General features: G+C 45.6%; 1 protein-coding gene and 1 pseudogene across 1 annotated transcript; both read right to left on the minus strand.

The window, feature by feature from the left end:
* Positions 1-7,318: 7,318 nt before the first annotated feature.
* Positions 7,319-9,055, minus strand: LOC136515459 (disease resistance protein Pik-2-like; annotated as a pseudogene).
* Positions 9,056-27,871: 18,816 nt separating this feature from the next.
* LOC136516405 (tubulin gamma-2 chain) lies at positions 27,872-34,038 on the minus strand. The gene is made up of 12 exons (XM_066509794.1): positions 33,678-34,038; positions 32,850-33,050; positions 32,582-32,693; positions 31,965-32,365; positions 31,693-31,746; positions 31,507-31,611; positions 29,906-29,980; positions 29,766-29,810; positions 29,519-29,647; positions 29,047-29,151; positions 28,915-28,976; positions 27,872-28,506 (listed from the first exon to the last, which is right to left on the minus strand). The coding sequence occupies exons 1-11, from the start codon at positions 33,804-33,806 to the stop codon at positions 28,923-28,925; spliced, it is 1,410 nt and encodes a 469-aa protein (XP_066365891.1). The 5' UTR covers positions 33,807-34,038; the 3' UTR covers positions 27,872-28,506; positions 28,915-28,922.
* Between the last annotated feature and the right edge of the window lie 38,051 nt (positions 34,039-72,089).

Raw genomic sequence — 72,089 nt, forward strand, 5'->3', positions numbered from 1 at the left:
GTCAACGCTGATCAGATAACGCCATACGTCGCCAACCAGACTTTCTGTCTAAAGCTAAGTAAAGCTTTAATATTCTTCTAAATATTCTCCAATCTCCGTATATCGCCTTAATGTTTCTCTGAGCTATTTTCTCCATGTTTGCTCTCCAAACGATTTTTCAAACCCTCGAACAGTCATGTTGATGCTTGGACGCCTCCAAAGACGACCCTATCTCTGGCTCCTCCCTACACGTGCTACGGGCTCCGCGCTCTGCATTATGCTTGGTCGGCTGCGGTTCCTTGGTCACGCCTATTCCTCCTACACATGCACGGGCTCTGCGCTCGACGTTATGGTTAACAGGCAAGCCAGGGCTAGAGACTCAGCTACACACTAACTGTTCGGACGGTTTATATTAAATATAAATACATCTTCACACCAACTGATCGCCGAGCTACATATGCTATTTCATTGCCATTGCTGATTTTTCTCCGAAGTTCATATATTTTTACATCATGTACTACCCGTTCTACATATTTGTATTGCAGGATCATCATCTAGGTGATCGGATCACCTAGTGCTCGGACTTCTCCACCGATCAACTGGTCGGACCGCTAGGTTCATCGACTTCGTCGCCGACTAGTTGATCGGACTGTTCGTCGGTCGTGCTTCATCGTCAGCTACGTCGGTTACTCCTCGGCCCTCGGATTCTTCGTGCTCGAGGACTAAGTGGGCACACTTCACCTCGGTCCTCGGTGCTCGAACATCGCTAGCGACACTGGGAACCCCTCGCTCCTCGGTGCTCGGACATCGCCAGCGACGCCGGGGACTCCTCGGTCTTTGGTGCTCGGACATCGCCGGGGACTCCTCGCTCCTCAGTGCTCGAACATCGCCAGCGACGCCGGGAACTCCTCGCTTCTCGGTGCTCGGACATCGCGCAGCGATGCTAGAGACTCCTCGCTCCTCGGTGCTCGGACATCGCTAGCGACGCCGGGGACTCTCGGTACTCGGACATCGCCAGCGACGCCGGACACTCCTCGCTCTTCGGTGCTCGGACATCGCCAGCGACACCGGAAACTCCTCACTCCTAGTCCTAGGTACTCCAACATCACTAGCAGCACCAGGGACTCCTCGCTCTTCGGTGCTCGGACATCGCCAGCGACGCCGGGGACTCCTTGGTGCTCCCTTGGTGGTCGGATCTTGCTACGTCTCATCGGTGTGCTATCAAGCTGCTCCATGCTGTTCGAATCAGGGTGCTGATCTTGGGCAGCACGTCTGGGTCTTGATACGCGCATATCGGACGACGTTGGCAAAACTTTCAGACTTCTTTTTCTTTGATCCTGCTACAAGATTTATTCTTCATCTTCCAGCAGGCTCGAGGACTAAGTAGGCACACTTCACCTTGCGGTGAATGTGTGCTTTTCTCATCTTGAGGCTACGTCTGGGGACTGGCTACCTGCTCGACTAGTCTTCTACTTTCTGACCATGGCACCACGTGACTACGTCACCTACTGTCAGACTTAGGGACTAGCTATGGGGGTACGGCCTCCGGTATCCACCAGACAAGACATGGGCCACACCATCAGAGGTGGCCCAGCCCATAAGATCAAGGCGTGCACGGCGCTGCTCGGCGTGCACCGCAAGCTATTGTATAGTACCAAATATGATACTTTCCTTGTAACCCTACCCTCCAGAGTATATAAGGAGAGATAGGGGTCCCCTACTCGACACCTCAATGCAATACATCTGAACACAGAATGTAGGTATTATGAAACACTGACGGTCGAACCTGTCTAAATCTTGTGTCTTTGTGCTTGTATTACCATCTCGCTCCTGATCTCGCTCACCTCTATGACAAATCTACCATCGTGGGATACCCCTCAATGGACTGCCGAGTATGTTTTATCGACAATAGAGTACCGCAAAAGATAACTCTACTGACAGACTACGGTCCTACAATTTAAGAACCTGCTCAACCTTAGGTGGACTACATAGGATAGATGGAGCTGTTACCTCCCGCTATTACCACACGACCAGAGAACCGGGTGCACTCACAGACGTAGCATTGTATAAGCACCATGCTTACACGAGACTCGGCTACTTAAGCTAACCGGTAAGCTAGCAGGTTAAGCGCTCCCTGAACTTATCCAGCAAGCTTGAGCAACCACGACTATGGTGGCGCTGCTGCTGCACGTCCAGGAAGCGTGACGTCGGCCGTCTGTAGGGACGGACCGGACCCCACATGGCCCATGAATGGGCGCGCGTGAGCACGGAGCCGGTGGACTTGCTAGATCCGCGCGTGTTCCGAGCGGTGAGGAGTCTGGGCCTGTACCGTGTCATCGTCGTCCCACAAAAAGCCGTTGCACGTTTTGCACTGCACCCACGGGCGGCATGTCGCTCGCTGTCGCTGGCGGCCTGCGTCGATGATCGAGCGCGCACACCCGCACAGGTCGGGTCGGCTCGATTGTCAGTTCGTAACGCAAGCAATGACGTGTTCTTTCGGTCGGAACAAAACATTTCGCTCTGTAGGAAATGAACTACAAATGTGTGTATTTGGAACCCTTATTTTCCTACATGGTTCACGTACTCATCATCTCATTAAAGAGGACTGAAAATAAAGCCACAAATAATACAATTTGTTTTTGTGTAAAAACGTGGCAAATAATCAACTGCGAAGTGATTTTGTTTGGAAGATAAAATCGTCCTCCAACTCCAACAACGAACAATGGTTCTGTTGCAGCGAGATGCATGGACTCATTTTAGGCGGGTGTGTACTGTCAGGACAAAGGTTCAGATAGAACAAATAAACAGCCTGTTCGGTTGGCTGGTTCGTACCGTTACTGGTTCGTGAAGAAGTACTGCTGATTGGTTTGTGTGAGAGAAAAATATTGTTCCAGCTAAAAATTTACGATCGTTTACGACAAGCCACAGCTAAACGAACGGGCTCAAGCGGCAGGCAGCAAGGAATACGAAGAAATCCAGCGGATTCTGGGCAGCCAACATGGTTCAATGATTAGGCTATCCCATCCCGTCCATGCATTACGTGGAGCTACCACTCCTACAACATCTCTCCCGAAGAAAGCAGAGATTTGCAAGTCAAAACTCATTGAAACTCATTACAGCGGCTGGTAGTCGATTTCCTATGCCTGCTGCTCGTCTAACACGATTATTGTCACGACGAAGTCAAATGCGATTAGTACATGATTATATTTGTTATTACTTCCTGGGGAAAAGGAAAACTATTAACCAGCCGAATCTAGTTTCTGACATCGAGTGACACTGATAGTAGTCACTCCAAAATTACCAAAAGTAAACCTATAAATAAAAGGTTGGTGCAGCATATGCCACACAAGTGTCACTTTTTTTTATAGGTAAAAGGAGATCCTCCAAGAACACAGTGATCATACACAATGAAGTTAAATGCACCCATAACTCTGCTTTGGGCCTTCGACAAGATGGAGAAGTGTAAATTTAGTTGAATGCCGATATGCAATAATGGATCATCCTACTTATGGAATATAATCAGAGCCTCCTCCCCCGACTTCAGTTGAAGCATTAGCACTACAGTCAACTTCATTTGAAACATGTACAAGTTAATGAAATCCATTATCAGGCAACAGGGCTAAGAAGGATCAGAAATAGACAAACAACTCTCTCTCCGCGCACGCATGGTTAGTTAGAGTCCGTTTGGTAGAGCTCCGGCTTTAGCCAAAATAGCTCTAATTGTGACTTCACCTGTAGAGCAGATTCACCTGGGGAGCTGAAGCTGTTTTTAATCGTTTGACACAGTTAGAAAGTGTAAAATCCCCATAGTATCCTCTTTTTTTTTCCTTTTCCTTTTCCTTTTCTTTTTTTCTCTTTTCTTTTGTTCTCCTTCCTTTTATTTCTCGGCACCGCACAATCGTTTTCTCCATCGGACGGACGCCCTGCCCTGCCTGCATGGGCACATGCCTTCTCTCCACCGACGCCGATGCCCGCACGGGCCCTGCCCTGCCCGACTCAGCGCGACCACGATCCGATGCCTCGGCGGCTCGACGCGACGACGCCTGGCGGCCGCGAGCCTCGCCCCGCGGCCCCGCACTCGTCGCACTGCCCTGCGCCGCCCCGCCATTGCCCTCCCCTCCCCGGCCCGCCCCACGTCGCACCGCCGTCAGCTCTCCACGGTCTGCGTCGTGATGCACCACCGTAGGCCGTCGGTCATCCCCTCCCCAGCATGTGCCGCCTTTGCCCAGAGCCACGCCAGCCTCGCCGCGGGGCAAATCCGACATCATCCGCACGCTGGGCCCACGAGACTGACAAGGAGCGGGGCGAAGCTACTCTATTCGGCTCCTCTTCTCTCTCCTCGTTGCTCTCGGCACAAATCAAGGAGCTCCTATGGCGGAGCTAGTGCCTTTCGAGTCGTTTGGCAAACGGAGCTGCGAAACAGCTGCTGGAGCCGTAGTGTGAGGGCTACCAAAATAACGCCCCCTTACAGTAGGCGAGACAAGTGCATTCTGCAACGTCATGCAAATTCAAATGAGCTTAATGCAGATTCAAATGGTCTGCTATTTAGTGTCATAAATATTGATATTTTTTTCTATAAATTTGATCAAACTTAAAATGGTTTGACTTAGGACAAACCTAAAACATCACTTATTTTGGGACGGAGGAAGTCCGTCACAAGTTTATACAGGTCTAATCCCCAGTTCAAACTATAGCAGTAGATCCGAAAAAAATAGCAGTAAATGCACCAGCCCAATTTGTGCAATTCATCTTCCATCTGGAAGAAATAGTTTGTACCTAGAAATAGATTTTGCTTTGCGACAAAATAATGGGTTATCATGCGCTACTATCTCAGCACTCAAATAAACAAATCAACTTTTGGAGTAGTCCTAAGTCAATTTTTTCTATAATTTTTACTGCATTTATAGAAAAAAGAACATCATTGTTTATGACATAAAACTAGCATAATTATTTTTGCAGCATATATATTTGGTCTCATAAATATTGATATTCTTTTTTTATAATAAAGTTGGTTAAATTTACAAATGTATAATTGAGTAGAAGATGATTTTATTTGGGGACGGAGGGAGTACTCAACTGATACATACATATTCAAATATAATTATCCGGAGAATATTCCATGGACCGACAAATTTTTAGCAGCAAACGAACTTGTGTCCAGCGAGATTCCTTCGGAAATCGCAACGACGTCTTTACATGTCCAGCAGCAAGCTTCGTTCAGAAATCACACAACGACAACGGTCGCGCATGCACTCGCGCGCTGTTGGCTGTTGCTGTGAACGACCTGGCACCGTGACGTCATCGTATCTGGTGAAGCTGGAGCCGGATATATCCGGATATGGCCTCGTTCGCGCCCTTAAATTCGATTTAATCCACTTCTTTTTTATCCGGAACAGTATTTTTCTCTCCCATATTCCTATATATTTTTTTCTCCATAATTCCGAGCGAACGCCGTACGTTTCCCGGCCGACACAGGCTGATGGGGATATCCGGCAAATCGATGAAGGCCGCTAGTTGGGCCTTGGGACATGAATGAAAGCTGGAATTTGAGAAGCGAGCTACGAGATCAAACAGCCCAGCTGGCCCAACTAACCGTCCGTCCGTGCGAGGCTCAACAACAATGGGACACGGGCTACAGGCCAGGTAAATCTTTTGACCTTTGTGTTTCCCTATTGGGTCCAATGTCATGTCTTAAAAGAAAGCTCATTGGTTTTCAGTTCAAAAAAAAATCTTTAATTTTTATTGGTTTCCTTTTTTTGTATTTTGTATCATTCAACATTATTAATAATTGTTTTGGCATTGTGGATGAATTGATTCAACATTTTCAAAAACTTAAGACCAATTTGTGTGAAAATGTGAACACTTTGGATTTTCTAAATACATTGCTTTAGACATAGGAGTAATGCGTTATCAAAATGCTGAAATAGTATGTAAGAAATGATGATTCTTTTTGACAAAAAACAAAAGGTTAAGAAAACTATATTGACCTCATTTGTAAAATTTATTCTAAATAAACAACATGGTGGCTCAAACTGTTTTCAAAACCCACATACATAAACTTCCATATAAATTAGTTCAGATATGAGCATGTTTGGAAACCTTGAGAAATTTCCGGCATACTCTCCCACTCCTACGTCCCAACGACAACGATGGAGGCGTTGCTTTCCTCAGTCGCAAGGCGAACACTGACCACTGCAAGTAGATGATCGAGGTGATGGAACTGGAGGGTACGTGACGAGGTAATTGATCACTTTGCTGTTCTTCCTGACGACCTCCTCCTTGGCACCGAGATCCTACGTACAAAGGGCCCGTTTGTTTGAGCTCCTGCCAGAAGTTGTAAGAAGCTAGCTTGTCAGAAAAGCTATGAAAGAAAAATCTGCTTTTAGGGAAATTTATTTTTGAAAGCTGATCGCTTCAGTAGCACTTTTCAACGAATAAATAGTGTTTTCTCTCACAACAAATCAGCATAAGCAGTAGCATCAGCGTAAGCAGTAGCATCATGTAACTTTTCAAACTGGCTTCTCAGAAAGAGTCTTTCTCGATTTCTCCACTGCTTTGAGAGTTGTGCAGAAGCACCGTACAAATTAGAAGCCCGAATTCTGTTCTAGTATAAACAAAAACTGTGTATGTAGAACTCTCTAAAGCCCTACTCCGTATTTGTTTTAGCTTAGGATTTTGGGTTGTACCTTTTTGACAATTCTAAGCTGAAACAAAAGGGCAGCTTAATTTATTTCCACACAGACTTAACAAACTAGCTTGCCGGGTTAGGGTTATTACAATCCACTCTCCAATAGCTTCTAAGAGACTGTAGCATAGTACATATGCCAGGGGAGTGAGGTTTGCTTTATGTGCAGTATTTTTTCCTTTTTTAGAGATAAATAAATGTGGGCTACGGTGCAAAAGTAAACACATGCTATATGTGTACAGTGCTAGTTTTAAGATTTTCCGTTACTAGTCTAGGCAGAATATATAATGGCCCTTTTCGCGTGCTCTTAAACTCGGCTTATCTGTTTTTTTTTTTCATCCGGAATAGTATTTTTTTCTCACAAATTCCTCTAGATTCCTTCAGATTCCTCTAAACGAACAGTGCCAATAACCACATCCCACAAGTCAAAAGCAGTAAGGAAGACAAGTGGCCAGTATATTCAGAATAAGAGAGGAGGAGGATGCACCGCAAATATTAACTTTTCAAAAGAGAGGAGACCCAGAGCAAGCGGAACATAGGAAAACATTACCGGTGTCCGACGAGGCTGCTTCGACAGCTGTGGTGCTGGAACCATGGTGGTCGTCGCGCAAGGAAAGCCCATTGAAGGTACTGGTGAAGGCATTTGCTAGGTCTTCAGGTTGCAACCATGATCAGAAGTCGTTGTTTGTCTGTCGAGGGTATGTCTTCAACGTTAAAAAGTTTACTATCGCCAGATTTAGATCGACAAGAACTGGTAGGACACCAAGAATACAATGACTTTCCTGATCCAATTTCTTTGTCATATACAAATATTCCATGTTGTCAAGTGACTTCATCCAGTTTGGCACCCTTGAAATGGGATTCATCTGCAAAAGCAAGTGTTCTTAGGCTAGCAGAGCACCACGGCACCTCAAGGATGACGTCATCTCCATCGAAGATGACGTCATGCCATACTTCTCCATAATTATCAAATCGTACGACTAAAGTTTGAAGCTTATTTAGCCGTTGAAAAGAAGAAACCGTCTTCTTTATAAGATCCACGTAGCTTTCCTTGTCAATAATACCAGAATTGGAAAGGAATATACCCAGATGCCTCATTTTGGTTGCTGCCTTTATGTCAATTGCTACTGAATTTAACTCCTCCAATGCCTGCATGTTTTTAATTCCACTGGGAAAGCAGTTTAGCTTCCAAGGACCCATCAGTAGGTTGACAAGTCTTTTCAGTCGAACTATAGCTGTTGGTAATTGGAATATGCTGCAGTTCCTTATGTCAAGTGTTTCCAAATAATGTAGCGCTCCCATCTGTTCTGGGAGCTCAGTTATCGATGTTCCCCTGAGGCTCAAATACCTCAGCTGGAGTAATTCTCCAATGTTTGCAAGATGATGGTTTTCTAATAATCTCCGACAGTCCGCGAAGTCCAGGACACACAAGAATCGAAGGCCCAACAAGGAACAGGGGAATCCAAAACTAACAATTGACCGGACATTTGCATAGTTTTGGTTCAAGTGTACGGTCACATCTCCATCAGTTTTACCTTGCAGACTCAATCGACGAGCCTTGATTCCTGGTGGAGGTGTTAGTCTTGGGATACCATGTACCATGTATCAAAGTTGTCTTCAATGGACTTGCACACGATGAAGTCAAGAATTGTATCATGGAGACGACAGCTGTTCACCTCGCCAGTCCAGTCACTTATTTCCTTAGGAATGATTAAATTTCTATTGATGAGCTCAGTAAAAGACTTCTCTCCCGATTCATACAAGGTGCATGTAGATTCAGCAGGATCCAACCCCTCTGCAGCCCATAGCTGTACTAAACGCTTTTGATCAATTTCATAATCTTCAGGAAATATACTAAGATACAATAGGCAAGCTTTTAAATGATAAGGGAGATCAAAATAACTGAGTGATAATATTCCCATCATTCTGTCCACAGTCAGAATCTCTCTCAAGTCCACGGCCAATAGAAGTTTGAACTTGATCCCACTCTGTGACTGAGTGAACTCCATTCCGTGCTTTGTTAGCTAACAAACCAGATATTGCAATAATGGCCAACGGTAAACCTCCACACTTCGTCAAGATCTTATCAGATACTTCTTTTAGGTTTTCTGGGCATTCATTTCCATGCCCAAATATTCTATTCTGGAACAACATTTTCGAGTCCTGTTCTTCTAGAGGCTTTAGTTTGTAAACCCAACCATCAGAAAATAATGAGCAACATGCTTTGGCCACATCATGTATCCGAGTTGTGGTTATTATCACACTACCACAACTATTGCTTGACAATGCATACTTAACTGTGTCCCATGTTTCCACATCCCATACATCGTCGACTGCAATGATGTACCTACAACATGATTTGATAAAGCTATTTAGTATGGAAGAATACATTTTTAGTTCAAACAAATATTCCAAGGATAATTAATACACTAAAATGATAGACAGCCAGAATTTACGAAACTCGATTCTTTAAAATATGATAACCTTATACTCTAGTAATGTGTAAGCAATGTAAGGCTATTTGTAGCTATGTCATTTATTTTCACACACTCAGAAATGGTATTAGGAGGAGAGGTATGATTTAGGATTTCTAGAACAAAGACACGACAAAAGATCTAAACTAGGATTTGTAAAATTAAAACTCCAACATTTAGAAATATTACTCTCCCTCTTAATGGATAGGTGTAGTTCTTGTTATTTGCGTTAAAAAATTATCTAGATATGCTCTAGGCTCTTCTAGTGCATCGATTCTAACACAAGGAGGTGGCAAAATTTTCCACCCTAGGTTCCTATTTGACAATAGTTTCTTGTTTTATACTTTTAGGCCCCCTTTGGAACGCGGTCGGGCCAGGCCGGGACGGGGGAGTCCATGGCCGTAGCTTGCCGTGGAGGAAGGAGGCGGCGGGGTTGAGGTTCGCCGGAGAGGGAGAAGACGTCGGACGTGCGAGAGAGAGAGAGAGCGTGCAGGTGGGGAGCGGCCGGCTGTGAAGTGTCCCCGGGAAAAATACGGGACATATACAACTCTACTGCAAATGATGGCACGCATCTCAAAGCAACATCAACGGTTGAACGTGTAAGAGTATGTGGCCTTAAGGGCAGAATTTCCCGCCTCCGTTTGTTGGTGAAGAAGACACAGGACAGGTCTCGCTCTGTTCCGGTCAAGCGTGGGGCCCTCATTTCTCCATACCACTCATCCATTCCACACAGTTCATGGGAGGGATAATGAACCGAGCCCATTGCACTACGCAGCAACAGACGCCTTGGGCCCACCTCTCAGTTTCAGGGACACCATACGCCCAAAAAGTTACAACCAGAAATCCATTTTAACCCTTTTCATCATAATAATATCAAAATATATCCATAGTTTTTACGGCGGCGTGGCGAGGCGCGGCGACCCACCACCTTCACACATTTACAGCGTCTATGGCGCGTGGCATGGCGACGCCATACACACATCGGCGTGGCGAATACATATATTATAGTCTAGGATATTAGAAAATTATATTGACAAATGGTAATGCAAATGTAGCTTAAAAGGTGTAGTCTACAATATTAGCAAATCAAAATAGCAATGTAAATGTAGCAAGGAATTTTAATTACAAGTACATGGGGATCAATAGAGGATAATGGAGATCGATGTGGCTTCATGAAATCGCAGGTAAATATGTTATTGTAGATATATAAATATATAGATTATGTGCTAATTTGTCAAAATATGTAAGAAAGAAAAAAGAAATGAAAAAGAAAAGAGATGTATGGGCTTTTATTTAGTGGCCCATCTAAAAAAGCCCACGCACCGCCGCATAGTCTTTACCCTAGCACTAAGGCACACAGCCTGATAGCCGCCGCCGTTTCTTATCTTCCTCGCAGCGCCGCCGCTCCATCTTCTACTCCCTCCCCCACTCACGCTCGGCATGAAGGCGACGCTCCATCTTCTGCTCCATCCCCCACTCGCGCTCGGCATGAAGGCGACGGAGGCGGCGCTCAGGCTCGGGCTCTCAGCGACGGCGGGGCAGTCCCAGGCTCGGCGGCGGCGTCAGTGGCTCCTCCTCCCGCCTCTCGCTAGTCACCTAGCGCCCTCGCCTTCGTCCTCCGCACACCGGCTGGAGACCCTGCGTACGCACCTCCCTCTCCCCTCCCGCCTCCGCTGGACCGTCGACGGCGCACGGCCCCTGCAAAAGGGGGAGGCCGACGGAGGGCTGCTTGCGATTGCGTCTCGGGCTCGGTCTCGGAGGGCTCCAATCGGCCACTCGCCCTATACAGGTACCCTCACGGCCTCACCCTCACCCTCACCGTCTATTGCGCCCGCCACAGCGCACAAAGGCGCCACAGGACGCCAAATCGGCGCCACGGGGATGCCACGGCGCTATGGCGGATGCCATACACGCCGGAGCCGTGGCGTCGTCGTGGCGAGAGCCAGAAAAACGCCACGGTGATATGGCGACGATATGCCTTAACAACTATGAATATATCCATATCTAAACAATCTCTACACTTAATCCAAAAAATAAATTCATATCCAATTCACCTAGATCCTTTTTTGATGTACACGAATAATTGATCTTGAAATTCTTTATCGATCCTTTGCCCTAAACCTTTATTTTAAATTGGATTAAGTCCCTTTTTAGCCCCTCATTTTTTTTTCTTTGTCTGATTTTAACCCCCAACTACAAAACCACACCTCAGCTGTCAAAACCATTTAATTTTGACCTCAAAGCCGTTTGAAGACCACCGAAAACTTTCTTGGAGGTCAAAATTGAACGATTTTATAGTTAAAATCCCAAAATTAGACAAAGGCAAGAGTTGAAGGATAAAAAATAGACTTAATCAAGTACTTTGGTTTTTTAGATATTTATGAAAAAATTATATATTTAGATTTATTTACTGATAAATATTTATATATATTAATTTTTCTGTACACATTATTAGATTTTTATCATGAAAATAATTTTTAAAATTATCATAAATTAAACTTTACTGCCAAATTATTTCTATAAAATAATCTATCTTATTGATATCTACAACTTTGATTTGGGCTATTTCTTCATTCGAGTTCGTTCAAATAATTTGAAATTTTGAATTTCAAAATATGAAAACTTCAAATCGAATTTTGGGACCATAAATCATTTCAAATGAAATAGTAGTCAATTACAAACTTTCATCAAGATCTACAACTTTAGTGTTGGTAATTTCTTCATTCGAGTTGTTCGAATTTGAAAATTTTAAATTTCAAAATATAATGACTTTAAATAGAATTTTAGGACCGTAAATAATTTTAAATGAAAAGATTGTCAACTACAAAGTTGTACATTGATCTCTTATGAGCTTGATATTTGTTATCGTTCCATCGAAGTTCGTTCGAACAATTAAAAAAATCAATTTTAAAATATGAGAACTTTAAACATATAGTGCCGGGTTCATAAACCCGGGGTCCCTCATGGATCGACTTTCCAACAAAAGCTTAGCCCAGCAAACGACATTGCGAATGACGCGCAAACTCCTGGGCCGGCCCAAACACCTAAACGATAGGCCAGAAGGGCGATCCAATCTCCGACCGGAAGGCCTCGCTAAGGAGGAACAACGCTCGCTTCCAACTCCGGCCCGCTTCTCCGACCGGCTCTGACCGGAAGGCCTAGCCAAGGAGGAACAACGCTCGCTTCTGACTCCGGCCCACCTCTCCGACCGGAAGGAAACACCACTTCCGAACTCCAACCCGCGTCTCCGACCGGGAACGCACCGAACCCCTGCTTACAGCTCTTCACCGACTAGCGCAGTCGGAGCCAACTGGGACCAATCGACCGGGGACGCCCGCTCGGTGAGGACCAGAAAATGAACGAAGCAAGTAAGGCAGGGCACTCAAGTCAACCGCAATACTGAGGACCGTACCCTGTACACCTACAGGACAGTACCGACATGACATGTCAGAAGAGTGCCCTGCAACTTTCCAGGCATGTCAGAACCCAAACAATGTTGTGGGCGCCGACATTTGCCCTACAATGTTGTGGGCGCCCGCAAACTCCCATACCAGACGAGCACGGTAAAACCCTTTGCATGCCTCTGGCATCAACAGTATGACTTGCACCGACGTCTATCATACCAGAAGAAGAAGACGCAACCTTCCACATGCATCTGACATTACTAGTGTTATGGGCACCTACAATCATCTTGTACCCGACGGCGTGGGCAACGAGACTTAGCATACGTACACTCTCTCACTCTCACTTGTAAGGCCATCCCCTTCATCTATGCGCTCTCTCCCAAAGAAAAGAATCAGTCACAACAACTCGAACAACACACACGATCCGAACGACCAAGGATCCCAATGAACAACAAACATTCAAACACTTAGCACATAGCGGGGCTTCTGTCACTCTCGACCCTTCAAACCAGAGTCCAACCGGACCTCTTGTACCCTCATCTTTCTCCCTTCCATTTGTAACCCCACAACAAACTTCGAGCACCTAGGCTCAGGAATAAAGTCACCGACCGACTTAAACTGGACGTAGGGCACGTTGCCTGAACTAGTATAAACCATGTGTCATTGAGTGCTAGGCCACATCCGATCACAACGTACGACAAAACTATAAGTATTTACGTGTTTGTCATTTTCGGCACTGACATATAGATTATATTTTAAATAAATTTTGAATTCATATTTAGAACAAAAAAAAATCTAGTATATAAAATTCAATAAAATGTAGAAAATATTTTAATATATATAAGTACTAGTGCATCACGCGCGCCATCGCGCGCGCCGGTGATTAAATGGATATCAAACCATGCAGGTAACGGCGCTTATCTAGACTGCAGTACAAGCATAGCAATTAACGGTAAATGTAGTGCATAGGTAGCAAGTCTACTTATATTACATGGATGGATGCCATTAAGACGGCAATGTTCGGAGGTGGAAGCATAGGGTAGTGTTCTAGAGACATTACAGGAGTGCATGCCATATGTCTAGAGACAGAGTCTATAGTTTGCCATGTAGTATAGCGAAGGTAGAAGCAGGTAGGAGTCGTAGCTCCATAAGATTAGACAATCGGATCCTAGACTATACAAGAAAGCTGATGATGAACTACAAAAGCGGACATATTATGCATACAAAAGATAGTCTTGTGTGGCGATGTAGCAACCTAGGCACCAAAGGTTCGAACTGACCAATGTACAGAGTGCTAAAGACTAGCTGGCCTATAGGTGCTGCGGCGGCCACGCAAAAGGCGATGCATGAAGGGATGTCCCAAACTGCACAAAAAAGCAAATAGGCTGAGCTGATGACAAGAGTGGTGAAGGTGTCTCTCTAAAACTATGGTAGCATGTATTTAAAAACATGTTTCACTTTTTTTGACTCCCCAAAGAGGATTTGCGTCCAGCAGACTTGGCATGAGGCTTAGTATCCTGAGGTTTTGGTCTGGAAGAAGAGCATAATTATCAGTGCTGAGAAGTTGCATAGAAGGACTATATCCTCATGTTGTAACTCATCAGTCTAGTGTTGAAAACCTTTTTGCTCGGCTATCTAGGGGTCCTCAGAATGTTCCTCCTCTGTATCCTTATCCTGTCCGGTCATTTGGTCATCGATGTTGAGTTGCTAAGAACTCTGATGAGCAGATTGAGCGAAGGTCGTTTGATCCTATAGGAAAGGACATCATTGACAGAGGTTGCTGAGCATAGTTAACACGAAGTTTGAATTCACATTTGTCTTGTGTGAGAATGCAACTCTAGCATTAGCATTTGTGTCGTAAACTTGAGGGGGAAAAAAGAAATGATCTATGAATACAAAGAGGACAAACCTTCTTATGACTAGACTGGTCGTCAAACAGTTTCCTCTTTGCACCTTTGTTTTCAACATGTGTCGATGACTTTGTCGGGCTAAGAAACATAGCAAGCATATACGATTGTATCAGAACAAAATGTCAGCATGACCCTAGATGAGCTAGCAAACTATATATACATAAGTCCTGATATGAGACACATACTCAGCAACACCACATGAAGCAGGGGAATGGACAGGTTGGAGTTCCGCTGAGAGCTGCACAGGTAAGGAATTCAGCAAATATTAGTGTCTGTGAACGGTAATTCCATATTTAAACAGTAAGCTGATGGAGCAAAAGTAATTAGGCATGATAATGTCACTAACTAGTTTTGTTGGAGTAGGAGACTCGGCAGGTGGCGCATCTATCATCAAGGAAGCTGGCTTGGGTGTACTGGGCACAGTGGTTGTAGCTAGCATGACCATCAAGGTTTTTGGTGGAGGAGGAACCTTGCTGGTTCCTTCAATTGCTAGTGACCTTGGAGTCGACTGACATTTCTAGAAATCTTCCATAATATACTTGACCTGGTATTCCCTTGTGTTCTTTGAATAGTAAGATTCGCTCGTTAGGCCTACAGAAAATGTATACTTGTTTCCGACAATAGCTGTTAGTCCAGGAGGTGTGCCACTGATTCTATTAGGAAGGTGAAAGAGAGACTCACAACTTTTCTTAACGATCTACTGAGCAATACCGTCAAAGCAGAAGAATCGACCCTCTGTAGTGTTTTCTGTAGCAGCGAATGTCAATTTGTACCTACGAAACACGGAATGAAAATGACTGGTTAAGAGTGCAACTCAACCTTAGGAATAAACAATGGTGTAGTGTGTATGAAGAGGTAAGAAAGTAGGGTTACCTTGGCATAAAATCTGAGGATTTGCAACCACCGCACCAAGGCGCACCGCCGACCTGATCAGAACTGGATTTTTTGCATCCTCGGCGGCCTAGATACCACCACGAATCGTCATCTGGCACAACCGTAATTATGACTGTGCAGTGAAAGCCTGATTGCTGTGGAAAGAAACAGGCCAAAAGTATATAAACTGTAACATGCATCGATCTGGATTAGTAACCCAACACTTAATGGTTTATAGAACATACAGGGAACTCATAGGGATCAACTGCATTTAACTCATCAAGTGACTTGTGCTCTATGATAATCTGCTCGTCCTCTTGGAGCCGCGTTGGTGATGAAGGAGGCAAATCTATTGGGAAGTGCTGATCCTGAAACCTATAATTTTAGGAAACCGTCAATAGTAAAATATCCGTACAATATATAATGAAGGATGCAAATTACCATGTAGAAGCACGATACTCACTTGTTGTAATATGGTTGGGCGTCTCGTATGGGAGGATTTAGATACCAGTGGCAGGCGTTGTTTCCAGTCACATGTGATACTCCTGTATTTTTTTTATGTCTCAACTATGGGTGTACGCACGATAAATTCGATGCTAAATAAATTGGAGATGGTAAGAAAATGTACTCTAGAACTCTTTGGTGACGCAACCTACAAATAAACAGACAATTGCCCTTGGATTACTGTCACTATAGATAGATTCAAGGCTGAATGTCGTGCTTCGCAATCCCCATAACATGACCCTAAGCTCGTTGTCTCTGGAAATTGATGAACACAAAACAAAGAACATGCAGTCAAGGGTGTGAAAGTTAAAGGCGAACGTGCAATACAATCGCAGAGCACTTACTTTAAGTCTTGAATAATTATGTCCCGGGTCAGAGTCGATGTTGCCTATCTTGGTAAACGCGTTGGGACTGCTGGATGCACTTTGATGATAACACCAATAACATCTGTGTATAACATATAGAATATTAGGAACTGCCACATTTAGGCTAGAGTGTATGATCTACGAAGGAGCTTACCAATAAAATTCGGGTGCTCTCTTACATGCTGATGTATTTCATCGAAAGGGACAATTGTATAGACAAACTGTGGGAACATGTCTGAGGGGATATCTTCAAGTACCACTCTAGTGTAGCAAGTGAATTCAATCATGCTATTTCCACAAACATGCATGTAGGAATACTTAGCGTTTTTAACCCTGAACCTGCTAATGGTGTACACCTTGCCAGCCTCTATGAGAGGGCCTTTTTCCTGTACTTCATCTCTTGGAATTTCAGCGTACATAACACCTGCCTGCAATAATTTTGTACAAGAAAAGGCGTATTACATGGAGCTAAAGGAAATGTAGGTACATAAAGCTCTGAAGTAAGGCCATAAGCAGCTACACTATATTGAAAATGTAGACATAGATAGGAAATGTTATAAACCCACACCTCTTTATCAGCGAGAATGAGGTCAACATGTAGGATAGGGCCATTCTCATTCCTACCAGTGAAATTCCACTTTCTGATAACTTGAACACAGACAGAAGCCTGGATGTCTCTTGGCTTTAGATTTGCTAAGAGTGTGGGGGCAAGTGTACGAGCCATATCATGCACCTGTAAAAACAGGAAGAAGATGAATCTCTAACATGACAAAACTAGGGAACTGTGGTGAACACATTGAGTTAATAAGGTGCAAATAAATGTGTAAGGAAGGACAGTAATTATGTATGTACAGCAATGAAGCCTACCATGCATAGGTAGCAGACCAGACAAATGGAGAGGAAGACATGCTAATACACATACACAATGAACCGGTATATCAACATATAATACAATCGGCAAATACTCGAAACGATCTGTCATGTACTTGGCCCGGCATATGGGACACAAGCAAGTATTTCTTTGTACACAATATTCTTGGTTTCATCTGTACAGTGCCCGTTTTCGTCCTCTATCAGAATTCTGAGCCCCTTTTTCGAACTTACATGTGAAACAGACACATAGAGCTGCCCATGTGTGAAAACTGACTTTTTAAGATAGATGCCAACGTAAGAAAGTGTCTGGCCTTGGCTCTTGTTAATAGTCATAGCATAACATACTTTAATTGGGAACTGACGTCTATGGAGAACAAATGGTCATTTTGTATTTTTTAGTGTTAGAGAAATCCGAGGGATAAGGACGGTCTGACTAGCGTGGGTACCCGTCATAATGCGTGCCTCAATAACCATGTCTCCAGGAGTAGTGATAATCAGCCGCGTACCATTGCAAAGGCCATCAGATTGGCTTAAATTCCGTAGCCACATTATAGGGACACCCACTTTAAGAATGAGTCGGTGCCGAGGGAAATTATTTCCATTGAGAGAGTTTAGGAATTCAATAGGATATAATAAATCATATGCATCATGAGTGCCTGGAGGCTTTCCTGTTTTGTCACAGCTAAAATATTCCTTTTCCTCACAGGGGAGGAGAGAAACAACATGCGCGTTAAGTGTTTCGGCCAAATCATTGGTAGGTGTTAAGATGGCTCGGTCCCTAAGGTAGGAGGAATCAGAGTAGTTGTTTTGTAAATCTGGATAGATTGCATGAACTATGCACTTGATGTTATCCTCTTTAGGCATCAAAAGCAAATCATGAGGTATTTTCATCCATGCAGGCTCACTCTCCCCTTCTTTTGCAAAAGAATTTACTTTACCATCCCCAACATCTAAAATCCAACGGCTAAAATTAGACAACTCTTGACGAGTCTGTGAATCCAAGCCCAAAGAAGACAACCTCATATTCTTAGTAAGGGTAAGGACAGTAATGGACAACCACAATGGAGAATTAACAATAGCAGCATTGATAACCTGTGCTGGAGTCCCACCCTCAATGATAGGCAGTATCTACCTTAAATCACCACCAAGAACAACAACATTGCCTCCAAATGGTAGGTGTGCTGCTTCAGAACAGTTTTGAGACTGGATATCCCGAAATGTTCTGTCAAGAGCCTCAAAAGTTGCTCTATGAGTCATAAGGGCCTCATCCCAAATTACTAATGATGTTATCTGAATCAACTCAGCTAACATAGTACCTCTCTTTATGTCATAGACAGAGGTTTCATCTAGATCACAAGGTATCTTGAACTGGGAGTGGACTGTGCGACCACCAGGCAGTAACAGTGTTGCGACCCCTAAAGATGCAACGGTAAGAACAATCTTGTTCTGTGATCTTAGATGTGTGACAATACAATTCCAAAGGAAGGTTTTGCCGGTACCACCATAGCCAGAGATGAAGAAGAATCTAAGTTCTTCATTTGTAACCCTATGGACTATAGAATTGAAGGCAACAGTCTGCTCATCATTGAGTGATGATAGTAAGTTTGACTGATTAGACGAACAAAGAACGTCATATGCTAATTCTTCTTCAACCAAACGGTTTGTGGAAGAAGAGCCAGAAGCACTTGTTCTATGTGGAAGATTGAAATTGTGTATAATGCTACCACCTTTAGCAAATAAAGCAGTTAGATCATCAAGCAAGTGATTCCTAATGTCATTGTCTGGCATCTGGTAGTTTTGGTTACCAATCATGTCTCTGAACTGGTATTGAATGTCATCAGCTAGGAGCCTCCAAACCTTCTCAAAAAAGGCATACTCATCTCCAACCTCACAAAAGAGGAGCATGGTAACAAAAAGGTTTCTTAACTGTCTAGAGGTTGCCCAAGCAGCAGCTTCATCGAAAGCACTGTACCACTCCTGGTCATCACTAAGAAGACCACGGGCCCTGCATGCACTCCTAAAAGTAGGATGGCAAATACCCTGGAAGGATCGAAGCTCTTCATAACTTGTGGCTCCTCTGACCACCAACAATAACATTCTTAGGAAGTACCGGTCACCAGCCGAAGGATGAACATAATGGATCCGATCTATTTTACTGATGTTGTGACACCGGCGTTCCCATGTCCTAGAGGTCTCTTCCCATCTCCACTTAGAAGGAAAGTCACAATAAGTTAACTCCCTGCTCTGAGAATGGGTTTGATTAGCAACAAACCACTGAGTGAGCATTGTCCTGCGTAGGAATTCATGTGAGAAGACGTGGGACATATTGGCTTTTGCATGATATGTAATGAAATTTTCATTGGGTAGATGAACATGCAACCTTTCTACAGATGGATAGTGTCTATGGATATCATAGCCAAAGACTCTTCAACATGCATCTTGCTCACATATATACCGGCAATCTAAATATTCTTTAACCTCATTAATAGTTCAACTCTCTTGATCATAGGGGGGGGTCTACACCGTCTCTAACTCTTTAGAGGTAGACCCTGCTACAATCTAGTCCCTTAGTCACATATTTGAAGAGCTACTTAACAAAGATGCTCCTGTTACACCATTCTACATTAATGTGAGCCTGGTACCTCTTAAGCAAGGACAAATTATATGGCACAACCCATGAATTATCCAGGCTCTTGCCTCCTTTGTTAACAAACAGAGTATTTGCGCGTCTTCTGTACACTGCAAATCCATTTTCATTGACCAAAGTTTCATCTTGGTAAGGCTTTGGAAATCTTTTGGAACACTTGCTGTTTTTCATGCAAGGACAACTCATATTGTACCTTCCACAAGGACCGTGTACCATTTGTTCTGCCACAAGAGCATATCCCAGCGGATCTTCCTTTGGATCGGGTATCTCAGCGCTAACAAAAGAATCTACATACGCTGAAGTTGGCTGTGAAGTGTCGGAGATACCCAAAGAATGATGTGGGCATGTGGCAGACCACGTTTCTAGAATTCAACTGTATGGAGAACTGCAGCATACATAAAGTGTGTGAATGTGAGATAGCGACATAGATCGCATAGAACACAATGCACATGTGAAGACATGACATCAATAAGAAAGAACATGCTATAACAGCCAGCATAAAGAATTGATAGGATGGATTTAGAAATGAGCAAACATATGTCAATGATAATCTTGAAGAAGACAGGTAAATTTGTGATGGTTGCAGAAACAATATAAAAGATGAGCAAGGACACAGGAGGAAAGAATAGGCTTGATATTAATACCTGCACTACATGGACCAAAGGCTTTTCTACTCTTAATATCATGCAATAGGTCTTCAAGCTTCATATTAAAAACTCTAACAATGATGTCAGCTCTATCACTAGGCTTCTGTCCTGGTTCAATGATACCCTCACCTATCTCAGGCCACTTGGTGTTGCATGTGAATGTTACAAAGAAGTCAGGCGGACCATGAACCCTGCATATTGCAATGGCATCATGATAGTTCTGAATCATGTACCTCTAGCCTCCCATGAATGAGGATGGCAAAACAGTCATTTTCCCCATCTAGGTACCGTCCACACAGCCACGGTCTATAGCATCGGATATACCCTGAATGTTCTCAGCTCTAAGATCACTCTGATTATCCAAAATGTACCATAATCTGCTTTCATCTATAGCTGCTCTAGCATCAATCTTGGCCTAACTAGATAGAAGACCATAACAAAGATATGGATTCGGCTGATTCCGTCTATAATGGAAATTGTAACAGAAGTAATCCCGCATAGTAACCTTACTGCGAGTTTGTTGCTAGTTGGCATGGCACCATTATACAGAACACCAATCTGGTATCCACGCTCACCATACGGGAATAACAAAGGATATTGTAACGCCATATAGGCAGGATGCAAAGAAGATATCTGCTTGCAGTTCTCCAGATCGTGTTTGAATGACTATATCACGCTGGAAAGTGTCAAGAGAAAAGTCCCCGACAACAAGCATAGCAAGTTGATCAGTAGTTGGAAGACTGTACTGAACAGGATCTCCTTCCTTAGCTCCTATAATCCTCACAACGAAATCTTTGGCATGTCCATCCTGAAGTCTATCCCGTGCCATCCTAAATTTTTTAGCAAAAGGATTATGCTGGTCAAGCATATCTATGAGGCTCCGAGTAATGTCAGGATCCAAATTGTCATCAGATATGTCAGCAGGTGCTTAAAGCCTCGCATTCTGTTAGTGACCTCGTTAGCGGTGTCATAAATATAGAGCTGCAAAAATTTAGGAGGGCTTCCATCTGGTGGCAAGAGAGACCCAATCCGATGGTGCACCTGTCCACTAATTTTGAAAATCAGAGGGCCACGGCCATCGTTAAGCGAACGATCAATGTTAGCCCCCATAGAGGTGAAGGCAAAAAGGCAATTGTATTGCCTAATATTCTTCATGAATTTGTTGGAACGAGGGCCTCCACCAAACGTTGCTAGCGCAGCCAAAGGATCAGGGCGAGGCTGGAAAGGCGGGATGACAACTTTCCCACTCCGGCAATAGTTGTTATAAGCAATATTGTGATCATGGCGAGAAGACTCAGATTTGGCCCTCTCGCCGTACCAGAACACAACATCACAATGACGGCACTGATAATTCGAGGGGCCATAATAGGACCTATCTCGATAAGAGGCTATAAACCAAGGTTTTTAGAAACGGGCGTTTAGAGGCGATGAATAGGATCAGCAAGCCGTGGAGGGAACGAAATAAGGATAGGAAAGCACAAATCATTTTGGTTCAGGAACGTCTAAAATGTACCTTTGAGCGCATTAACGTATTCGTCATCGAAATGGCCACACTGAAGAGACGGTGTATAACTCTTCGAATGACCTGTGAGTCGGCTCGATTAAAGGAGAGATACACGGAGCATTAACAAGAGTGTAGTTTATGGAAATAAAAAAAGAGAAAAGAAAACGCAGAAGCTGTGTGGTCTACTTGCTCCATATGAAACCGGCAATATACCTGTCCAGGCAAGCCGGTGTTGATCTAATAGCCTTTTTCGTTTATGACGGGACTCAGAAGGATCTAAGACTGGCGAAGCATGGAAAACACGGGCACCTAAGAGAAGAGAACCAGAACACAGATAGCACTATGATCAGATAAGAGGATCGAGAATAAGGAACGAGCACATCAAGAAAGACACAGAGAAACATCATACAATTTCTTGTGCGGCCAGTCACAGAAAGGGGCGGGGCATGAGGATGCTGAGGAGGGTAAACAGAATTGGCACACAGAAGGATCAAGTTCATCAATAAGGCAAGCACCCCAAGCATGATGACATAATCAAAGGAAAATTTCAGTAAGCGAGCAACCCATACACTATAAGAGGAAGCTAATATTTTGATATAGAAGCTCGAAGGAGAAAATTACACACATGATTGTTCGTTGTCAGGAGAGAGCTGCGGCCCAGTGGACATGGATGTATAGGAGCTCAGAGTATATCAACTAGGAAGGAGAAAAAGGCATGTGCTGCCAGAGTACGTAAGAGAATCAAAATGGTAAATAACGTAAATAATGCATAAATAAAGGGAACGTCATACGAAGCCACTGGAAAAGCTTGTATACAAGCGGCTAAAAAGCCATGATGGCTAAAAAATGAGGCAACGACAACAGGTACAAACAAAGGTAAGGAAATAATTCGCTGTAGCAAGCATCCGAGACAGATGAAAAGAATGGAACACAAATGATACATATATCTTATTATGACTAAAGTGAAGGAACAGTTTACTGAACAAAGTGTTCAACAGGAACCAATTGCACGTATAACAACTCACAGATGCAGGCCTGTGCAACAGACGCTGAACATCCGAAAATACCTGAGAACTGACAACACTAGATCCATGTCTATGTGACACAAGCATATTAGACGACCTAACAGCTTTACCTCTAAGACACATAGCATGCTGAGCTGCTGTAGCCTAGGAAACCAATCGTTCAAAACTGTAATCTAGAATAACAAATCCATCTATGGATTGTAGACAGCACAAGGCCTGCCAAGCAGGATGATCATAGGTAGCAGCCGGATCCAGCTGCTGAGCTGAGCAGAAGAAAAACCTTCTTGGAACACTGCCTCCAGCATGCTATGTATATGTAAAAACAAGGAGGATGAAAAAAAAGAAAGAAAAGAGTAAGCTGTCAGCCACAATGCCACATAAAACACGTGTACATACATACATACATACATACATACATACATACATACATACATACATATATATATATATATATATATATATATATATATATATATATACACACGTGACCATATATATGTATGCACGCACACAACTATATATATCGGTAATGATGTAGAAATCCACAAGCACAGAGGAAAATCGTACATATATAGGAGAGCTGTTGACAACAGTGTAATAGAAAAATAAAGGACCATCTAGGATGGGTACGGAACCAAAAAAACATAGTCGGAACTGGTGTGCACATACCAGGTAGAGCAGATACGCAGAAGGCGAATGTAGCAAACACGTTAATAGATGCAAGAGGGCAGAATCGCTGGCACAGGGTGAGGAAAACAACATCAGGTACCAAAGGAAACCACATGTACGTGCAGGCAATACGTGAACAGAAGAAAGAACAACCTGTAAATCCTATGGAATTCTGGTAGTGCACCTAAGAACAACAAGAGGTGACCGGATCAGGAGCGCTTGGACAACCTGACACAAAGGAAATAATGTACAAAGGCTGTGTAAAGACAATAACCAACAATCATGTAGCTAATATAACGATACGCATCAGCCGTGAGGATTCGAGAAACAAAAAAACAAACAATGGTGTCAAGTAGAGCGCAACAACGATAAGGCATAAGTCAGACACACAACACAGACACATAGAAACAGAGCCACAAGAAGAAGAAATAATGCAAATATCATAAAAGACCAAGTCTTTATCACAACATATGGCTATGGCTGACTTGAAATGAGAATCATAAGACCATAAAAAAGTGTTAACTATAACTGTCTATTCTCACATGGCATTATTCAGAGGGAAAAAAAAACATTTTCAGCATCATCGGCATCGAAATCTGGTCAACATAATAGGCAAAACAGCAATGGCATACAAATATGCTCGGATTTGACCATATAAAAGTGATAACTATAACTGTCTATTCTCACATGCCATTATTCAGAGGCGAAAAAATGATTTTCAGCATCATCGACATTGAAATATGGTCAACATAATAGGCAAAACAGCAATGGCATACAAATATGCTCGGATTTACCGGATGCACCTCACCACATCACCACACAAGGAGCACAAAGGTTCGACAACATAATTTTTTGCAGCTATCAGTGAAGCGCATGAAACAAGATTGGATTGTTGGCGGGGAAAAAATAGGTCATCACTACATATGCCAAACTGCCTCAGCTGACTAAGACAACCCAAACCGACCATATATATATGTAACGGTTAGCGTCACTCCATACACCAAATGGCGCAGCTGAATAAAGGTGGAATACAAATATCATAAAAGACCAAGTCTTCATCACAACATATGGCTATGGCTGACTTGAAATAATATATATATGTAACGGTTAGCGTGACTCCATACGCCAAATGACGCAGCTGAATAAAGGTGGAATACAAATATCATAAAAGACCAAGTCTTCATCACAACATATGGCTATGGCTGACTTGAAATGAGAATCAGAAGACCATTAAAAAGAGATAACTATAACTGTCTGTTCTCACATGCCATTATTCAGAGGGGGGAAAATCTATTTTCAGCATCATCGGCACTGAAACACGGTCAACATAATAGGCAAAACAGCAATGGCATACAAATATGCTCGAATTTGATCATAAAAAGGTGATAACTATAACTGTCTATTCTGACATGCCATTATTGAGAGGAGTAACAAATTATTTTCATCACCATCGGCATTGAAATATGGTGAACATAATAGGTAAAACAACAATGGCATACAAATATGGTCGGATTTACCGGATGCACCCCACCACATCATCGCACCTTGTATATCTGGTAAGGCTAGAGCAAGCACAAGGGCGAAGGAGTACGACGGAAGCCACACAATGCACTTGTAACATATGAACCAATATGAAAGACCTGAAAATCAAAGGATACCACAGAAAAAAAACAGCACACATGTACGTGTAGGCCTGTGCGGACAACATACAAGCAAAATAACGGCCACAACCAGTTGACACATACCCTAACCTCATAGAAAATAACCGGCAAACCAGGCAGCACTACGAACAGGCTCAGGAAAGCATGTAAGCAAAATCTAAGCATTTCGATGGCCTTCGTACACTGGAACGAAGTATGCGGAAGCTCTAAATTTTTCGTAAGAACCACACAAATGTGAGGACATTGTTCGTAATAAGCAGACAAATGTAAGGAGACAACAAACATGGCATTTGAACCCACAAACAAAGCAGACTAAATTACCGGCAGTAAGAGGAAGCTAAGGTCCGTCCATAGCGCATCTGCAACAAGCAGCTACATAGTAGATCCAGAGCGGCGACGCAACGGCAGGCAAGAAACCTGGAAACAAAGTCCAGTATTAGTGCACACAACAGAGGGGAAATCAAGTCCGAGAACAAAAGCAAGCGAAACAGGAACCAAGAAATCGACAACAGAGAAGGGGACAAGGTCTGTGGAGAGCATACTGGCATGAATTGCAGGTCCCCAACCATACCAAAAGAGCACAGGAGGAGAAGAAAACAAACGCTGCGGGAAGCAGGGTAGAGGAAGCAGGAGCAACTAGGGCCATGGCGCAGGCATCAGGAACAGGGCAAAGTGGGGCGAACTGTTGGGCATCAACCGCAGGCGCAAGGAATAGGCGGACACCACAGGCACGAACCACGGTCACGAAGCACGGTCGGCCGATTCAGCCAAGACGGCTAGGGCTGAGGCGGCAAGAACAGGGCGGGTGGTTTCCAACTGTAGCACGGGAACCCTGGATGCAAACAGTACATGAAGACGGCGTCCAAGAACGAGGGCAACGAAGCGCGGAGGGCGTAGGGTGGGCATAGGAGCACCGGGCAGGACGAACACCGGGCCATGAAATCACAAAGGCAACGAAGAGAGCAGGGCAGGAGGAGGCGGAAGAAGCGGCGACGATAGAAACCAAATCGGCAGGCAAAATCAAGGAGGAGAAAAGGAGAGGGAGCAAACCCAGTCAACCGGAGGAGCACGGGACGAGACCCACGGAGGCGTCAACGACGGCGACGGCGGAGAGCGCGGAGCGGGCGAGGAGGACATAGAGGAGGAAAGCGAACAAGCAGGGCGGGCGAGTAGGACGGGAAGTAGGAACAACGAGAATGCAGGTGAACGGGAGCGGCGACGGGCGCACAGTGGATCGGACGGGGCTCAGCCGTGGAAACGAAGATCAAGCGGACCAAATTAAGTCTGCTATCGTGGCCACCCTGAGAAGCGGCCAAAGTTCTCTGCTTTGATAAGAAGAAATGTATCAATAAGTAAATCTAAATATATAAAAAATCTCATAAATATCTAAAAACTAAAGTACTTGATTAAGTCTATTTTTTGCCCTCAACTCTAAACTCTTGCCTTTATCTAACTTTGACACCTCAACTACCAAAATCATTCGATTTTGACCCCCTAAAAGCGATTTTGAGGGTTTTTTCATATGGCTCTGGGTCAAAATTAAACGGCTTTGATGGTTGAGGTGTTAAAGTTTGGTGTTTCGTAGTTAGACGTTGAGGGGCTAAAAATAGACTTAATCCTTTTAAATTATGTGTGATTGTTTGTGCACTACTCCCTCAGTCCTAAAGAGTTGAGAAGCTAAACATGGACTTAATCATATTAAATTATCAACAACAAACAACAACATAGCCTTTCAGTTCTAAGTAAGTTGGGGTAGACTAGAGTTGAAACCCACTGAGAGACCCAAGTCACAGTTCAGGCACTTCAATAACTATTTTTTAAGTACTCATATTCAAACATAGATCTCTAGGTATATCCTTTTCAAATCTCTTTTTATTGTCTCCCCCGTATCAATTTCGGTCTTCCTCTACCTCTCCTCATATTATTAGCTTGGCTTAGGACTCCACAATACACTGGTGCCTCTAGAGGTCTTCTTTGAACATAGTCAAACCACCTCAACCGATGTTGGACAAGCTTTTTCTTCAATTAGTGCTAATTAAATTATATGTGTGATTATTTGTACACAACTCCCTCCGTGCTAAAATATAAGGAATCCTTTGTAGTTAATAGACAGCTAATTTAGCATATAATAGATGCCAAAGAAGGAAGTGAAAGATTGAACAATCCAGACTATGAAGAGGAACCACTGGCGGAGAACATCAACGAAGCTAAATTGTAACCATATTCCTTAATTATGTTGATTCTATTGAGTGAGTGATACGGTACGAGACGAAGAACCCAGAAATAAGTCGCGGTAAATGAGAGTTTTCAATTCTGTTTACTTCCATCCATAATATAAACAACTAAGGGTCAGTAAATCAGATCCACGTTGCAGTACTCAACTGCACAGGATGCTCATCCCTTCTACCCCTATCTCTCTCCCTGTTTGGGCAGTTTACACTGAGCATCTCCAACACACCACTTATTTTATCCTAGTAGCAAAAATATGCAATATAAGAGATTATAGTTGCTCCAACAGATTACTTATCCTACATATATCCAACAGGTATTATTTTCAGATGAAGCTGAAAACACGTGGTAGTGATAGTGACAAAATTGCACAGATGTGCAGTCATAAAATCAGCCAGATCACCCATTTTCAAATTTTATTAACTACATAATTTAGTAAGCAGATACAGTTAGGCAATTTCAGAAACTTCAGTACTCAAAAGTAGACGATGGGAATCAATACTATAGCTTTTACAGATCCACAAGATGGAGCCATTCCACCTTCGTACTTCTATGTGACCATGTCCCTCTTTAAGACAGCAGATGCTCTCTTCACGGTAAACACTTCAATGTTTACACACCCACCAAGCTAAAACATTGCCAGAGACGAATGCATAGCATCACAGGACGGGACGGAGACCAGGCCCACAAACTAGATTGACTAAAACTTTCTAAGTCATCAGCATTCAGCAAGGAACGCTCGGCACAATTGAAACTATCAGCATCAAAGCCTCAAGGGCATGGAAGACAATCGTCATCACCCCCAAAGAGCGCAGTCACAAGACGTTAAAGGGAAAATGAACACAGGCCAGAGGAAGTGGGTTTCAAAATATACATAGCACAGACTAAAAGAGAGACAAACTTCGAGGTCGAACTTCATAACCCACTTTGGCAGCACTCCAATATGATCTAGATAAGCAGGCGGTGTCAAACTGAAGACTACTAGATAGTGACAGTAGCATCTTTGGATGACCAACAGGATCTGCATGTAGATAGCCTTCCTCAGTTGTGTGAATTGCTGGAACAGTACAGTTTCCAAGATTATCAAATTAATAAACATGGTAAAGTATGTGCGAATAACAGCACCATAATTATCTGCTTCTGAAAGAGAAAATTGTCTAAGAATTTCTCAGTACCGAGAGAACATTATAGCTCCCTTAAAGAAAAGTAGAGCCTTTCAGTGTGAAGCTGTTATTTGCCAGCAATGTATAAAAAATATGCCCAGGGATTTAGCAGTCATTTTCAAAATCTAGCAGAGATTGTGAATACAACAACATAGCAGCGATTGTGAATCATTCATAATAATTTGTAATCCGCATGGTTGGCAAAAGAAAGCAAGGGTTCAAGGTTTCAAGTGGATGGTCAATTCAATATGATAGGGCATCAAATTGTTCCGCATAAAAAGTGCCTGACCGTGAGATTGTACCTTTATATTTACACTACCAACTTAGAGTCAAGTGCTGCTGCAACGTTTGCCTCTCCAGGGTCCTGCTTTGGAACAGATTGCTCAGCATTTTATATAATGCACAGAACCAGATTTTGATTGCATTAAACTTACCTCCATTCCCCATTTAATGTAGTCTGGCGACTCACAGGCCTTGTATTCATCAACTAGGCTCTCTATTATCTCTCGAGATTCATCAAATTCAGAGAGATCATTGTCCTGCAAGAAGAGGCCAGAGATCAGCATGTCGCACAAAAGAATGAAGTCATCCACAAGGTTGTACACAGTTGAAAGTACTGTTCTCAAGAAAATTTACATATGCCTGTCGTTATATAAGGAACCATATTGGCAATCATAGTCTTTGTAAGTAATAATGACACAGTATCTAAATTTCTTTGCGACTGCAAGAATAGAGTTTTAGTTGAATCGGCATCGGAAAGGTTCCTGAACTTGACAACGCCAACTAAACAGGGAATAGAGTACTTTCCAAACAGACAGCTAAGTAAGCAGCTCAAAATATGCATGTAAGCTAAACAATTCAAAGCAATGAGCTAGAGATTAAAAACTTGTTGAAATATGTTCTTACCGCAAACATTGGGAACTTCCTGTAGTTGTCAAGAAAAGCCTGCTTTTTCCTTAGCTTCTCATATTGCCCCAGGCATTTGCTGAATAAGTGACGGATGCTCGTATGATTTGCTAACATCAGACCACTAACCTGTAGCACAGCGTTACTTCGTACATCATTATCCATTTTCTTCAAAAAGAAATAAAAGACTGAAATCCCACCAGAAGGTGAGGGAGGGAGGGAAGGTAGGAGGAAGAGATCATTGTACCCTGTGGGTTGTTTGAACATATGGGGATTTTCTTGACAAAGCAACCTGTTGCAGTTGAAATGCTTACAAATTTTAATGCCAGACAACGAAACAAAAATGTCTTAGTTATGCGATAACCTGAATGGTTAAAAAAAAGTAACCTGAATGCTTGCAGGTGCCCAGTCTATAAAGTTAACAAGCTTCCTTTCGCGTATCCTTTGCAGGCTCTCATGAACCTAAATCCATGACAAGACAATAAGACAGAACAACAAATAATTTCATGGTACACAAACGGAAAAAAAAAACCATATTTCACTCCAACTAAAAGTTATTAACTAACAAATAACATGCCACCACGCTAGTATGTACGAAAATTCGTTTACAGATTTGTAGTGAAAGTTCATGCCATTTTGAGCCAATGTGGGGATATAGAAGGAGGACAAAGGTGGATACAAATGTGCTTTGTTTGATGTAACGATGAAACAACACATCTTAAACTTTCATATGTTTCTAGCAACTTCTAGTAAAATGGGAAGAGCATGAACGGTATGAAACTACTATGTTTTATCATGAATTCTTGGTTTAGAATTTCAGATGACCATTCCATGCATGTAACTCCTAAGTCACTACCAATGATTACAGATCGGACGACTAATCACGATTAATCGTGATTAGTCGTCCTTATCGTAAAAAGGTGCTCGATAAGGGTCCTCGATTAGTTTGGACCGATTAGAAACCTTATCATCCGATAAGTTGCGACTAATCACGATTAGTCGTCCGATCAGACACACATGACTAGTTGGGCCAGTATATTCAGCTAAAGAATTCGGCCCACCTAATAGCTGGCCCATTAGGGTAAGATAAGAGTGAGTGTCTGACTGACGACTAACGAGTGAAGGAGCTGGCTGCAGCCGCCGCACACGGCACATTTCTCTCTCGCTCTGGCTCTGCTCTCTCTCTCGCAACTCCGTCCGCAGCGGCGCAGCTCCGTCCGCGGCCTGCAGCTCCCTCGCCGGCGCTGCTCCGTCCGCGGCCTGCAGCTCCGTCCGCAGCGGCGCAGCTCCGTCCGCCGGCGCAGCTCGTCCGCGGCCTGCAGCTCTGTCCGCAGCGGCGCAGCTCCGTCCGCCGGCGCAGCTCCGTCCGCAGCGGCGCAGCTCCGTCGGTCAAGCGCTAGGGTGCGGACGATCTACGAGAGCAAGCTCCTGGAGCACGACCCCGAGCGCCACCTCGCTTGTCTCCTCCCCTGTCTCGCGCGGACGGCGTTCACGAACAAGGACTGCGGCAAGGGCGAGCGCGAGGCACAGTGGGCGGTAGAGCAGAGGGCACTCCACGGCCTGAACCAGCTCGCCACCTCCTCCTCCTCCGACCTTCTAGTCTGCAGCTCCGTCCGCGCCTCTCGCCGGCGTCCGCAGCATCAAGATGAGCCACCACTCTGCCTCCTCTGCCATGTTTACATATATTTACATCATAATATATATAGTATATACATGGTCGATCAGGCCATCTAGGCACAAGGACGACTAAATGTCCGACTAGCCGATTAGACCGATTAGGACCGACTAATCGTCCCTTATCGACGACTAATCATCCCTTATCGACTTATCGGTGGTCATACGACTAGCCTTGATAATACGATCTGAAAACATTGGTCACTACACTTCAGCATTTGGCAAATTTTATCTCATGATGCCGTCATTAGATTTGACCAAGATATATCCAAAGTTCCACACTTGAGAAGAAAATTCATTTGACAAAACTGTACCTGTGTAGGGTCCACCTCCCCTTGAATGATGTTCAGTATGGAGATGTATTTAGCTTGGCTAGCTTCTTTTGTCCGAGCATATGATGACACCATTATATTCTTTGTCTGCAATATTTCATAAATAAAGGATTCAAACTTCATGAACACTTAATAGTTAACCACCCTTCCTACAGTAATAGGTAATACCTGCAGAAGTCTTCTCATAACATCCAATACCGTCGTTTTGCGTATCATATTAACCTGCCACATAGCACATCCAATATAACGGAATGGTTCAGCAATTCGCCCAAAACAAACACCAATTTAACTACTTTCCCTAATTCTTTTGATGAAGCGCCCCAAAATTGCACTCAATGGACAAGCACAGGTAACTACAGATTCCACAAAGGCTACAAAATGTGACATAAAGCATGCTACATGAACCAATGTAACAACTGAGGCAGAGGATATCAAATTACCTGGCGTTCAACAGTCAATGGAGTATAACCTGTCATCAAAAAATGACACCTTGGAGTGGGGATCAGGGAGGCAAGAAGGCCAACCAGATCGTTGTTCATATATCCAGGATACCTTAAAGTAGTTGTGCTTGCAGACATAACCGTAGAGACCAAAGAGTTTGTTTGTGCAAAAGTAGGGTTTGATAGATGAAGACGCTCAACGGCAATCCTATTAAGAGCCGTATTGTCAAGAACAACCACACAGTCAGCATTCAGTGTCAGCCGCTTCAGAGTTAAAAGTGAGTTGTAAGGTTGGACGACAACATCACTTGTTTCCATCTGATTTGGGAAAACACTATATGTCTGCACAAGCTTTTTACTGTATCGATCATTCAGTGTCTCCAACAGGTAAGAACCCATACCTGAATGAACATGGGCAACAGGACAATTAAACAAATGGTAGGAGAATAATTGTTTTAATGTTTCATAATAACAATGCAATATCCAATGTACAGTGAGTCAGATGGTAGACACCACGAAATACTCCAAGTACAATATAAAGTCATCAACAGAGAAGTGAGAGTAGAATAGAAAAATGAAAAGAAAGGAAATCAAAATATGAGAGCCAGATAGCCAACCTGAACCAGTTCCACCAGCAATAGAGTGACAAAGGACAAAACCCTCAAGGCTATCACTTCCATCTGCTTCTCTGTCAACCATGTCCATGATATCATCAACAACTTGTTCACCCTACGAGAATATGAAAAGGCATTTGAGCATTTATTTGTAAAACGAGAAAAGGAACAATTAGCCTAGTGACAAAACAATCAAGTCCACAAAGCCTGCAAGATTGGTTCATCCAGTGGAAACCTTAGGTGCGAACAGAGATACAAAGCGCAACTCTACCTGATGATATCCACTGGCCCAGTTGTTCCCGGCACCACCACCATGCTCAGCAACAAATATGTTCTCATGGTTGTACAGGTTCCTGTACTCGCTGTTCTGAATTCCATTGATCACTCTCGGCTCCAGGTCAATAAGCAGAGATCTGGGTATGAAGTGCTGATCATCAGCCTGGTAAAAGAAGACGTCCTTCCTGTCACCCCCCTGCAGGTAACTTAAGCAATTAGAGCTGGCTCTTGTTTAATTTAGCCTTCCCAGATAACAGAAATGGCAAATACTGCATCCATCCAGTACAGACGGAAACATAAGTGTTACAGTGGATGCTTTTAAGGGCTGCACAATTAGGTTGGAGAAGCAATTTCCAGCATAATGAGGCACATGATACATGAGTGTTGTAAGTTCAAATGTTCATTCAATTTCTTGTATGCATTTCTCGTTAATTCCAGCTAAATCTAACATTAAACACCGGTAACAAAAATCACTTAAACACTAGTCACTATTGACTAAAAAACGTGTTGATACTTGACGGAAAGCTAAATTCCGAGCCCATCCACCAATACCAATAGAAATCTCCAAAATTCTCACAAGGACTTGAGAATGACTTGTGAGATTTCTACTTGTGAGAATGACTTGTGAGGCCCTGGGCTCGCCACCATATCCACAAACAGCACAGATCAGAGCACCCGCGGCGCTGATCTGGAGCAACCCATAAACCGCCATCAATTGACTCACCGGGGCCAGCGCGTGAGGAGAGGAGCACTCGGACAGCCCACGCTCACGTAGACGGGGACCGGGGAGAGAGAGGGGAATGGGGGCGTCGGCGGGACGCACCTGAGTGGCGAAGTCCTCGAGGAGGCCGTCCTTGCCGATGCCATGCTCGAGGCAGAGCTGCTTCCAGAACTCCATCCCGATCTGGTTCCCGCATTGCCCCACCTGGATCGTGATGATCTCGCGCGGCATTTTTTTTCCCTGCTCCGGCGGCGGCGGCGGGAGAGGGGGTAGGGTTAAGAATGCTGGGAGGCTAGGGTCGGCCGGGGCCGGGGCCGGAGGGAGAGAGCCCGGCCGGTGGCGGCGCCGGCGGAGGCTAGGGTTTTGGGGTTTGCTTGGTTTGGACGCGAGCGCGCGCCAACTACGAGTGCGATTGGTGGCGGTGGGAGCGGGAGGTGACGACTGACGAGTGACGAGGCGGAGGGGAAGCGGAAGATGGGGCGGACCCGGCGGAGATTTTGGAGGAACGAAACGAAATGGGCGCAATTTTCGAATTTCCAGGGGTTTTATGGGAGCAGTAAAATCGAATTCAGATTTTGCTCGGGTGCTGTTCAGTTGCACTTCATTTTACAAAATTTTTCAAGATTCATCTCGCATCGAATCTTTGGACGTATGCATGAAGCATTAAATATAAATAAAAAATAAAACTAATTACACAGTTTAGACGAAATTCAGGAGACGAATCTTTTAAGCCTAATTAGACTATGATTGGACACTAATTGTCAAATAACAACGAACGTGCTACAGTACCATTTCCCAAAAAATTTCACGAAGCCTTGGTAGAGCTCCGATTTTTCGGGCTTTTTAAAGCTATATAAAACCGTTTGAGAAAATGTTTGACAAGTACAGTTCTACTGGTAGTTTTTATAATAATTTGCATTTGATTTGTGAGGAGATACCGGGTGAAAACATTTCTTTTGGCTCTGGCTCTTCTATAAGAAATAAAAAACAGCTTCAGTTCCTTCATACTTGTGAGAAACCCTTTTTTAATACTGTCTTACACGACTCCTTGAAAGGAGCCATCAGAAGTCGGGTCTGTTCGGCTGATATTAAAGTCGGCTGATAAGCCGGCTGAAGCTGATCTGTTGTGAGAGAAAAATATTGTAGATTCTAGCTGATAAGCCGGCTAATAAGTTCAAGCGAACAGGCCTAAGTTACGAGCTTCCACTGCCCCTTTTCATATGATTCAAGGGTATTTTGCATTTTGTCAAAACTTCAGCAATGTTCCATCGTTTGTCTCAGCACAAAATTCTTTAGACAATCCAGAAAAAATTATAAATATGGTATATAAACTAAGCACTCATGACTCATGTCATGTGGACCAAGCCCTCGCTCGGTTAGTTGAAGGATCCATCCAAAACTATGCTCATTTGGACTCTAGCCATCTTCGTGGTTCTTCAACAGAGATCTTGCCATTGTTGTAAAACATCAATAACAATGAATGCCTCTCTTATTAAAAAAACAATGAATGCCTCTGAGTCAAAGATGCTCCGAGCTCTTGTTGGAATTTTTATAAAAATCTACTGTTTTTTTTATAAAAATAGTATCAGTATTTATATCTTCAAATAGATATATACTACAAATATTTATTTTATATGGTGAATCTAATGGTATATATTTAGTTTAATATGGGATGTGCTATTTTCATGTGCCTAAAAAATAGCATCTGTTCAGGGCAACGACTGTGAACCATCAGATGAAGATCTAACGGATCTAAATTTACACAAAGAAAATAAAAAATAAATAATTTTTTCTGTAGTAAGACAATTACAAAATTATGATCTAAATTGACACAAAGACAATCAACAATCCTTTTTATAGTAAGACAATTACAAAATTATTATCTGAATTTACAAAAAGATGTACAAATCTTGAAGCAAGATCAATTGTGTACAAGTTGTTCGCCTGATGGTTTTTGCGGATGATAAGCCGGCTGTGGCTGTTTTGTTGTGAAAGAAAAACACTTTATCATAGCCGATAAGTCAGGCTGATAAGTTCACGCGAACATGGCTTAGATGTTGTCGCCTGAACAAAAGACTCTTTAAGACACTTGATTTTAGGAGAAGTGGTTTAATAAATATTAATATATTTTATAGAAATTAATCAAACTTAAAATATTTTAGATAGATTTTGCATCTTTTCTAAACGGAGGGAATATCGTTAAAGATGTAACGCCAGTGTGCAGTTAAGGTATTGATCGATTGGATCTAGACATTTCGAATCGCATTCTATATTTACCACATCACGTTCTTGTTACTGGATTATGCCTGGATTGTTTGGTTCATTGCTTCTGTTTGTGTGACCTTGATGTGGGGCCCATACGTCATTGACGGATCCCTTTGCGAAGTTTTACCGTGGCTGAAGGCCTGCAGCAAACAAGTATTTGCAAATGCAAAAGGCACAAAAATGTCGTGCCCGTGGAGTATCGACGAAGAACCGAAGAAGAAATGGATGCTTGATAAAATTGGGCAGCTTTATATTCTAAAACGATAATGCTCTCCTCAGGGACGCGAATTCCCCACCCCCGGTTGCGTCGTCCGTGCCCCTTCAACTATACATGGCCAACTGGGCCGCACGGCACGGGCACAGCACTAGCACGATTTGGCACGGCACAGCATGGCACGACACAACCAGGCACGGTGGCGCCGCCGTGCCGCACCGTGCCACCGTGTTCAGGTCGCATGAAAGTTCAATCAAGTCCTAATTGCGGGTTTTGATGATAATGACCACGCAATTAGAGAACTAATGAGATTTATCGAGATGACAAGCAGAGAATTTATATTTGAGGATGCTACACGAAATGAAGGAGCCCCCAATTACAAATCTTGATGGCTTCAAACTCAAAGGAGGTTTAAATTCTTTTATATTTTGAATTTGAGTATAGGAAAAGACGTACTATAAAGGGGGACACAATGCTTAAGCTAACATGTGCTACCAAGTGCTCAAACATACACATGCATCCTCAGATTCACAGCCAAGACAGCCTAAACTTTACTCTTACCCTTACTGTCTTGACTGGTGCGGCACTGTCGCACTTGAAGAGAGGCACTACGCAGTGCGGCACTGCCGCACTTAAGCCACAACACTGCTGCGATTTAAGTGACCATTGGGGCTGAGGGGGTATTTATACCCATCATCTTTCTCCCCAACGGCTATCTTCTTCCTTCTGCTCATTCCAGCTCATCCAAAACAGAAAAGGAGCTCTCTCTTTCTCTCTCCCTCCATTAATGACCTTGAACCCTCAAGCAAATCCATTGATTTTCCCATCAATCCTTTAGAGAAAATGGTTCAAAACTCGATTAGAGAGTAGCTTCATTGATTCCTCAACTCAAAAGAGCACTTGGTTTATGTTTTGGCCGGCGGTTGTGTTTGTTACTCTTGGAGCTTAGCTCCTAGCCGACTAGAGTGTCGTCTGTGGAGCTTGTCAACTTGTGTGGTAGTCCTAGGAGGTTTGTAACTATCTCTTAAAGCTAGTAAACTCACTCCTCATTTCAAGAGTTAAGTCTCTTGTGCTTGATTTACATTACTTGCATGTCATATTGTTGTTGACATGATTTCTATGGTTTCTAGTCGATCTACTTGTGTGTGGTGTTTCTACTACTTCTAGCTCTCGATCTGTGACTATCATACCTATAGTAAGTTGAGAAATTTCTTCAATCTAAGTTTCCATTCACTGATTTTGAACTGTGACTCAAAGTTGTCTACAGGTGTGGTAGTACCGCTGTTCTGGCCTGGCAGTGTCGCAGTCCGACAGTGTCACCCCGTCAGCGCGGCAGTGCCACAGGGTGAAATTGATAAAAGTTTGAGTGTTTATTTTGATAGGCCTATTCACCCCCCTGTAGGTCAACCATAGATCCTACAAGTGGTATCAGAGCAGGTTACCTCATATATGCTTCACCGTGTGAGGTATGGAGCCCGGAGGAGGAGTTAGTGGCGTGAAACCGGTGGATGTCGACACGAACAGCAGCGAGCTGAGCGCGTCGACAATAAGCAACACCACACTACCACATCTTGAGGCTACCGATGTCAAAAGAGCTCTTAATGATAATGAAAGAAGAAGGAATGAGGCAAAAAATCTAAAAAGAGAAGTAAGAGAGAAGAAGAAGAAGAAGAAGAAGAAGGAGCAGCGATGAGAGAAGAAGAAGCAAAGGAAAGAAGAAGGCTCAAGAGAGAAGCAAGAAGAAAAAGAAGAGAAGCTAGGAAAAAGAAGAAAGAAGAAGAGAATGCAACAAGTGCATCATCAAGCATATCAAGTAGTTCCGAAGATAGAGATGATGATGGGTCATACCAAGTGTCGAAGGGAAACAAGAAGGAAAAGAAAGGAAAGGGCAAGGCTGACAACAACAAATATGCCGCGGTATCCTTTAACTACTCTTCTATTCCTATGACTAACCATGATCGGAGGTCTTTCATCAATGTGTCCGTGGGCAAGTTACCTTATTTCAATGGGACTAACTTTGCCAAGTGGAAGCACTTGATGAGAGCCTATCTTATAGGTCTTCACCCTGGCATTTGGGAGATTATTTGCAATGGATTTGAGTCTCCAGTTGATCCCAAGAACCCAACACTAGAAGAGATGAGAATCATTCACCTCAATGGTCAAGCCACAAGTGTGTTGCTTAGTGTCTTGGATGGTGATGAGTACAATAGAGTGATTGGAGTTGATGTTGCCAGGCAAATATGGGACACTTTGCACCTAGCACATGAAGGGGTTGACAAAGTTAGAAAGACAAGAATTGATTTGTTGATGTCAAAGCTTAACCGGTTTGTAATCTTAGATGGAGAGGGGCCACAATAGATGTTTGATAGATTGATGACAATGGTGGGCAAGATTAGAGGCTATGGTTGTGATGAGCTAGATGACCACAAAGTCATCAAGATTATGTTGGAAGCTTATTCACATAGAAATAAGACCGTAGTCACTCTAATTAGAGACAAGAAGAAGTTCGAGTACTTCACACCAAATGATGTACTTGGGAGGATCTTGACCTTTGACATGCAAAGAGAAGAATCAAATGAAAGGAATAAACTTGAACAACAAATACAAGAAAGAGGACAAGGCTGACCGGAGGAAGAGCAAGAAGAACATGAGAGAGGCTCACATTGGGCATGAATGGGACTCAACTAAAGAGAGCACAAGTGAAGAGGATGAGAAGATTGCAACAGTTGCCATTCACAAGTCATCCCCTACACCAAGGCTCTTCAATAACATGTCCGATGATGACTACTACTCCTCTCATATTTGTCACATGACAAAGCGTGAGAAGGTAAAATCTAAATCAAAGGCTAAATCTCCATCTCCTAGTGATATCTCTAGTAGTGATATTAGTGATAGCTCTAGTGATGATGAATCTAGTGATGAAGAAATAAACATGATAACTAAAAATTTGGATAAAAAGACCAAATTATTCATCACTAAGCTAATGGAGGATCTAGAGAGTGTCCAAGCTGAGCTAGAATCTAGAGAAGAGACTCTTATCCAACAAGAGGATCTCTACATTGCTAGCAAAGAAGCTCTTGCATTAGAGAGAAGTAAGGTGGAATCCTTGCGCAAGGCCTTGGCCAAAGAGCAAGAGTACCATGCTATCACAAAGAAAGCAAATAAAGCTCTCAAGAAAAAGTATTGTGACTTGAATGAAAAGCACAAAGAATTTAAGATGCAATATGGCATTCTTTGGGATAGCAACTCACATCTCTCTAAGGCAAAGGAAACCTCAACTTCCTCCACTAGTCAAGGTTGTGGAAAATATTTTAATCTTGATTTGAATGCCTATTCTACTAACTTTACAAACATGAAGGCTATGAGAAAGGAGATTGCTAGGCTCAATGAAATCATTGGAAAAGGGTGGACGAGTGTGACCCAATTCAATGATAAGAAGAAGAATCAAAAGGGACACAATTTAAGTAAGTAAGGCATCCCTCAATCAAGCATGGGCTCGGCCACACAAAAGGAGCCAAGACAAATGGAAGAAGGATAGTGAATGGCTATGAGTGTGTGCAATTTGAGAGGAAGGACAAAATTGGTATAGATCAGCCTGCACAGACCGTGTTAGTGTAGCGTCCCAGAGCGGCAGTGCCACATAGCGGCAGTACCGCAGTGAAGGGCCACCAAGAATAAGTATGCCTATCAATCGAAGACTTATGCACCTCGACAAAGCTTGACATCATGCTTTGTTTTGAGGAACAATAGCAGTGGGAAAGTGGTTGCAAAATATGTTGGAAAGAAAACCAACATATATAGGAATACTTTGGGTTCCTAAGATTTTTGTGACTAACATGCAAGGCCCCAAGTCAAATTGGGGACCTAAATCTAGCAACTAAACTTGTTTTGTAGTCATACTCCTTCGGTGGATCAAGTTGGGTGCTTGATAGTGGATGTACAAATCATATGACCGGAGAAAGGAGTATGTTCTCATCATATTCCCCGATGATGCACTCAAATGAAAATATTGTCTTTGAAGATAATTCAAAGGGTGATGTGATTGGTCTCGGTAAAGTTGCTATAACCCTTGAGCATTCAATTACAAATGTATTACATGTTGATTCGTTGAGTTACAATTTGTTATCCGTTTCTCAATTGTGTGAGATAGGCTACAATTGTCTCTTTTCGGATAAGAGTGTGGAAGTCTTTAGAAGGGAGGATTCCTCTATTGTCTTTATGGGTCAATTAAAGAACAAGCTTTACTTAGTTGATTTCAACAAAAGTAAAGCTAAGCTTGAGACTTGTTTAGTGGCAAAATCTAGCATGGGTTGGCTTTGGCATTGGCGACTAGCCCATGTTGGGATGAGGAACTTGGCCAAACTTCTAAAAGATAAACACATCCTTGGACTAACAAATGTTCACTTTGAGAAAGATAGGATTTGTAGCGCTTGTCAAGCCGGAAAGCAAGTTGGCGTACCTCACCCACCAAAGAGCATCATGACCACCAAGCAACCATTGGAGCTAATACATATGGATCTCTTTGGACCGGTCGCCTACCTAAGTATCGGGGGTAACAAACATGGTTTTGTTATTATTGATGACTATTCCAGTTTCACTTGTGTATTTTTCTTGCATGACAAGTGCTAAGTTCAAGAGAAGGTGAAGATATTTGTTAGAAGAGCTAAAAAGGAGTTTGGTCTTCCTATCAAGAAAGTGAGAAGTGACAATGGGACCGAATTCAAGAATACTCTAGTTGAGGAGTTTCTTGATGAAGAGGGCATCAAGCATGAGTTTTCAACTCCATACACCCCTCAACAAAATGGTGTAGTAGAGACAAAGAACCGTACACTCATTGACATGGCAATGACAATGCTAGATGAGTATATGATGCCGGACATCTTTTGGTGTGACACCATCAACACCGCTTGCCATGCCATCAACCACCTCTACCTACACAAGAAGTTGAAGAAAACTTCATATGAGCTTCTAACCGGTAATAAGCCTAAGGTGTCTTACTTTAGAGTGTTTGGGTGCAAGTGTTTCATACTTAACAAGAAACCCAAAACCACTAAGTTTGCACCTAAAGTTGATGAAGGTTTTCTTCTTGGTTATGGATCAAATAAACATGCCTACCGTGTCTTGAACAAAACCTCTAGGAGAGTTGAGATTGCGGTAGACGTGACATTTGATGAATCTAATGGCTCTCAAGTGGAGCAAGTTGATTCAAGTGTTGTAGGAAAGGAGGACCCACCATGTGAAGCAATCAAGTAATTGGCTATTGATGATATTAGACCACAAGAAGATGAAGTGACTGAAGTGGTGGTTCCTCAAGTTGCTGTTGCACCTATTTCCACTAACGTACCTGATGCTACATTGTAGCAAACACCTGCTGCAACTCCTACATGCGGTAGTGCCGCACCTACACAGTCAGCAGCAGTTGATTTAACTCCAACTCGTGGACAAAACCTATAACCCATATTTGAGCAAGATGACGATGATGATTTAGAAGATGAACAAGAGGCCATTGAGCATCCAAGGCTAAGGCAAACAATACAACGGAATCATCCCATTGATTATATTCTTGGGAGTCTTTGAAAGGGGGTAACAACTCATTCACATTTAGCAAACTTTTGTCAATATCACTCGTTTGTTTCCTCTTTGGAGCCTCTTAAGGTAGAACAAGCACTTGGAGACTCGGATTAGGTGATGGCCATGCAAGAAGAGCTTAATAACTTTGAAAGAAACCAAGTGTGGACTTTGGTGGAATGACCTAATACCAATGTCATTGGCACCAAGTGGGTCTTCTGCAACAAGCAACATAAGAATGGAGTGGTGACAAGGAACAAGGCATGGTTGGTTGCTCAAGGTTTTACTTAAGTAGAGGGCTTGGACTTTGAAGAAACATATGCACCGGTGGCAAGACTTGAAGCAATTCGAATGCTTCTAGCCTATGCCGCTCATCATGACTTCAAGCTATATTAAATGGATGTGAAGAGTGCATTTCTCAACGGCCCTATTCAAGAACTTGTCTATGTTGAGCAACCATCGGGCTTTGAAGATCACAAGTTTCCCAACCATGTCTACAAACTCCAAAAGATGCTCTATGGGCTTAAGTAAGCACCAAGAGCATGGTATGAATGCCTTAAGGAATTCTTGCTTAAACAAGGCTTTGAAATAGGCAAAGCTGATCCTACCCTTTTCACTCATAAAGTTGGCAAAGATATATTTGTGTGCCAAATATATGTCGATGACATAATATTTGGTAGTACTAATCATTCTTTTTGTGAGGAATTTAGTAGGATCATGACCAAGAGATTTGAGATGTCCATGATGGGTGAATTGAAGTTCTTCCTTGGATTTTAAATCAAGCAAGTGAAAGATGGAACTTTTATTAGCCAAACAAAGTACACCCATGATATGCTCAAGAAGTTTGACATGGTGAATGTCAAGCCTATCAAAACTCCCATGCCAACCAATGGACATCTAGATCTCAATGATGAAGGGAAAGCCATGGATACTAAGGTATATCGCTCTATGATCGGCTCTCTACTTTATTTATGCGCATCTAGGCCCGATATTGTGCTTAGTGTGTGCATGTGTGCTAGATTTTAAGCTAACCCGAAAGAGTGTCACTTAGTTGCTGTTAAGAGAATCTTGAGATATTTAGTACACACTTCTAACCTTGGCTTGTGGTATCCTAAGGGCTCTAGGTTTGATCTACTTGAGTATTCGGATTCTGATTACGTCGGTTGCAAAGTACATCGAAAAAGCACTTTAGGGACATTTTAATTCCTTAGACGGTCCCAAGTGTCTTGAAGTTCTAAAAAGCAAAATTGTGTAGCCCTTTCTACCGTTGAGGCTGAGTATGTTGCAGCCGGTGCATGTTGTGCTCAACTACTTTGGATGAGGCAAACCCTTCAAGATTTTGGATGTCACTTCACTAAAATCCTACCCTTGTGTGACAACGAAAGTGCTATAAAGTTAGCCAACAATCCCGTAAGCCACTCAAGAACTAAGCACATAGACATCCGACATCATTTCTTGAGAGACCACGAAGCCAAAGGAGATATCGAAATTCACCATGTGAGCACCGAAAAGCAACTAGCCGATATCTTCACTAAGCCTCTTGATAAGTCAAGGTTTTGTGCTTTGTGTAGTGAGCTAAATATACTTGATTGTCATAACATGGTTTGAACTATAGCACACCTTGATTGATGAACTAGCGTGGATAGGAGAAATGAATTGCAAAAGTTTAAATATTATGCTTAAAATGTTTATCATAAGAAACAAGTGTATTATGATCATTGTTTGTATTGATTATTTGTTGCTAATCATAGTGTGCTTGAGATATGTGTCCATATCCTATATATAGAGGTATTTAGTTAGTAGCTAAATTTGCTGTACTGGGGAGTGCGGCTATGCCGCGCCTGCCCTGCGGCAGTGCCGCACTTTAAATTCCAACTGGAATTCAGCCCAAAAATAGCACTTACTGTGGGGCCCATCTTTCCTCCCTACTTCACCTAGCCCCTAGGGTAACTTCCCTTCTCCCTTATTCACCACAGCTACCGCTGCCTCTTCTTTCCCGCACGCACGCACGTAGCCGTCGTCGTCGCCGCTCTGTCCAGCGCCACACTGTCGCCTCCGGCACTACCGTGGCCTACTGGTGCTCTTCCTCATCATCACCAGCAGCAGCCGAAGTTCATGGATGGAGCTATTCTCTTCCTTTCCTCCTCAATCCGTGTAAATCAAGGTGAAACCCTAACCTAGTCTCGATCTATGCCATGGAGCTCTATCTTTGTTGAATGATGATTTCTAGTGACTGCATGATTAGGGTAGAAACTAGTTTGATGAATGAATTAAATCAAAACAAAGATTTATTGGTTAAGCCTCATCTGTACCCACGGTAGTGCCGCATGTTGGGTGCGGTAGTGCCATACTCAATAGAATGAATATGTAAATATAGATGTTGTTCCATTGATAACTCTCTGTTTTGGTTGGATTTGTGCACCAGATGTATTTCTATCTTAAACATGTAGCTACTTTACCTATATTGTAGACAACTCCGTGTATTTATTTAGGTCTACTCATTCTGAGATTGTTTAGTGGTTTAGGAGAATGGTTGAGAAATAGTCTGAATAGTTGAGAAGAAATGAATCGTGGGAGAGGTGAAGCACTAGGTGCGGTAGTGCCGCTCCTAGGGTGCGGCAGTGCCGTACCCTCTGACCAAATTGGTTTAGGGTGCTTTCCTAACCCGAGATTTGAATCATCTCATCTATCTAGGGTGTTTTACAAGTGTTCTTCTATACCCCTTATGTACAGTTTCTCATTTGGACCTATATTTGTTTACATAGATGGTCTCTGGAGGCGATGATGACTAGAGGAGGAAGAGGAAGATGACCGAGCCTCAGGATAAGTAGATGCCTCATCGTGGTCATGGTAGGACCATAGGAGGCAGCAGCAGTGCAGCAGGCAGAGATGTTGCTAGAGATAGGGGGAGGAGAGATCAGACGATCTAGGATGAGGAGAACCTAGAGAGGGCTAGCCGCACCATTCCTCCAGGTGCTTGCCTAGATACTCCACCTCATCTTGAGGAGTTGGACAGGAGCTACATTAGAAAGTATTCTAAGGATGTAGTTATGAGGCATCCTGATGACTGAGGGATGGCATTATAGAATTGATTTTGTGACTTTTAGCTAGATCCTTGGTTTTGGAGAGGTGGAGCAGGGCTTCACTTACATTCATGATGAGGCTAGAACTGAGATCCGCGATGTTGCATATATGTGGATTGATAGGAGAAGTGCAGATGGGAAGGTCAGTGGCCTAAAGAGCTATTATTACATTCTGAATAATTTGATCAGGCACACTATCAATCCTAAGGATGGAGCAGCTTCTAATCTTAATGGATATGTGAGAAATGTTGTCGGTGTTTCGAGTAAACACCAACTAGTAAATTTATATTTATTGCGCGTTAGGCCCGGATGGTGTGCTAAAGGACACAAGGTTTATACCGGTTCGGGTAGAATGTCCCTATGTCTAGTCTGCTGCTGCTCGTGTTATTAGCACTGAAAAGGGTTTATAGTATAGGGTACAAATGGTCGAGAGAGGGACAGGTCCCAAGTCTCTGGTGGAAAGGTTGAAAGGATGCCAAGAGCTCGGTTGCTGCTCAGCTATGAGTTATGTGGTGTGTGATGTGTAGGATTGATCCATCCCCTTAGTGGGGTGCCTTGCCCTTCCTTTTATAGACCAAGGGGGAGCAGGGATTATAGATGGGAGAAAGAGGAAAAACCAGAGGTAGAGAAGGTCCTTCGAAGGTGTCGGGTCTTCCTTTTCCCTTGAGCCTGCCCTACTGACATGGCAGATGGTGCTAGGGATAGCATGTTCGTTGATCCTGATAGGGCCATGCTCTGGCTTCGTTCTACAAGTGGTCATGTCCCATCCTACTTCGGCAGACGGTGCGGCGTGCCAGGGTGCTGAGCCGTGACCCTACAGGGAGCAGACGAGGAAGTGACCATACGTCTGTTACTATAGATGATGTGAGTTCCCTCCTAGATTGTAGTGGTTGTCGCATGCTTATGTCATGATCCACGTCCGAGGGCTGATGGCGGCGCCCACAACACTATAAGACAAAAGTTGGCACCTACAACACTGTTCGGGCTCTGTCATGCCTAGAAGGGCTTAAAGCGCCCATCCCGTCATAACCTGATGGTACTTTCCCACAGGCATGCAGGACATGGTCCTCGGTACTACGGTTGACCTAAGTGTCCTATCATACCCTATGCTCATCATTATGAAGGAGCAGGGTGCAGACATCGGGCGAGGTGGAGCCAGCCCTAGGACATCGGGCGAGGCGAAGCTAGCCCTTAGACATTGGGCGAGGCGGAGTTTGGCCCCAGATGTTAGATGAGGCAAAGTCCAGCCCTCGGGGGGCGGGTGAGGCAGAGCCAATCCCTAGGGGTCAGGCGAGGTGGAGCTAACCCTTAGGGGCCGAGCGAGGCGCAGCCAACCTTTGGTCGTATGGGTAAAAAGTGTAGTTGTGCTCTTGTCTATTCAGAAGCATCAACGTTTGATAGTTATTAGCTCCTCCTCTTTGGCTACCCTAGTATTTGGTCCCCGATAGTAGCCCCTGAGCCCCTACGTGATTCGGATAGAGTCACCCAGGGGGGTGATTTGACTTTGCTAGAGGGTGCACATGAGCGCACCCGATGGGTGTAGCCCCCGAGCCCCCGGGTGATTCATATAGAATCGCCTGAGGGGTATTTTGATTCGCCAGAGGGTGCACGCGAGCGCACCCGTCAAGTGTAGCCTTCAAGCCCGGGGGGTAATTTGGATCCTTCGCAGGTATGGCTATGAGATTTGGTGTTTAGATAACTAGATAGTTTAAAGGGAACCTTGGTATCCCATTTGTGGGATTCATCCAGGGTCAGCCCGGTTGAGATTCGATCGTAGATCGAGACTCCCTTGAGGCTCGTGTGAATGAGTTTTGGCTGCTCGTGGGCCCATCCCTCATTGGGATGGCCATCAAAACTATTGGGCTAGCCCTCAAATTCCTAGGCCCAGGTGGGCCGGAGAAATGCTTTTTGACTCGTATCTCCTTTGTGGGAAAAGAGTCCTGGCCTACCCGAGAAGGTGAAACGTCCGGTGCAACTTTGGTGGGAAAGAATAGGGATCACGAGCACATATCTCGTGATGTGACATGGTGGTGTATCATGGCAGGCACAAAGATCTAGGTGGATGGTTGCCCTTCTCTCATCCGTCACCCCTATAAAACCAAGGGCTTCGCCCCTAGGATTCTGTACTTTGCCTCCTCACCTTTGCATCTATAACGTCCATGGCCAAGCGCCTGAGCCTCCCGTACCCGCATTGCAGCCACCATCAAGCTCACATCCAACCACCCCCATCATCAAATGGAGTAGTGGTGTAGATTCGATGTCACCCTCCAGCACCTAGAAGTACCCACTCGTCAATCTAGGGACCCTTCCCATTCCACGTGAGGGAAGGTACGGCCGTGAGGCCGGAGGAGGCGGGCCAGACCATTGGCCCATCCTTAGAACCATCAGGGGTAGGCGGATCTGCCACTACGCCCGAGGTGCTAGTGGAGGGGAGTGGCCCCACTGCCGTGCCATAGGAAACAACGAGGATGGGTGGACTCGTCACCGTACCCCAAGAGCCAGTGGGGGTGAGTGGATTTGCCGCCATGCCCAAGGCGCCAAGATAGGGGAGTGGCTCTGCCGCCGTGCCCCTAGATACGAGAGAGGTGAGCCTCTCTGCCTGAGAGTAGGGGATGGACTCAAAATGGTCCTGCCCTGACGAGGTGGAGCAGGGAACTAGGGGTTCGTCCCCTAAATGTCTCCACCATCCAACAGCGCCAGCGTAAGTTGCCGACTCATCCGTTATCTCTGTTTTTCTCTATTTTTCATAGTGACTCATGCCTTTCATTTCTTCTGTAGCGCCGGGAGATGGGTCAGATGGGGCACTTCTATAGTGCTGGTGCCCAAGAAAACCATCGCCCTTCAGGCAAGGCTAGGGCCGCCGCCTAACATCGCTCCCGTTTCAAGCGAGAGCGGAGCCGGCGTCATAGCCTCATTGGCTGGTTTGGCACTGCTTGCGGTGGAGCTCATGCCCTTGGTGGGTCAAGCGGTCGGCGAGGCTAAGGGGTGCCCTCGGAGGTCGCCGCTCAACCAGCAACAGAAGCGATGCCACTACCGACGTCGGGGCAGGCGGAGCTATCGGCCGCACCTGTTGCATCGACCACGCCTATCATGGCACAACCAAATGAGGTCCCATTGATGGAGGTGGAGGTGATGGTGGCTATGATGGATGGATCGTATCTAGAAGCTATGGTGGCGGCACCCGATGCAGCGGCGCGTCCCATGCCACCAATGGCCCTAGAGACGACGCCCGTCGTGGGCAGAACCGAGGGGGTCATGGCCTAGGGACCCTCAAACACCACGGCGGTTGCCAAGGAGACTGGCAAGGAGTTGTCCCTAGTCCTACCATCGAAGGGCCGCCACCCACCCGTGTGGGATGAGCCCCTGGTCCAGTGGGTGAGTCCATGGGACCCGTAGTCAGAACTATTCACCCTCGACGATGCCGCTAAGGGCATGGAATGGGAGAAGCTCAGCGAGGGGTTCATGGCCATGCTAGAAGCTTTGAACCAAGCATGTGGCACCCTTCGAGATGTAATTGTTCCCACTGGTCGGGTATCCACTTGGTCTTACCTCTCGATCTCTTTTTTTATCTATTTTTATTTTTTGACCGCCGTCTTTTTTTAGTCTCTTATTGCTTGTAGCCGGGAGAAATCCTAGTTCCTTCATGGACACAAGGAGGATTGGGACCACCTTGTCGATGAGGCACGACTGCATAGGGACGTGACCACCTAGCTCTGCCAAAGGGTGGCTGAGTTGACTCCCCTTGCCGTGGAGGCGGACAATTTTCGACAATGGGCGGCCGATGCCCACCGGGATGCGGAGGACACCGAGAAGTCCTTTGATGAACTAATGGAGAGGGCATAGTGGGATCAGGAGGAGGCCACCAGAGTGTGGAAGGAGCGGGATGAGCTGCTCTAGCGGGATGCCGAGACCCACTAGCAGATCATCGACCTCCTAGCCAAGGCCGAGAAGGAGTGGGATCTTAGGCTGGTGGCCGAGGAGAGGTCCGTGGCCCTAGAGTAGAGGGCAAAATTGGATGCTAAGATGGTCGCTTGGCTACGCAAGGAGTGAGACAAGCTATGCTAGTCTGTGGAGAGGCTCTATTCAGAGCGTGATGCGACATGCAGGGAGCGCGACTAGGCCATCTAAGAGCGTGACAAGGCGCAATAGAGGATCAGCGCCCTCTAGACCAAACTAGAGACCATAAAAGCCCAGAAGCTGGAGGCCGAGGGTGCTGCTGCCGGACTAGCCATGGATCTCGCCAAGGCGATGAGTCTTCTTTAGGTGGAGAGCGACGAGCTCGACATCCTAAAGGTTGCCCTTGGCGTAGTCTGCAACAACCTGTAGGTGGTGCATGTAGAGGGGACCAGCTCGCTCGTGGCCTATGCTGCAGATATCATGGCACGGGTACGCCAGCTAGAGAAGGAAGCTCTTTGCTCAGGGATCACCCAAGCCTTCACCGTCGCCCGCTCGCATTAGGATGACAACATCAATTTCAAGGCGATGAGCCTCGGTGTCATGCTTGGTTATGAACCCTCCGAGCTAGATGACATAGAAGCGATGGTGACTCCTTTTGTAGAAACCCTAGCGAGCAAAATTGAAGATATGGTTCTCCCCAAGAGGTGGTAGTTTAGTCGAATGAGTCTGATGGACATTTATCTGTAATTTGTGGACAAGTGTCGACACTTTTGTTTTTTGAGACTAGATTCACAACTTCGTTTCGTTAAACAAGTTCACATTTTTGTTTTGTTTGATTGAACTTGCTTTCTTCCCTTTTTGCATTCGAAAAAAGGTGCTCATGCAATCTGACCCTTCTATTTGTTAAGATCATAGGGCCGAGGTGTATAAGAGGGAAATTTTGATTATGCTGGTGAGCAAAGTTACCATAGCCATCGGGGCATGGGTTTTTTGTAGTCTTACTAGGCACGCTCGGTTATCTATTCCCACAAACCTTGCCGCTAACCTTAACGTAAGGAAGAGGTCCGACGTAGCGACTGTTTAAAAAAAAGGGAGGTATTTATACCTTTATCAGCCCCTGAGTGAGATCCGACCCCTTGCAGTTGCTGGGGTCGAATGTCACTAGAGACCGAAGAGAGGATAGCGAGACTACTCTTGTATTCACACGTACCCCTTCCTTAGGATTTTAGCTATCGTTCTATGACTGTGCGTTCGGTCTCATTGCAAGTCTAGCCTTCCCTAAGCCCCTACACATGGTGGGGATTCAGTCAAGGGTCGGCTTGTTTTTGTGACTGTCGCCCCGTCTGTAGTTTTCACAACTGGAGGGGTTGAGGCGACATCACTTGCCTCGATGTCTCGAGTGACGCACTTGATGAGCTCGCTAACGAGGATGTTTGAATAGAATCCGGTCCCGTTGCTCGTGATAGGGTCGACAAAGCCCTCGGGTGGCGTTCTGTTTGTTCCTTAACCCACCTTCCAATAGATTCCCCCTCAATGGGGATTCTATGGGCTCGGCTAGAGGCTGGATTGAAGTAGAAGGTTGAGATGACCCTATCCGCCTCTATGCAGTTTGGGCGAAGGCCGCTGAGGCTCATCTGTGTTGTCTCCCCTGGCTCTTGTTTGATGCGAGGCTCCCTCGAGCCCTTCGCGGGCCAGCCTTTAAACCTTGATCTCTCGATCTAGGATCGGGCAGCTCAAGCCCCCGAGCCCCTTGGGGTCTGATAGGGGTCGACCATATTTCACGCGTCACCCTGTCCTCAGTTTCCACAACTGAAGGGGCTAAGCTAATGACACTTGCCTCGATGGCTCGAGTGTCGCGCTCAATGAGCTCGCTAATGGGCATGTTCATGTGAAATCCGAGTCCGTCGTCCGCTGATGGGGTCGGCAGAGCCCGCATGTGGCATTCCACTACTTCTTAACCTGCCTCCTAGTAGATGCCCAAGCCATTTGATAGGCTCGGGTGGCCCATTGGCCTCTCCTCAACGAAGATTCTATGGGTTGGGCTCGAGGTTAGAATTGAATGAGAAAGGTCGAGATGTCCCTGTCCACTTCTGAGTGGGGTCGGGCAAGGTTGCTGGGGCTCATCTCGGTTTTTCTCCCCTGGCTCTGTTTGACATGAGGCTACCTCGAGCCCTTCGCAGGCTGGCCTTTGAACCTCAATCAGTTGCCGCTCATATCGAATGAGGCGACTACTGCTTCGTGACGCGACACGAAGCGTTGAGATACGGTAATTGAAATGCAATGCTTGAATATATGGAATGAATGTATGATATAATGGAAATGAAGGTGAGGGTCGGTGATGTTACCTTGGTGGCATGAGTGACCAGAAGTTCTTATCGAACATGTCCGTGTTGGGTTCAGGTCTGATGTTTGCGACAGGGCTGGTGTAACCTGCACGAGCATCGCAATTTTTTGTTTCTGTCTCTCGGCGGCGATCCGAGCCATTCGATTAACTTGGGTGACCTGACAGCTTCTCCTTGATGGAGATTCCATAGGCAGACCCCTCTGAACCCTTCTCAAGAAGGCGGATGCTAAGGCTTGGGGTGTGGGGAACTGTGAATTAGATTACACTGGTGAACAAAAATGTCGTAGCTGCTGGGGCATAGGGTCTAGCAGTTCGTCTAGTTTTACTCAAAGTTTTATACCCGCACATTGTGCCTCTAGTTTTTAAACATAAGGAGGGGTCAGGCAAAGAGAATGTCTAAATGAGTAGACACCCTCAGCAGCCCCTGAGCGATGTCCATGCCCCTACCGTTGCTAGGATTGGAGGCTTGGTAGTAAAATTGACACGCAAAATAAGTAAACAAGGGTGCTTATCTTTTAGTGTCCGTTCGTTGGGCATTCGCCTGGGCCGTCTGATCGACCTAGGAGGCCCATTGGGCTCCCCTTGATGGAGGTTCCACCATTGGGTCCCTCTAGGTCCTACCTAGGGAAGCGGAGAGTCACCTGCATGCAGGTGCGCCTTGTTTCTCATGCCCAGCGTGCGGTAGTGGTGGGACATGCCCAGGCCACGTCTTGTTTGACTAGGCGCCGTCTTATCGAGCAGGGTGCGTCCCATCGGTCCAGACACATCCCCTCAAATTCCCATCAGCATCGAATTCCCATCTGCATTGAATAGGGGAAGGGAGAGGGTTTTTTGTCCCAACCTTTTGCCTTTCTCCAACTGCTTCGTCTCCTCCTTAAATAGGGGAAGGGAGAGGGTTCTCATCCCATTCCTTCGCCTATTCCTGAGTTGTTGCCTCCACTCCTTCTTCCTTTTCACCAAATGCATTCGTGCGTCATAGTGGTTCCTAAGTGAGGCAGGGTAATGCTAGGGAGAGGAGGACTCACAGATCTGCTCATGAATCTAGAGCGCAATGTCAAGCTAGAGGTTATCCAATATAGATGAGATGGTGTCGGCTGCCTTCGCCAAGAAGGGGCCGCTTCCATCGAAGGAGGAGGCGCACTAGACGATGTTGAGCATCGTCGGCTTTGTCGTTGTCTATGAGGCCTTCATCAAGATGGAGCCGTACGAAAACCTCTTCTGACGAATCTTCTCCGGGCGAGCCTTGTCAGTGGGGAAGCCGCCTAGGACTACATTGATGGGGGGTTTTGCCCTTGCAGCCGCTCAGATCGGCCAGTTCATGAAGTTTGATGAGATGTTAGAGACATCCATCAGCCATGGCAGCCATTCTTTGGTGGGCAGCGCCCCCCGTCTAGGTGCCGTTGTCAGGGTTGTAGCTGATCATGATGGCATAGTCCCTAGACGTCCTGGCGAAGATGCCACGGTCACTAACATGGTGCTCGATGTTGCAGACAATGGCACCCTCAGGGATCCTACGAAGCGGTAGGACGTTGCTGATGGAGAGCGTGGCATGACGACCGTAGTAGTATTTAGAGTAAAACTAGTTAGAAAATGTAATCGTTTAAGTTGTGGGGGGATCCCCTATGGGAACAGTTTTTTGTATTCATGAATACATTAGTCCCTTTTCATAATGGAATCACTTTATAAGCGATGAATTTGTGAAGAAATGAACAAGTTCTCAAATTTTGTCATGGCAAATAGCTTTTTGGCTCTTCACCCTCTTTTTGTAAAAGAGGTTCAGGGCCTTTCGACCCTTCCCGTAGTTAAAGTCGCAAAAAGCTTAGAGTTTGGGTGAGCCAATTCTGATCACACTGGTGAGCAAGGAGACCATAGCCGCTAGGGCGTGGGTTTCCCATAGTCCTACCAGTTATACTCAGAGTTTGTTCCTAAAATCCTAGTCCTTAGGACTTACCATGAGAAAAGAGGGAAAACACTAAGAATGTTTGTAAGATAAATGTACTCATACCAGCCCCCGAGTGAGGTTTGACCCCACGCATTTGCAGGGGTCAGATGTCATGAAAAATTGGGGATTTTGATGACAAAACTGATAAGAGAAAGTATGTATTTATTTAGGGGTAAAAACAACGTAGCTGCTCAATGTTCCAGGCATTGGTGAAGACCTCTCTGTCAATGGTTTTCAACTTGTAGGCACCTGGCTGGAGTACTTCCGTGATGATGTACGGCCCATCCTAGGGTGGGGAGAGCTTGTGGTAGTCCTTGTTGCTCTACACGAGGTGGAGAACCAGGTCCCCGACGTTGAAGGCATGGTCCCACACCCGTTGGCTGTGGTACCATCGCAACGCCTACTGGTACTTGGCTGAGTGGAGGAGGGTGATGTTGTGAGCTTCGTCTAGCTAGTCCATGGCATCTTCATGGGATGCCTTGGCTCCCTATTCGTCGTATGCTCTGATCCTTGGTGCTCCATAGTCAAGGTCGGTTGGGAGGATGGCTTCGGAACCATAGACCATGAAGAAAGGCGTGTAGCCGGTGGCTCGGCTGGGAGTTGTCCTAGGCTCTAGAGTACCATGGGGAGCTCGGTGACCCACCATGCACCGAACTTTTTTAATCGATTGAAGATCCTAGGCTTGAGGCCCTGTAGGAGCATGCCGTTTGTGAGCTCGACCTACCCATTCGTTTAGCGGTGCGCGATGGTGGCCCAATTGACCTGGATGTGGTTTTCATCATAGAATGAAAGGAACTTCTTGCCGGTGAATTGTGTGCCGTTGTCCATAATGATGGAGTTCGGTACTCCAAAGCGATGGCTGATGTCGAGGAAGAATAGTACAGCTTGTTCGGACTTGATCATGGAGATCAGCCGAGCTTCTATCCATTTCATGAACTTATCTATGGTGATAAGCAAGTGGGTGTATCCTCCGGGCGCCTTCTTGAGTGGCCCAACTAGATCGAGCCCCCAGACCACGAAGGGCCACATGATGGGGATCATCTAGAGTGCCTAGGCTAGGAGGTGAGTTTGCCGAGCATAGTACTGACACCCTTCGTAGGTGCACATGATCTGCTCGGCGTCGACTACTATAGTGGGCCAGTAGAAGCCCTATCAAAATGCATTTCCAACCAAGGTTCTAGGCGTAGCGTGGTGACCACAGACCCTACCATGGATATCACTCAGCAAATGCTTCCCCTATTCGATGGGGATGTAGAGCTATAGGATACCGGTGTGGCTTCGTTTGTAGAGTTCACCCTCTACAAGAATGAAGGACTTGGCGTGATGTGCGAGCCGTCGAGCTTCCATCTTGTCCGTTGGTAGCATGTCATAGAAGAGGTAGTCAAGGTAGAGTGTTCTCCAGTTGACCAGAGGGTCGGGCTCTACCGCTAGATCCTCTTCAAGCTCCATGACCTCGGTGCCAAACAAAGTCATCAGTTGGTTTGCCCTCGAGGCTAGATCGAATAGACCATTGTTGGCCTGCTCTGACCCTTCATAGTGCACTAAGGGCTTGTGTTGGTCGCTGGTGAAGACACCTGTTGGTACTAGCTCTCGGCCGGATGCTACCTTCGCAAGCGCGTCGGCTGCCTCATTGAGGTGCCTTGGGATGTGATTGAGTTTGAGGCCATCAAATTTGCCCTCCAGCCATTGGACTTCTTGGCAGTATGCACCCATCTTAGCATCATGATAGGTTGATTCCTTCATGACTTGGTTGATGACCAGCTAGGAGTCGCCTCGGATGTCGAGGCATCGGATGCCCAACTCGATGGCAATGCGTAGGCCATTGATGAGCGCTTCATATTCAGCCACATTATTGGATGAGGGGAAATGGAGACAAACCATGTATCTCATGCATACCCTGAGGGGTGATATGAAGACCAGCCCCACACTAGCACCCTTCTTCATCAGCGATCCATCAAAGTACATCGTCTAGTACTCTTGATCGATGGCTGCCGGTGGTGTTTGGACCTCGGTCCATTCCGCGATGAAGTCAGCCAACACCTAGGACTTGATTGTCGTTCAGGAGGCATACGTAATGCCTTGATCCATCAACTCAAGCACCCACTTTGTGGTTCTTCCCATGGTGTCCTGGCTCTAGACAACCTCACCAAGGGGGAACGACGTCACGACCATCACCTGGTGTGACTCAAAGTAGTGGCGTAGCTTCCTCTTTGTGATGAGGACGGCATATAGGAGCTTCTAGATTTGGGAGTAGCGGGTCTTAGAGTCAGATAGTACCTTGCTGATGAAGTACATAGGGCACTGCACCTTGGGGGCGTGCCCTTCTTCCTCCCACTCCACTACCAGGGCAGCACTGACCACTTGCGTGGTGGCCGCTATGTATAGCAGAAGGGATCCCCCATCGGTGGGAGGAACCAAGATCGGGGCCCTTGTCAAAAGCAGTTTGACCATGTCAAGTGCCTCCTAGGCCTCGAATGTCCACTCGAAGCAGTTGACTTTCTTCAATAGTCAATAAAGGGGGAGACCTCATTTGCCGAGGTGCGAGATGAATCGGCTGAGTGTGGTGAGGCACCCTATGACTCGCTGAACCCCGTTTATGTTCTGAATTGGGCCCATCCTTGTGATGGCTAAGATTTTCTCTAGGTTGGCTTTGATGCCACGCTCAGAGATGATGAAGTCAAGCAGCATACCCCTTGGGACCCCAAAAATACACTTCTCGGGATTGAGTTTGATGCCATTCGCTCAGAGTTTTGCAAAGGTCTGCTCAAGATCGACAATGAGGTGGTCAGCCCATTTGGACTTAACCACGATGTCATCAACGTAGGCCTCAATGGTCTGCCTGATGAGGTCCTCGAAGCATTTGAGCGTATAGTGCTTATACATAGCCCCAGCGTTCTTCAGATCGAACAGCATTGAGACATAGCAGAACGATCCGAAGGTGGTGATGAAAGATATCATGAGCTGGTCGGACTCTTTCATCATGATTTGATGGTACCTGGAGTATGCATCAAGGAAGCAGAGGGCTTCGCACCCTGAGGTAGAGTCGACTATTTGGTCTATGCACGGCAAAGGAAATAGATCCTTTGGGCATGCCTTGTTGAGACTCATATAGTCAACACACATCCTCCATTTCCCCCTCTTTTTTTGTATAAGAACAGGATTGGCTAACCACTCTAGATGGTATACTTCCTTGATGAACCAGGCTATCGAAAGTTTCGCTATCCCTTCACCGATGGCCCTGCGTTTCTCCTCGTTGAAGCGACATAGATGTTGCTTCACTAGCTTGGAGCCGAGGTGAATCTTCAAGGTATGCTCGGTGACTTCCCTTAGGATTCTTGGCATGTCCGAGGGTTTCCTTGCAAAGATGTCTCTGTTAGCGCAGAGGAAGCCGATGAGCGTGCCTTCCTGTTCGGAGGAAAGCATGGTACCAACGCGCACCGTTTTACCCTCGGCGCTCCTAGAGTCTATGAGGACTTCTTTAGAGCTTTCTATAGGCTCGAACGACCTAGCCGACTTCTTGGCGTCAGGCGCCTCTTCGGTGACCTCCTCCCTGAGGGTGGTGAGCTCTTCAGAGGCAACGATTGCTGTGGCGTGATCACAGCACTTGACTTCGCACTCGTAGGCATTCTAGAAGGAGGTGCCAACAATGATGATCCCATGGGGGCCTGGTATTTTTAGCTTGAGGTATGTATAGTTGGGGACGGCCATGAACTTCGTGTAGCATGGATGTCCCAAGATGGCATGGAAGGTTCTTAGGAACCCAACCACCTCGAAGGTGAGGGTTTTAGTCCTATAATTGAACTATTCCCCAAAGGTAACGGGAAGATCGATCTGCCCAAGCGGCATGGCCTGCTTCCTAAGCACGATGTCATGGAAATGTGCTCGGGTTGGGCGGAGGCATGTCCGGTCGACGCCCATATCGTTGAGCGTCTTGGCGTACATGATGTTGAGGTTGCTGCCCCCATCCATCAGTACATGATGTTCCTGAGCATGATGTTCAGGCCAACAATTAGGTCGACCATGAGCAGATATCTCCCTGGGTGCGGGATGCTATCCGGATGGTTGGTCCGATCGAAGGTTATGGTAGACTCTGACCACCGAAGGAAGGGAGGTGTGGCTGGTTCGGCCATGTAGACCTCGCGGCGTGCGACCTTCTGATGATGTTTGGAGTCGTAGGCTGCTGATCCTTCGAAGATCATAAGGCAGCCATCTGGCATCTAAAAGCCATCATCCTTCTCCTTGGCATCATCTGTGGTGGGGGTAGGGTCCTTTCCGTGCTCCCCTTTGTTGGAGCCTCTAAACAAGAACCGCCACATGAGGCTACAATCCTTGAGCAGATGCTTAACTAGGAAGGCATGGTTCGGGCACGACCCCTCGAGTAATTTTTTGAAGTGGTTCGGAGTGCCCTCCATAGGCTTCCGACCACCCTTGCGGTCAGCAGCGACCATGAGTGAGTCCTCACGCCGTTGCTTCTTGTTCTTCCTTTTAGCGAAATGATTAGATGTGCCTTCGCCGGTGCCCTCATCCTGCCTTGCCTTGCCCTTGAGATGATCAAAGATTGCTTTGACCGCCTCTTTTCCTGAGGCATGGCTGGTGGCGATGTCCAGGAGTTCCTTGGTGGTTCTTGGGCCCTTGTATCCTAGCTTATGAACCAAAGACTCGTAGGTAGTCCCGGATAGGAAGGCTCCTATAACATCGGTGTCGGTGATGTTAGGGAGCTCATTGCACTGCTGGGAGAAGCACCGAATGTACCCACGGAGGGTCTCTCTAGCCTTTTGATAGTAGTTTTTGAGGTCCCATGGGTTCCCAGGGCACTTGTATGTGCCCTAGAAGTTCCCCATAAAGATCTCCTTTAGATTCGCCCAACTCTAGATCACGTTGGACGGTAGGTGTTCCAACCACGCTCATGCCGAATCGGCTAAGAACAGTGAAAGGTTGTGGATAATGAAGTTGTCATTATCTGCACCACCGGCTTGGTAGGCAAGCCAATAGTCTTTGAGCCAAAGTCCAGGGTTTGTCTCCCAAGAGTACTTCGGGATATTGGTAGGTGGTCGGTACCTTGGCAGGAAAGCAGCATTGAGGATGTGCCGGCCGAAGGCCTAAAGGCCTAGCAGGCAGGGGCTCAGGCTTTGGTCCTCACCGCTGTCGTAGCATCCACTGCGATAAGGATGATAGCTACAGTAGGCTCCTTCTCTTGAGTCACTGTAGGTATGTCTGCGAGTGTCGAGAGTGCTGTGTGCGTTACGGTTACGGCTGATACGTTGATGTACCAAGACCGCGGTGCGCTACCTGCCACCTTGTAGTGCCTAGTGGACTAATGTGTCCCTAGTAGGGTGCGCCAAGGTTGTGCACTGACTGGCGTCGAGCTCACATCGTCGAGACAGTGAGCTCTTAGCCTGCTGTGCCACCACACGTTCGAGTAGCATGTGAATCTCGTGGTGGGCCTAATGATCCTCAGGCGTCGCGGCCTCTAGGAGGCCATGGAGCAAGGCCGTCACGGCGGTGATGTTCTGGCTCACTCGGGTGAAGCGAGGAAGGGCTTCATCATCAGTGATGATCCTTCGGTTTACATCATAGGCCATGGCACATGCGCGCCCACCGTCTTTGCGGCGTTCGATCTCCCAATCGAGCTCCACGCATTTCTACACAAGCTGGAGTCCAACTTCCTTAATCTCTCGCTTTTGGGCTTTCAATTTTGTTGCCCTGTCTCCCCTTCAGTTTTGTTGCCAAGGTTGCCCACCAGGGTAACCTCCTCTGAAGGGATGCTTTCGACATGTCCCTCAGGGGTACCCATCATGAAACATTCTCGGGAGGGGTGATGGCTCCCCCTACTAGAGTCAGAGCTAGAGGACGACCTCGGCTCCTGTGTGAGGATGTTGTGGAGAGATTCCATGATGTGTTCGATCACCCCCACAAACTCATCGTTCATGGGTGGCAGGATCACGTGTCATACCACAAGGTGGCTAATGGTCGTCGCAGCATTGCGGAGACCGAACAGAAGCGCTATCGGGGCACTCCATATGTGGTGTTCCAGAGAGAGGGATCCTCCTCTAGAAAACCATGCCATGTCATTAGCGTCGGAAAGGGTGAGGTGGTGCTGGTCCTCCCTGGACTACTAGGGTCCAAGGGAGACACCGAGCTAGCACTCAAGCCTCTCGTGGTTGAGGCCAATGGAGGGGAGAGATTGGATGGCGGCGTGAGCCAATGCCAACTCTCCTCCCACCGTGATGATGAATTCTAGGTTCCCGAAACGCACATGTGTGCCTAGGACCTAGCTGATACCATGGCTAGCTATCTGTGGCCTGATGTTTATCATCGAAATGTGCAAAGGTCCCCTACATGGTGTGTCGACTGTCGGTGTTTCAAGTAAACACCAACTAGTAAATTTATATTTATTGCGTGTTAGGCCTAGATGGTGTGCTAAAGGACACAAGGTTTATACTGGTTCAGGCAGAATGTCCCTACATTCAGTCTACTACTGCTCATGTTATTAGCACTAAAAAAGGTTCATAGTAGGGGGTACAAACAGTCAAGAGAGGGAAAGGTCCCAAGTCTCTAATGGAAAGGTCAAAAGAATGCCAAGAGCTTAGTTGCTGCTCAGCTATGTGTTATGTGGTGCATGATGTGTAGGATTGATCCATCTCCTTAGTGGGGTGCCCTGCCCTCCCTTTTATAGACCAAGGGGGAGCAGGGATTACAGATGGGAGAAAGAGGAAAAACTAGAGATAGAGAAGGTCCTTCGAAGGTGCCGGGTCTTCCTTTTCCCTTGAGCCTGCCCTGCTGACATGGCAGACGTTGCCAGGGATAGCATGTTCATTGATCTTGATAGGGCCATGCTCTAGCTTCATTCTACAAGTGGTCACATCCCATCCTACTCCGGCAGATGGTGCGGCGTGCTAGGGTGCCAAGCCATGACCCTATGTGGAGCAAACGGGGAAGTGACCATACGTCTGTACTGTAGATGATGTGAGTTCCCTCCTGGATTGTAGTGGTTGTCACATGCTTATGTCAGGATCCGCATCTAAGGGCTAATGGCGGTGCCCACAACACTGTAAGATAAAAGTCGACGCCTACAACACTGTTCGGGCTCTATCATGCCTGGAAGGGCTTAAAGTGCCCGTCCCATCATAACCTGATGATACTTTCCTGTGGGCGTGCAGGGCATGGTCTTCGATACTATGATTGACCTAAGTGTCCTATCTTACCCTATGATCATCATTATGAAGGAGCAGGGTGCAGACATCGGGCGAGGCGGAGCCTGCCCTCGGACGTCGGGCGACACGGAGCCGACCCTTGGACTTCAGGCAAGGTGGAGCCTACCCTCAGACATCGGGCGAGGCAGAGCCAACCCTAGGACATCGGGCGAGGTGGAGCCTGCCCTTGGACATCTAGTAAGGCGGAGCCAGCCCTCAGACATCAGGCGAGGTGGAGCCAGCCCCCAGACGTCGGGCGAGGCCAGACCAGCCCTCAGCCATCGGGTGAGGCAAAGTTTGGCCCTAGACGTCGGACAAGGCAAAGTCCAGCCCTCGGGGGTTGGGCGAGGTGGAGCCAACCCCTAGGGGTTAGGCGAGGCGGAGCCAACCCTTAGGGGTCAGGCGAGGCGTAGCCAACCTTTGGTCGTATGGGTAAGAAGTGTAGTTGCACTCTTGTTTTTTTGGAAGCATCAACATTTGATGGTTATTAGCTTCTCCTCTTTGGGTACCCCAGTATTTGGTCCTCGACAAATGTGCTTGCTAGATTTACTCCTAGAGGTGACAGATTTAATGTCCCTCGCTTCATGTGGCATGAGCTGAGGAACACCATGGAGGATGGGAGAAAGGGGATACCCTATGCCCCCTATCTCATGTTTATGATTGAGAGGGTCACTGGCTACAAATTTGAGAAAGATGGTCATCACACCATCTACAAGATTGAGAAGACCTGAGGAGCAGGTGCTAGCAGGCAGTGAGATGCTCTCCATGAGTTGTGGACATGCCTGAGTCATCCCGCTCTAGGCCTCGCAAGGAAAAGAAGATGGAGAAGTTTGGGAAGTGGATCAAGGCTATTTTCACCACATGCACCTATGCAGCGAGGACCACATATCAAGACTGGTTGGAGAACCGTGAAGCCAACTAGGAGGCTAGAGAGCATGCAGGGCTACCACCTCTTTCTCCAGTTCAATCACCACCGAGGTCTGATGACCTCCTTAGCCTTTCTAAGATAGATTGAGAGGATGAGGAGGGGAGGAGGAGTAGGAGCAATGTGGGGGGTACGACCTCGGATACCCATGGTAGACCACATGGGCTGCGCCCCCAGGGGTGGTCCAGCCCACAAGATGAAGCCTTATGGGGCATGACTCTGCTCGGCGCCTCCTACAAGACACTAGGAAGATATCCTGAAGATACTATGAGATCTGTTAGGATATGTATGATCCCAAGATTCCTATAACCAGTTATTACTTTTTGGTTATCTCTCAGATCTAACTGATTTGTAACCCTGCTCCCTAGACTATATAAGGCGGGCAGGGACCCCCTCCAAATTCACGCAATATCATACGATAGCTAATACAAACCAACATACCACAGGAGTATGGTATTACATCATACTGATGGCCTGAACCTGTCTAACTCATGTGTCTCTGTTGCCTTGTTGTTCTTGATCTCACGCTCCTCTACCGATCAATCTACCTTTGTGGGATACCCCTTGGAGGACTACCGACGATATTCTATCGATGGTTGGCATGCTAGGTAGGGGTGTGTATGCTATTTCCTTGTTGAACAAGATGACTTTTTTTGTAGGCTCTTCGTCCCTTCTATAGCCTGGCCAGATCTTCACGGTCGGATCCATCTCATGGGTCATCAACGCTGACAGAGTCAAAGAGCTCCTCGAGCCGATGCAGATCGGTTCTACATAGACCACCCCCGCACCTGCAACTACAGATCCGATCTTGGAGCTAATTCTGAGGTCTCCTTTAGCAACAACTCGCCATCCGCTTCCTTGCTACCAGAGGAGGCAGATGAACAACGACGATCTGATCGAATCCATCGATCGGGTTGGACTAAAGCTCGTTGATTGTCTCTCCATCACCGAATCGGCTCTGGACACTCTAGTTTAGCGCTGACCACCCTTCGATCTAGATCTACCGGAGGCTGCTCAGGAAACTACAGGGGTTATGGCCCTACCCTTTGGGTTCGCCAACACCGCCACCACTTACCAACATGCCCTGAGGGGCAAACTCGCCGACTAGGTGGAATGCGCCCATCTACTTGCCGACCAGGTCACCGTCCAGCTTCCGCCAGCCATCAACATGCTACACTTAGGCCGATGCCCCGGGGTGCCCCTCCAGACCATCCTAGAAGCAACTCTAGGCTCCGAGTCTTAGGGCTCTATGGAGACCCTCACCGAAACCTTCTCCGAGAAACTCCTCCCACCCTTTCGGGGTGGTGTGATCTTCAACGTTAGCATCGACAGCCCTCATCGGAATGGCAAAACCAAGGAGGAGCATGTTGCTCGGGAGAACCAGAACATCAACCGCACACAACACCGAGAAAATGAGGCAGCCATTGCGAGGGCCGAGGCTGCTCAGAATAATCGGCTCGATTCACAAGGAAGACCGCTCCTACTCCACCATGACCTCGATGAAGAATTTCTCCGCATTGATGGCCACGATGTCTTCAAGACTCCAAGCGCCAATCTGGCAGTAGCCGCCAATAAGCTTGCTCATCTCCCTCAAACGCCTGAGCTCACCAAGGTCGCCGCTATGCTTAAAGCGACTCACTATCATGTCAATGAGATTCGTGAGGATCAGAGACCTTCGTGCTCTATGAGCACGATTCACTAATCAGCTATGCCAAGATCCAATCGCCACCCTAGTCAAAGCTATTTCACCAACCAGTCGCTACCTCTCTAGGTGGAGCTAGGGGCCATCACGCCAAACACCATCGCAGCACGACCAGGAGGTCGAACAGGATGCTCGAGTGCACCTCAGCAACCTCCGAGATGCGCGATGGCGTATCGAGCAACATCGCTTCGATCACCATGAAGAAGAAGTGTGTCGCCACCAGGAGTACGAGCAGGAGTACAACAACCCAGACTCAGCCCTCGAGCCTATCCTTGACCGCAATGTTGTAGACAATGGTGTCGACAACCCTGAGGGGCCTCTAGCTTTCATAAGGGCACTCTGAACACTTCGGTGGCCCATGGTTTTAAGATCACTAGGGTCAAGCCCTACGAAGGAAGAATGAACCCAACACACTTGATGTAGGCTTATGCCACTGCTGTCCACGCCACTAGAGGAGACACCAGTGTCATGGTGAATTATCTCCCTGTCATGCTCACGCCACCTGCCATGAGGTAGTTTACCAGCCTTGCGCTGGACTCCATCGGATCCTGGGAAGAGCTAAAGAAAGTCTTCACCGACAACTATATGGCCACGTGTGCTCGACCCAACACCAAGCATGATCTTAGCCGCATCAACCAAAAGCCATCTGAGCTCCTCCACAGCTACATCCGACGTTTCTCCGAGATGAGGAACTCTATTCCCAACATCACAGAAGCTAAGGTCATCACCGCCTTTATCCGAGGACTCCACCATCATGAGCTTCATGCCAAATTCAACTACAAGCCGCCCACCGGCATCGACGAGATGATCACTATGGCAACCAGTACACCGACGCTGAGGAAGCCGAGGTGCGCTTCAACAAGGATGCGGGCACTCATCGCCCATCTCACCGCTACGACGACCGCCCCGATGACCGATGCCACAGCGACGGCTGCCCCGACGACCATAGCTACCATCACGACAGCGGCCATGATCGGATAGGAGGACCTAGGCCTAGCCAAAATCGCCGCCGCCAGCCAGACCACATAGTCGCCGCCATCAATCAACCTTGCACCAAGCGCAACTATGACGAATAGTACCAAAAGATCCTCGATGGCCCATGCCCTCTTCACAAGAACACCAAACACAAGATGAAGAACTGCATTAGTTTGGCTAAGGAGTTCTAGGACAAGAGGCTCGATGACGATGCCAACGATGGAGCTAGAGGTCGCTGTCAGTGTAGGACCCATGGGATACCTCGTAAGGAAGGGAGAAGATCTAGTCTAACTAGGATTCTTCCCCTATAATCTTAGTAGAAGTATTATTCTGTAATCCTACTAGGAACTCTCATTGTAAACCGACTAGGATTCTGACCTCCTAACTATATAAAGTAGGGTAGGGTTCCTAGGGATGGGTGACTTTAGCAACACAACGTAACACAACACTTTACAATAAATCCAACGCAAAGGCTAAGGCCGACTGGACGTAGGGCTATTACTCGATCAAAGATCGAGGGTCCAAACTAGGATAAATCGACTGTTCTTGCATTAACCATCGAGTTCCGCATACGCTAAAGCCCGAACATACTGCCTTGGGTACCCCCGTGGTAGGCTATCGATGGTCAAACATCGACAGCTGGCGCACCAGGTAGGGGCTTTTGGTGAATTTGCACCCGAGAGCTCGATGGACCTCGACAACATGATCTTCTCGAAGGGATCAACCTTCATCTTCGGTTCATGGATCTGTGAGGCAGGCGATGATGGCAAGCTCCAAGGCTATCTCCTTGAAGATTCAGATCATCATCAGGACTTTTCCATTTCGGCAACAATGACATATCAACTTGCTGGAAGATTCGCACAGCTCATGATGTCCAATCCAACTCAGATTTCGTGACTTCACGCATCTGATTCAAACTTGGGCTCCGCTTCTGAGGCAGAGTCTTATCCAAGTTCTGTCAGAAAACTGAGTTCTTTTTCGATAGGGCTCTGGAACACGACATCAACCTATCAAGAATACAACTCGGAGTACACTCAGAGTACTCTAAAGAAGACGGGTCCTTTTCTATTCAGTCTTGGCAACATGGCAATGTCTTATCAGGCATAGCTCAAAAGGCCTCTTAGTCCAGTGCTTAGAATGCCACTAAAAGGAGCCCAAGAAGGTCTCGTGTTAACTATAACATCTCAAGACTACATCATCCACTGGCCAGGTTCCATTCCTGAGGATTGCAGCACCCAACTAACAGACAAAATGACAACAACTCTACCCTACCAAGAAGGAGACTCGATCTACGACCTTGAAGCCTCTACTGAAGTTATCAACAACTCTGATAGTACGAAAACCAATGTCGATGACAAAACAACTCATGCTCGAGAAGTATTCATGATTCGCCATCCTCGATCACCATTGGTCCCCCTAGAAGTGCCCGACGTTAGGTCTTCGGATGAATCTAAATCCAACATATCACCATTTACCCAGGGGCACGATGGTGAGACCAAGAGTCAGAGGCAAGCCAGAGAGAGAAAGAACAAATTAAAACAAGGACGTCAATGCTGCGCTAAGTAGTGCAAGAAAGCTTGGATCAAATATGAGTCAGACCTAGCCGAGTACAATAGAAGAAAATCAGAGCGAGAGGTCAAAGAAGGATGAACAGCGAATACACCCTATGATAAGATCCGAGAAGCACTAGAAGAACTCAGGGCGACTTCACATCCCAATGAAAAACAAGAACAGCTCCGGGACTTCCTCCGATCAATAGTCCTAAGGACGCACGACGGAAGGGCCTGCTTAAGACTACCTGACAGGTCAACATCTCATGAGCAGGAAGATCAAAATCAAAGAAAGTCCGCTTTTGAGAGACTTGGACCAAGTGAAAGTCACAACAGAGAAAGTAGAAGAAATCATAGTTAGAACGACCGAGTCGAACAACCAAGAAAGGCTAGAAGCAAAGCACCTACTCGGACAACCACGCAAAACTACTCTCACCAAGACAATAGTTGGCAAGAAGGGGGCGCTGAATTAGAATACACAGAAGCCAGAGCGCATGATAGATTCCCCTATTTTGCAAACAGACTTACTTCAATACGACTGCCTCATAAGTTCAAGCCATCCAACCACTCCAAGTATGATGGCAAGACCAAACCAAGGCAGTGGCTCAGGATTTACTCACAATCGATTGAATTGGCCGGAGGAGACGATGACATCAAGACCTTGTTCTTTCCCATGGCCCTAGAAACCATGCCCCTTCAGTGGTTTGACAAATTGAATCCAGGATCAATTAGAAATTGGGAGGACTTGCAAAGAGCTTTCTGTGAAAATTTCATGGGTATCATTACACACCCAATCACCCACGCAGAGTTAAAAGGACTCAAGCAGAAAGGAGGTGAAAGTCTCAGAAATTACTATCGACGATTTGGCGAACTACGAGCTCAAGTACATGACATCACCCAATGAGAAGTAATCGAAGCTTTCTCTCACGGAATCATGGCTAGGTGGCAATTTCAAGACTTCTGCAAAGAAAACCCAAGAAATAATGAAGAATTCAGATGAATGGTGGAAAAGATGATTACCATAGAGGAAAAGACACGAGAAAGATTCCCAGATAGAAACAACCGAGACAACACAGATAGACAAAATTTTCAAAACAACAGACATTAGGAAAGAAAACGTGGACCAGACAACACCGTAGTAGTGACTAACAAGTCAAGTTTTCCAAGCCCAGAAGGTATGATGACATTGAAAACATGCGTTGCATCTTGCACCCCAAAGGAAATCACACCATAAGAGATTGCTACACCTTCAAAGATCAATACACAAGGAAAGATAGTAAGGAGAATACCAAAGAAGGCAATTAGAAAAAAGAAGAAGACAACCACGAAGACAAGGGATTCCAAAAATCTAGGAGGATAGTAGCAGTAATCTTTGCCGGCGTTCTAGATTATAGAAGCAAACATCAAGAAAAGCTAGCATTACGAACCATCATGGCAGCAGAACCTGCTACACCAAGATATCTCAACTAGTCACAGTATCCAATCCAATTTTCAAGAGAAGACCAATGGACTAACATAGGAAACGCAGGCCATTACCCACTGGTTCTGGATCCAACTATTGCCGGTATGACTGTTACAAAAGTACTAATCGACGGGGGAGCCAGACTCAACATTATTTTTTTAGATACTCTAAGGAAGATGGGACTACAACTCGTCGGGATGATTACACCAACAAGCACGCCTTTTTATGGCATAGTACCCAGTAAGGTAGCAATGCCACTTGGACAAATCACTCTACCGGTTACTTTTGGGACTCCCTCGAACTACCGTATAGAGTTCATCGAGTTTGAAGTTGCGAACTTCGATTCATCATATCACGCAATCCTCGGGCGCCCAGCACTAGCAAAATTCATGGTAATACCACATTATCCGTACCTATTGCTTAAGATGCCAGGGCCTAACGGTGTCCTTTCTCTTCGGAGTGATTTGAAGCGCGCTTTTGACTACGATGTTTAGGCAATCCAAATTGTAGCAAAAGCATAGGCCGATGATGGAAGAAAAGAAATAGCCACTGTTGCAGCATAAATAAGCCCAGAAGAGCTAGTGATACCAGCTAAAAAACCCAGCATCCTAGCACCACCAAAAGAAGCCGACGTCAAGCAAATTGACCTGGGCACCGATGATCCCTTCAAAACGACAACCATCAGCGCCCACCTCTCGGCAAAACAGGAACTCACGCTTACCAACTTTCTTTGGGACAACAAAGATATCTTTGCTTGGAAGCCGACCGACATGCCAGGGGTCACAAGAGAGTTGGCTGAGCACATAATTGATATTAATGAAGGCACCAAGCCTATGAAGCAACGACTATGACGATTCTCACCCGACAAGAAGGCAGCAATTAAAAAAGAAATCACAAAACTAATGGCAACCGGATTCATCAGAGAAATCCTCCATCTAGATTGGCTAGCAAACCCAGTTCTGGTACAGAAAAAGAATATAGACGAGTGGCGCATGTGTGTTGACTACACAGATCTCAACAAACACTACCCAAAAGATCTGTTCAGGCTACCACGTATTGATCAGATAGTGGATTCAACAGCAGGATCTGCCCTATTATCCTTCCTTGATTGCTATTCAGGATATCACTAGATCGCATTAAAGGAACAAGACCAGAGCAAGACATCTTTCATCACTCCATTCGGTGCCTACTGCTACAAAACCATATCATTTGGACTCAAGAATGCTGGTGCCACTTACCAAAGAGCTATCCAAATGTGTCTAGGTGATTAGATCGGCAAAAACATAGAGGCATACGTGGATGACGTAGTAGTAAAGACAAAGAATCCGGATACACTAATTGAAGACTTAAAGCAAACCTCCGAAAACCTAAAAAGATGGAGGTGGAAATTGAACCCAAACAAGTGTGTATTCGGAGTTCCCTCGGGACAACTACTCGGATTCTTGGTCAGTCATCGCAGAATCGAAGCAAGCGCCAAACAAATTTGAGCCATAATAGAGATGGGCCCTCCTTGAAGTGTCAAAGATGTGCAGAAACTAACAGGCTGCATGGTGGCCCTCAATCGTTTCATATCAAGACTGGGCAAAAAAGGGTTACCTTTCTTTAAATTGCTAAAGAAGACAGACAAGTTCGAGTGGACAGAAGAAGCCAATGAAGCTTTCAAGAAGCTCAAGGCATACCTCACCTCCTCACCCGTTCTCACACCTCCGAAGAAATGCGAAGACATGATGATGTACATTGCGGCAACTTCTACTATGATCAGCACAGCGATTGTCGTAGAAAGAGAAGAAGAAGGGCGTGTATATAAAGTACAACACCCCATATACTACATTAGCGAAGTACTATCAGAATCAAAAATCCGGTACCCACATGTGCAAAAACTACTCTACGCCCTACTGATCCCTTCACGCAAGCTTCGCCACTATTTTGAAAGCCACAAGATTACCGTGGTGATAGATTTCCCACTCGGAGACATCCTACACAACAGAGACGCAATAGGGCGTACATCTAAGTGGACAGTTGAACTTGGTGCTCTCAATATCGATTTCACCCCACAGAAGGCAATTAAATCTCAAGCCCTGGCTGATTTTGTTGCCGAGTGGACAGAAAGTCAACAACCTATGTCAAATACCATCCTTGATCATTGGAAGATGTACTTTGATGGATCACTCAAGCTAGGTAGAGCCGGTGCAAGCGTTCTCCTCATTTCTCCAGATGGAAAACAACTCAAGTATGTCCTTCAGATACTATGGCAAGCTACAAACAATGAAGCAGAATACGAAGCCCTCATCCATGGGCTATGAGTGGCAATTACCCTTGGAATTAAGCGTTTACTCGCATACGGCGATTTAGCAGTAGTCATCAATCAAGTCAACAAAGATTGGGATTGCACCAAAGAAAACATGGGCGCCAATTGTGCTAAAATACGAAAGCTCAAAAAACATTTTCAAGGATTAGAAATTCTACACGTCCTATGCGATTCTAATATTGCGGCAGATGTCCTCGCCAAGCTTGGATCAGACAGGGCGAAGGTCCCACCTGGTGTATTCATAGAGGAGTTATTAGCTCCCTCTATCAAACAACCCGGTGAGATAACCCCTAAAATCTTAGCTAAAGACACCTAGATTTTGGTAATCACCACTTCATGGACTCAGGCTTTTATTGATTACATCAAAGCGAATAAGTTGCCAGCAGAAAAAGAGGAAGCTACCCGAGTTGTTCGCAGAAGCAAGAACTACGTCCTAGTGGGAAACAAACTCTATAGAAGAGCCGCATCATCAGGAGTACTCCTAAAATGCATCTTATTTGAAGAGGGCAAAGAGATCCTAGACGAAATACACTTAGGTTGCTGTGGAAATCACGCCGCTTTAAGAACATTAGTTGGCAAAGCATTCCGCACCGGTTTCTTCTGGCCAACCGCTTTGAAAGACGTAGAAGAACTCATCAGAAGATGTAAAGGTTGTCAAATGTTCGCAAGACAAGCTCATGTGCTAGCTCATAATCTCATCTGCATCCCACCCGCTTGGCCTTTCTCCTGCTGGGGGCTGGATCAAGTAGGACCTCCCAAGAAAGCAAAAGGCGGTTTCGAGTACATCTTCATAGCAATTGACAAGTTCACCAAGTGGATTGAATACAAACCACTCGCAAAATACAGCGCAGCCAAAGTAGTTGAGTTCATCCAAGACATTATGCATCGCTTCGGCATGCCCAATCAAATCATCATAGATTTGGGTTCTCCCTTCACAGCCGTAGAATTCCAAAGTTGGGCACAGGACTACGACTTCAGAATAGATTACGCATCAGTCGCACATCCAGAAGCCAACGGACAGGTAGAAAGAGCTAATGGACTCATACTGGCTAGATTAAAACCAAGATTGTATGAAGAACTAGTGGACTATGGATCAAAATGGATTGAAGAATTACCCAAGGTCATATGGGGGCTACAGACTCAAATAAGCAGAGCCACCGGATACTCACCTTTCTTCCTGGTTTATGGATCAGAAGCCGTACTACATGCTGACTTGATCTGGACGTCACCAAGGATAGAACAATATGACGAAGGAGAAGCAGAACACACCCAAAGATTAGAGCTCGACTGTACAGAAGAAGTCAGAGTAAACGCTACCCTTCAATCAGCAAGATACCTCCAAGGATTAAGGCGCCACTACAACAAGAATACCCAGTCTTGATCATTACAAGTCGGAGACCTAGTACTAAGAAGAATACAAAAAACTGACGGACGCCTTAAACTACTCAGTCCATGGGAAGGTCCTTTTATCGTCAAAAAAGTCACTGGACTAGGCACATACAAGTTGGTAACTGAAGACGGAAAAGAAGTCAACAATACATGGCACATCAGCCAGCTAAGAAGATTCTACGCATGAAAACAACTCAAGGGAAAATATATACACAAGCCATAAGAGATCAATGTTCATAATCAATAAAGATGGTGCTCATCAACAACATATGTACTATTATGACTTATCAATGTTCATGATCAATAAAGATGGTTCTTTCTCGACAACATATGTCTTATTATGGCTTTTCCCGAGTTGTTTCCAATGAGCATACCGGCCGAGAGCAAAAGAGCTGAAAACATGCTTGAGCCCGCCGATGAGGGTAGCTAATAAGCTAACACCCGAACAAAAAAGCAAAATGGCTGAAAAGACGCCTGAGCATACCGGCCGAGAGCAAAAGAGCTAAAAACATGCTTGAGCCCGCCGATGAGGGTAGCTAATAAGCTAACACCTGAACCAAAAAGCAAAATGGCTAAAAAGACACCTGAGCATACCGGCCGAGAGCAAAAGAGCTAAAAACATGCTTGAGCCCGCCGATGAGGGTAGCTAATAAGCTAACACCTAAACCAAAACAAAATGGCTAAAAAGATGCCTGAGCATATCGGCTGAGAGTAAAAGAGCTAAAAAGATGCTTGAGCCCGCCGATGAGGGTAGCTAATAAGCTAACACCCAAACAAAAAAACAAAATGGCTGAAAAGATGCCTAAGCATACCAGCCGAGAGCAAAAGAGCTGAAAAGATGCTTGAGCCCGCCGATGAGGGTAGCTAATAAGCTAACACCCAAACAAAAAAGCAAAATGGCTGAAAAGACGCCTGAGCATACCAGCCGAGAGCAAAAGAGCTGAAAAGATGCTTGAGCCCACCGATGAGGGTAGCTAATAAGCTAACACCCGAACCAAAAAGCAAAACAACTGAAACTAAGCCTGAGCATAAATCAGAGCAATTTCAAGACAAGACCCTCGAGCTCCTTATTCCAAATAGCAAGAGGCTCAAAGGGTACACTCAGAAGATCCCAAGAAGCGCTACACGGTTTCGCTCAAGAAAGCACTCGGACGACGCTTGTCCCTGCTCAACAAGACTTGAAGGAACAAGACGAGGCTTCCAGAACTCAACCATGAAGCGCTTGGGGGCTTGTTGATCCTAGGATGTTTTTGCAACCAGAGATAGGACCAGATGCTGACCACACTCCGAGTTAAGCCAAAAAGAAGAAGCTGGAGATGTCCTAAGTCTTTTCAGTACTAACAAGAACACAAAGTTTATCGAGACAGTCATAGATGAAAGCTAGACAAGCACTCGACAAATCAAGGAAGTCTGTCAAAACATCAATCTACATATACCGAGTTGTTTACAAGGCACAAACTAAAGCCAGAAAAGCACTCGACAGATCAAGAAAGTTTGTCAAGACAATGATTTACCTAAGCTAGGTTGTTTATGAAACAAAGAAATATAGACAAAGAAGACATCAAGAAAAAATAAAGAATCTCCATTTAGTCTTCAAGTATAGTGTTTTATTACAGAAGCTGGAATACAAAGGTCGATTACATCAAGCATTATCATCTGGAGAAGAAACATCATTGTTAAGATTATCTACAATCTTC

The sequence above is a fragment of the Miscanthus floridulus genome, chromosome 17 (assembly GCF_019320115.1).
Source record: "Miscanthus floridulus cultivar M001 chromosome 17, ASM1932011v1, whole genome shotgun sequence".
Classification (NCBI taxonomy): Eukaryota; Viridiplantae; Streptophyta; class Magnoliopsida; order Poales; family Poaceae; genus Miscanthus; species Miscanthus floridulus.

What these genes read in the sequence shown, in the direction of transcription:
- LOC136516405 (XM_066509794.1), bottom strand. Translation starts at nt 33,806, where the DNA reads ATGCCGCGCGAGATCATCACGATCCAGGTGGGGCAATGCGGGAACCAG. An exon ending in TCGAGGACTTCGCCACTCAG is followed by an intron (nt 33,051 to 33,677) that starts GTGCGTCCCGCC and finishes AGTTACCTGCAG; the next exon opens with GGGGGTGACAGGAAGGACGT. An exon ending in GGGCACCTGCAAGCATTCAG is followed by an intron (nt 29,811 to 29,905) that starts GTTACTTTTTTT and finishes CAACTGCAACAG; the next exon opens with GTTGCTTTGTCAAGAAAATC.